This window comes from Moschus berezovskii, chromosome 20, assembly GCF_049115385.1.
Source record: "Moschus berezovskii isolate FMDL1 chromosome 20, NW_MosBer_1.0, whole genome shotgun sequence".
NCBI lineage: Eukaryota > Metazoa > Chordata > Mammalia > Artiodactyla > Moschidae > Moschus > Moschus berezovskii.
This window is the reverse complement of record NC_142479.1, coordinates 53,274,137-53,345,982: the sequence shown is the minus strand read 5'-3', so window position 1 is coordinate 53,345,982 and position 71,846 is coordinate 53,274,137. Positions and strand designations below refer to the sequence as shown.

Sequence of the window (71,846 nt, the reverse complement as noted above, 5' to 3'; positions counted from 1 at the left end):
GCCCAGTCTGCTGCGACCCCTGCGGCCTGCAGGAGGGCTGCTGCCGCCCCATCACCTGCTGCCCCTCGTCCTGCCAGGCCGTGGTCTGCCGGCCCTGCTGCTGGGCCAGCACGTGCTGCCAGCCCATCTCTGTGCAGTCCCCGTGCTGCCGCCCCACCTGCTGCCGGCCCGCCCCCTGCCGCACCACCTGCCGCACCTGCAGGACCTCCCTCTGCTGCTGAGACCCCACTTTCCTATAAAGCAACATCCTGGAGCCTAAGCATCCCCTCTGCATTTTAATCACGTTGAAAGAAAAATAGACATTTTTTCATAAGGTGACAATAGTCATTTTTATATTTTACCATCTGGATATATAAGCAGATGTCCAATCAAATTTGCAGGTGTCTCCATCAGCAGAAGTCACAATGAATGCTAAATCCATCTTTAAAAGTCCCCAGAGTGGGTGTTGCAAACCCATTCTGAATTCCAGAGGCTGCTCAAACTCTCCCCTCCATCTTTTGTAATATGTTGCCTGCTTATTTTTCAATAAACTAATTTTTTCCTGTAACTCCCCTGCTACCTGATTCATTCATTAGTGCATGTTTATTATTGCACACAGATGAGCAAACAATGAAAAGGAAGACAGATGGAGAGGATGAAGGAGACAGGAGAGGGAAAGAAGAGGTATGAGTCTTAACCAGTGGTACAGGACTGTGAGACCAGTCCTCACACTGCCCACGTGCGTAGAAAATCTGAGCACACTAGGTCCTGCGTGGCTTGTCCTTTGCCCACATCTCCAGGTTCATGTCTCAACACTCCCCAGCTATATTTCACTCTAAACAACTCTGAACTTCTCACAGTAACTGGCACAAGTCACGAAGTTCCATGTCTTTGCTTTTGTCATGTTCTTCATTTAATCTGGAATACCTTTTCATCTACCCCTTCCCTCCACCCTCTCCACCTACCTAACTCTGAGTCATTTCCAAGATTCAGCTCAGTCCTCTCCAATTGTTCTGTCCTAAGCCCTCCATCACACAAACACGCATGCATAACATGCATGAACACACATGCACACACCCACAAGCTAGGTTAGGTGCCCCTAAGTTGTGCCAATAACATCCTATACTTCCTTCCCTCTTCACAAGGCATAGTATTGAGATTATCTATTTCTCTACCTCCAATGAAGGCACCACAATTTGCCTGGTTCCCATTACTGAGGTCGATGTTTAGAACATTGCTGGTAGTCAATTTCTGTTTACTGAATCAAAATACATTAGAAGGGAATTGTCTTTATGAAAAGAATTCTAAAATATATGTATTTACTTACAGCAAAAAATCCATCAGTTTAACTTAAATTTTCTGACCTCCATTTTTCCCTATCTACAAAATGAGAAAATTAATATTTAACAATGTAGATTTCTGGGTAAGTTAAGCAACTTAATGTATATAAAGTGCCTGGCATATAGGAAGCACCCCTACTGTTACCAAACCAATTTGGATCTGCTCGCTCATGCATAGTAAAACAAATCTTTTGACTCTACATTGTGGTGAAGAAAAGTACAGAGTTGACTGCAAGGCAACCAACATGGAACCAAGTAAGGAGAATGGGCAGCTTGGGCTCAAAAGACCTGAATTCCCCAATGGCTCTCAGGGAAGTGTTTTTAAAGGCAAGGTGAGGAGGAGGGTCTTAGGGTCCAGGATCAGCTCACACTCAATTTTCTGATTGGTTGATGGTGAGGTTAACAGGGTGATGTTTCAGGAATTTGCCTTCAACCTTCTGATTCCAATTGGTCTGGGGTCTCTCTGCTTGTGATCAGCATGCAATTAATTTCTTCCACCTGATGGGGGGTTTAGTGTCTGTAAAACAACTGAAGGATACGGCTCAGAATAGTATCCTTGACAAGGAACTGAAAGTCCTTGACTTTGTTTTATGGCTGAACTATCATGATTTTGTCTTGCTTGACTGTCTTCCTTTGTTTCTGTGTTTTCTCATTTCTTCGATTAAATTTGCTCTTTGGAACTTGGGGGAGGCTTAGGAAGCTAAAGCTTTTCTGCAAACAAAAAGCAGGCAGGGGACATGGGGGAATTTGTTCCTGGGAAGGCCCCACAGCTTCCTGGCCTGTTTCAATACCATTCGTATTTGTTGAACATTTGATCATCGCTATAACAAACAGGCTTAAAAGATGTGCTACTTATTACATGTCATGTTATTTTAAGTTGGAAGGCATTCAGGGTAAGACTTTTTTCAGGACAATCCATAACCATTGCCAGAGACTAATTTCCTAATAAATATAATAAAGACAGCACAAAAAAAATTCGTCATTAGGTCAGGGCTGATTCAGGATGAAAGAGCTCTTTAAAGGCTGATTTACAGTATGTAGGAAAGAGTCCTTGATGGAAGGATTTATGAATATGAATAGGGGTTTATCATCAGGGGTAATAAGAACTGGGGATATATATGCATTTGATAGTTACACTTTCCCTTTCATCCTAACCCAAAGGAATTAAACACAAAGCTGTAGGAGACTTCAAAAGATTACTTGTTTAGTCTTCCTTAGATTTAAGGAGATAAATACTTAAACCACTTAGAAGAGTTTTTTTTTTTTTAATTCCAGAAATAAATTCCACTAGTTCCCTGATCACACAGACCTTTTGTCTTTTCCAACTGAAATATTTTTTCTTTTCAATTAATAATACCCATATCTTCTGTCTTCTACATTTTTATGGGTTTTATAATAAACTTGGATTATGAAGAACATCAGAGACTCACTACAGATGAGGAAACTGGGGCTGCTATTGTTAAAGTATTTTCTCTAAATTACAAAATTGACAGGTGGTGGGGGAAGAATTTATTTTTTAACTTTTCATTTTATATTGGAGTATAGCCAATTAATAATGTGGTGATAGTTTCAGGTGGATGGCAAAGGGACTCAGCCGTACATATATATGTATCCTTTCTCTCCCAAACTCTCCTCCCATCCAGACTGCCACATAACACTGAGCAGAGTGCCCTTTGGTATACAGTTGGTCCTTGTTGGTTATCCCTTTTAAATAAAGCAGTGTGTACATTTCAATCCCACATTCCCTATCTCTCCCTGCTATCCTTCCCTCCTGGTAACGATAAGTATTCCATTCTCTAAGTCTGTGAGTCTGTTTCAGTTTTGTAAATAAGTTTACTTGTATTATTTCCTTTTAGGTTCTGATATTTCTCTTTCTCTGCCTGACTTATTTGTCTTCCCCATCCTCCTCCTGCCCTTTTCACGACTGGAGGCTATTTGAAAGACCATTTTGGAGAACACAGAATGCATTTTCTAGTTTTAGAACTTGCAAAATGTCCTAACATCTGGGGCCCCCAAACTAGTTTCTAAAAAAACATAACTCATGACACTCATAACAAAACACAACTCATGAAACTATAGAGATGAGGTCATGGCTTTTTCTGGCCATCAGAAAAGTCATCATCACTACACGCTTTTCCAATCCAACTAAAAAATCCCATAATTTATCACCACCTTAGATAATGTTTACTTGCTTCCATTCTAATGATTATGCTCTTGCAGAACATCTGGAATTTGAACACTGTAACTAAAAAAGCCCATGAGATAAAGGCCAGGGACACATCCCTTGTCTAACGAACTTAGGTCCATTGGTGTGCTTTAGCAAGGGAGACCACATGGCATTAGGAACACAGGACATCCCACCAAGTGAAGGTAAAGGTTTTATAGGATTTTGAGGAATGGGAGAACTTAGGTAAAATTACATGAAATGGTAGGTTCAAAGTGAAATGGGGCTTTGTGTAAAAGAATTAACAGCAGCACTGGGCAGTGAAATGGACTTATGTCTCCTTTCTCTGGAAACTACATAGTTAAGATAACTGCAGAATGCGGTATCTGAAAATCTCCTATCTGATTGTCTACCCCCTGGATTGGATATTGAGATTGCTTTTGTGTTAAGGTGATTAACGTCCTATCCAAGCAATAGTGGAATGTCCCCTTATTACTTGGTATTCCCAGGTGGCTCTGCTGCTGCTGCTGCTGCTGCTAAGTCACTTCAGTCGTGTCCGACTCTGTGTGACCCCATAGACGGAAGCCCACCAGGCTCCCCTGTCCCTGGGATTCTCCAGACAAGAACACTGGAGTGGGTTGCCATTTCCTTCTCCAATGTGTGAAAGTGAAAAGTGAAAGTGAAGTCGCTCAGTCGTGTCCGACCCTTAGCGACTCCATGGACTGCAGCCTACCAGGCTCCTCCATCCATGGGATTTTCTAGGCAAGAGTACTGGAGTGGCTTGCCATTGCCTTCTCCACCCAGGTGGCTCAGTGGTAAACAATTCGCCTGCCAATGCAGAAGATGCAAGAGACACAGGTTCCAGCCGTGAGTCGGGAAGATCTCCTGGAGTAGAGAATGGCAACCCACTTCAGTATTCTTGCCTGTAAAACTCCATGGACAGAGGAGCCTGACAGGCTACAGTCCATGGGGCCATAAAGAGTCAGATACGACTAAGCATAGCACAGCCCTTATTACTACTGTTACTTCAAATAGCAAAGTTTCTGACAGTCTATGATCACAGAACACAAGATTTGTTAGGACTATGTCCATTTGTCACTTAAAATAAGCAGTGAGTTTACAGGCATATTCCTATTCCTAATGATTGAATCTCTGTATATATTCTAAGGGATTCCCTGGAATCCCTTAGGTAAAGAATCCGCCTGCCAATGCAGGAGGTGCGGGAGACTCAGGTTTGATTCTTGGGTGGGGAAGATTCCCCGGAGGAGGAAATGGCAACCCATTCCACTAGTCGTCCTTGGGAAATCCCATGGACACAAGAGCCTGCTGGGCTACAGTTCATAGCATCGCAAAAGAGTTGGACACAATTTAGTGACTAAACAAACAACAATATATTCTAAGCCAAATAACAATATGCTAAAATAAACCATAAATTAAGCAAGTTTTTATTTTATTTCCCTATATGGGATAGTATTTTTTATGAAACTCCAATGCTTTGGCCACCTCATGCGACGAGTTGACTCACTGGAAAAGACTCTGATGCTGGGAAGGATTGAGGGCGGGAGGAGAAGGGAACGACAGAGAAGGAGATGGCTGGATGGCATCACCGACTCGATGGACATGAGTTTGAGTGAACTCCGGGAATTGGTGATGGACAGGGAGGCCTGGTGTGCTGTGATTCATGGGGTCGCAAAGAGTCGGACACGACTGAGCTACTGAACTGAACTGAACTACCTGTTCACACTTTTAAAGTGACTCAGAGTTGGAAAAAGACCAGGAGTTTTAAGGACCAGAATTATGATGGACCAAAGTGTGTCAACTGCCTCAGCAAACTTTGTACAATGTTATCTTTTTTTCAGTTCAGTTCAGTCGCTCAGTCATGTCCGACTCTTTGCAATCCCATGAATCACAGCACGCCAGGCCTCCCTGTCCATCACCAACTCCCGGAGTTCACTCAAACTCATGTCCATCGAGTCGGTGATGCCATCCAGCCATCTCATTCTCTGTCATCCCCTTCTCCTCCCACCCTCAATCACTCCTAGCATCAGAGTCTTTTCCAATGAGTCAACTCGTTGCATGAGGTGGCCAAAGTATTGGAGTTTCCGCTTTAGCATCAGTCCTTCCAATGAACACCCAGGACTGATCTCCTTTAGAATGGACTGGTTGGATCTCCTTGCAGTCCAAGGGACTCTCAAGAGTCTTCTCTTTTAGCATTTATTTATTTATTGTCACATTTTTTGAAGTATAGTTGGTTTACAATGTTATGCCAATAGAAAAGAGTACAGTGTTATTTTTAGCCTTTTTTCCAATTTACATTTATTTTCTGTACCCCCATTTTTCTTAGCTGAGACTGAAAAAGACAAAACAATTTTATCAATCACTAGCTCACTTCCCTTTATCATTTTTAAAATTTTTATTAATTTTTTGGCTGTACCATGTGTCATCCGGGGTTTTCTTTCACCAACCAGGGATGGAACCCATGCCCCCTGCAGTGGAAGCACAGAGCCTTAACCACTGGACCGCCAGGGAGTCCCTCCCCTGGTCTTTCTTAGAAGCCCACCTTCACACTTGATATGGAAGCGAGCAAAATCCTCAGCCAACAAACTAAAGCATCTACAACAGAAAGATAATTAGTCCCTTTATAAATATTTTAATGTGTGTTGAAGAACTCAGTATAAGTGCTTATGTCACACCTAGGAAGCAAGAAATATTCCAATTTTGATGTTATTTCTAAGACTCAAGAAGGAATACTCAGAAAGGCATAATATAAACAAAATCTTTACTTTATTTGGCCTTATTGTTGCATGAAAAATTTGTCTCCTTTAATTGGTTTCCCTGCCTTTGTCTTGCCTTTCTAAAATTTGTAATTACTCTGTGATAAGAAACTACAGTACAGCACTATTTACTTAGTAAGGGTCCCATATGTTGCTATGAAGTGATAGGCCAATTTAGGCCACTAAACAGCATTACTTGAGTGAGTTAGCTGGTTGTTTCCTGATAAACAAGGTGAAATAACACATTGTTTTACAGAAGCACTGGGACATTTGTTCCACAGCAGAAGCAGTACACATCACCTTTTACAAGCCATTTTGGTTTTCCAGAAACTCATCCTTCATTTCAGTGTCAATCAGAAACCAGGCTTATGACCTCATGAACCTTATAGTCCCATGCTTAGTCATGGATGATGAACAGAGGAAAGTGTGATGGTGGCCACACGGGATTCCTCAAACTTTCAACTCGTCTGTCACATGACATGGTCTGGAAGGATTAGCTATTCAATGAGTAATTTTTCAGATGATGTAAATCATCAAGTATTCATTTCAAGGGGAAAAGTATACAGGAAGAAAGAAAATCACCTATCAACTATGGTGGTATTGCTGCCTTAGCAATTGAATCCACCAATCTGGGGTTCTCATTTCAATGAGCAACCACAACTCCAGGAAACAACAGCTTGTCATGGGGATCATCAGCTCCTGGCCAGGGTATATAAAGGGCCCCGAGCAGGGGAAAGACACTCACACCTGAGAACACTCAACTCCTCTCACCGCCTCAACCCCACTCAGCCCCACACACCACCATGACCGGCTCCTGCTGCGGCCCCACCTTCTCCTCCCTGAGCTGTGGCGGAGGCTGCCTCCAGCCCTGCTTCTACCGCGACCCCTGCTGCTGCCGCCCAGTGTCCTGCCAGACCACCGTGAGCCGCCCCGTGACCTGCGTGCCCCGCTGCACGCGCCCCATCTGTGAGCCCTGCCGCCGCCCAGTCTGCTGCGACCCCTGCGGCCTGCAGGAGGGCTGCTGCCGCCCCATCACCTGCTGCCCCACGTCCTGCCAGGCCGTGGTCTGCCGGCCCTGCTGCTGGGCCAGCACGTGCTGCCAGCCCATCTCTGTGCAGTCCCCGTGCTGCCGCCCCACCTGCTGCCGGCCCGCCCCCTGCCGCACCACCTGCCGCACCTGCAGGACCTCCCCCTGCTGCTGAGTAGCCCTGCAGGAAATCGCCCCAGGTATTCAGAAACATGTGCCAGCCCTTCCCACCCCTGATGGATCAGATGAAAGATACTACTTTTGAAACCTACCTGCCTGCAACAATTAACTGAGCAGTAACTGTTGATCCCTTTTCCCACATAAATAGGTACCTAAATCTGGCCTTCTTTGACCGTCTTTAGAAAAATTCCAGCTTTCAGGATGTGAATTCTTAGCTTTAAAAAAAAAATGAATAAACAAAGATCAAAGTTGCTCTTGAATAAGAGTCCTAGTCCACTGACTCATCATCACTTCTCTACTATTTCAAGATGAGATATTTTTCTAGGATAATATTACATTTTTCCTGGGGCTTTGCATGGTAAAATAATAAATTTTTATTTCTCAGAAGCAAATGTGTTTCTTTATTGTTTATTAATCTTCATAAGTTCATTTTTTAGTTTATGTTATAATATGTGGGGTCAGAAGAAGCAAGTGAAGAAAGATTTTCCAAGGGCCATTATTTTTTAATTTTAGGAACAATTCATGCACAAGGTCTCTAATTTTAATAGCAATCCAAATAATTTAGAACCTCTTACATGAACCACCTTCATATTTCAAGTCAAAGTTTTCATTCATGCTGAGGAAGTGGAGAGTTAATAGGAAGTCTCTCTGATCCCAAACTTGACTAATGAATCATTCTCACATCTGTGGTAAGGGGGAGGAAACTTAAGTCCTAAATATTCATTGGAAGGACTGATGCTGAACCTGGAGCTCCAGTGTTTTGACCACCTGATGCGAAGAGCTGATTCATTGGAAAAGATCCTGATGCTGAGAGAGAGACTGAAGGCAAAAGGAGAAAGGGGCAGCAGAGGATGAGCTGTTAGGTAGCATCACCACCTCAATGGACATGAATTTGAGCAAACTCTGGGAAACAGTTAAGGACAGAGTAGCCTGGCGTGCTGCAGTCAATGGGGTCACAAAGAGTCCGACACAACTTGGTGACTGAACAACAACAGCCGAAGTCAGAATCCCATTTTTTCCCTGACTTAGAAAACTGTGCAGTGATTAATATCAATTGGTACCTGAAATTCCTAACCACTGAAATGCCTGTCCTAGAAGAACCAGTATGCCATATTTTCCAGAATCCCTCCAGCCAAGGAAGGAGAAATGTAGCTTGGCTAGAACCACTTTTAATTTAGAACTCTAAACAATTTTACTATCAAAACCATGCCAATGTATTTGAAATAATAACATTAATCCACACTAGACATGTTTTTGTGGCTTTTAAATACTTGTAGGCTGGTCAGGAAACTAGCCACTATTGTTATCCTGAGAAATAATATACTGACTTCCTGACATCTGATCTTAAAGAGTTTTTGGAATGTGCTGCTTATATACCTGGTCTCATCTACCTGTCCAGCTATAGCAATCAGGCAAGGAAATCTTTGTGAAGACCCAGATCTTAACTGACTTTGTTCACTGCTGGATTCCCATTGACCAGCACAACACTTGACACATAGTATATGATCAGAAATTATTTACTACATAATTGAATGAGTAAATTCTAAGGGGTTGGAAGACAGAAAGATTTCATTACATCCCAGTTCTCTTCTCAGGCTACACACATGCATTCTTACAGTAAAACAATAAGCCACTGCTTGAAGAGAAATAGTTTTCTTGGAATAAAGTTTTCTCAACAAGTAGCTCATTATTTTTAAAACCTTTACATTGTCAGAATGTACAATGGAATTTCCTCTTAATTAAGTTTGACACTTTTGTTGTTGTTCAGTCACTAAGTCATATCTGACTCTTTGTGACCCCATAGTAGACTACCCCTGTAGTCTTTTGGACTACAGCACACTAGACTTCCCTGTCCTTCACTGTCTCCCAGAGTTTGCTCAAATTCATGTCCATTGATGTTACTTAAGTGGCTCATCCTCTGCCTCCCTCTTTTCCCTCTTCTCCTTTTGCTTCCAATCCTTCCCCAGCATCAGGGTCTTTTCCAATGAGTCAGCTGTTCGCAACAGGTGGCCAAAGTATTAGACAGTTTACTGGTTGACAGTTTAAAAGTCCAATTTCTATCTATATATTCTTGATCATTGTTTTTTATTAATAATTTTTTTCTTTAATTCTCTCACTACACTTTGTTTTCCTTTTGTCAGACTTTTCCTCCTTAACCTTCTAGAGACTTGCTCATCTTGTAGTGTTTTCTCAGATGTAGAATGTTCTGTTTGATCCCAAGCTCATCATTATTATTGGTTCATGTTTGTTGCACCATAACACCACACCCTGGTCAGCCACAGTGGCTGGTGCAGGTCTAGATAAGCCTACAAGGGATTGGGTGGGCAGAATGCTTGAAAAGAAGGCTTAAATTGCATTCTTCAGTCACAGATCTAGAACAGACTTGATTGTAAAGCACAGGTCAGAACCAAGCAAATCCAGAGGCAGAGGAAAAGAAAACTTCTGAATGACATAAGTTTCCTTCAGACCCTGACAGTTTGAAATAATTGAAAATCACAAGGGGTCTGTAAGCAGAAGGAAGCCTAGTACATACGGGGACAATGAAGCAGACAGTGGGGTAAAGGCAAGGCGGGCTTGAGACCACCGAGGGCTGTGGGACCTATACCTGGGCGGGTGTTCATCGTGCTGGCAGGCTGCAACCTCCATCTAGATGGTGGTTCTGTTTGTAGTGCCTCAGGACCACTCAACTATGTCCAAATTTAATACTTTTTCCTTAGAGTGTGTTTTGGAATTCTGAGAAGGCTCTTCGGGAGATAATCCCTCACATTCCTGAGGGTACTAATTAAGACATAGAGTTCTTCCAGATGACTCTCAAAGTTAGCCATTTCACACACAACAACAATTTTAAAAATAATTTGTCATTAAAATTCCTAAATAAAGTAGACATTCCTTATTGACAGGGAATGAGGTTTCCACAATTTCATTCTTCAACTCCTTAGGCTTACAATGTTGCCACAGATTGGAGTAACTAATAACTCTTGGAATAGCTACTGGCTCCAACACTAGCAGATGACTTTAGGCAAGTCACTTATCTGGCTTTATGCATAAAATAAGAGATATAACAATAACTACCTCATAGGATTTCTTTTTATTGAAGTATAGTTAATATACAATGTTCTATGACTTTCAAGTGTATAGCAAAGTGGTCCAACTTTACATATATATATATATTCTTTTTCAGATTATTTTCCTTTATAAGTTATTGCAAGATATTAAGCATAGTTCCCTGTGCTACACAGTAGGTCCTTGCTGTTTACCTATTTTATATAGAGTATTGTGTGTATGTCAATCTCAAACTCCTAATTTGTCCTCCTCTGCCTGCTATCCAGACTTCCCCAGATGGCGCTAGTGGTAAAGAACCCACCTGCCAATGCAGGTGACATAAGAGAGGCAGGTTCAATCCCTGGGTCAGGGAAGATCCCCAAGGAGGGTATGGTAACCTGCTCCAGTATTCTTGCCTGGGAAATCCCATGGACAGAGGAGCCTGGCGGGCTACAGTCCATAGGGTCACAAAAAGTCAGACACTATTGAAGCAATTTAGCACAGTACAGCACAGCACCCGCTATCCCCTTTGGTAACCATAAGTTTGTTCTCTAGTATCATAAGATTTTTTTTGAAGAATAATCTATTTATTTCTTTTAGCATAATGTTTAGAATTTGGTTGGAACTCAATGATTCTGGCTAACACAAAAATTACATAAAATTTACTATGATTTGGAAAGATACAACTAATGGAAACTAATAAACACGTACCTAAGATCAAAAAAAGCTAAACACATAGTAACAGTAGAATGGTGCTTTCCAGAAGCTGGGTTTATATTCCACATTTTACACATCAGATACCAGATAATTGACTTGACTAAGGTCTTTTAGCTAGGACCAATATTTGTGTTGGAAACAATATTTATGGGATGTTGGGGGATGGAGGGGAGATTTTTTTAAAGTTACATTAAAGATTTCCAGGGGCTGGGGAGAGAGGGTCATGGGGAGCCATTGTTAAATGGGTACAGGATTTCAGTTTTGCAAGATGAAAGAGTTCTGGTGATGAATAGTGCTGATGGTGGCACAGCAATGTGGGTATACTTAATGACACTGAACTGTACACAAAAAAATGATGAAAACAGTAAATTTTATGTTATGTGTATTTTAGCACTAAAAAAATTGGGGGGGGGAGAACTACTGATGATAGTTTTACTAAGATGCATTCTTGTAGCTCCAAAAAGTAGACAGAAAATTTCTTCTTTTATTGACAAAATATCTCTATAGTATTTTTCTGAACTTGCTTTGCCCAGGAAGCTTAACAGTGTTAAAGGATACTCATAAGTTGGTGAATTCACTTCCACTATTAGTAAGAGCTTGACAACCAGTCTTATGTTATCAAAACATCAACTGGCAAAAGCATCACTGAATTATGAAGATAATTAGACACTTTGAAGTCAGGGTCATTAAATTCATATTTGAACCATAAATAGAAAAATATAATGAGTCTTCATTTAATAAGGAGAACAGTCTTTTATGAGTACTTGAGCATCTGAAAAAAATGTCTAGGAAACTTACTAAACTTGCCAGGGCCATTTCAAAAGGGATAAACAAATAGAAGGAAATGACTATGTGTCGTGGGGGTCATCAGCTCCTGACCAGGGTATATAAAGGGCCCAGAGCAGGAGGAAGACACTCACACCTGAGAACACTCAACTTCTCTCACCACCTCCACCCCACTCAGCCCCACACACCGCCATGACCGGCTCCTGCTGCGGCCCCACCTTCTCCTCCCTGAGCTGTGGCGGAGGCTGCCTCCAGCCCTGCTTCTACCGCGACCCCTGCTGCTGCCGCCCAGTGTCCTGCCAGACCACCGTGAGCCGCCCCGTGACCTGCGTGCCCCGCTGCACGCGCCCCATCTGCGAGCCCTGCCGCCGCCCAGTCTGCTGCGACCCCTGCGGCCTGCAGGAGGGCTGCTGCCGCCCCATCACCTGCTGCCCCACGTCCTGCCAGGCCGTGGTCTGCCGGCCCTGCTGCTGGGCCAGCACGTGCTGCCAGCCCATCTCTGTGCAGTCCCCGTGCTGCCGCCCCACCTGCTGCCGGCCCGCCCCCTGCCGCACCACCTGCCGCACCTGCAGGACCTCCCCCTGCTGCTGAGCAGTGCTTCCTAGGCGCGCATCGTCCTTAAGCAGATGGCGGGGTCTATCCTGCTGTCCCACAGCTTCACAGCAGAAGCACCTTTTTCTTGAAAAGCCCATTCCTCCTCTCTTCAAACTAGCCTGCACCCTTTTCAAACAAATTACTGATGAAAAATATCCTGTCCTCCCATGACCCCTGCTCACTCCTATATTGTGTTGTTGGTTTTCTAATAAACGTAACACTTTCGGCATAGAAATCATGGTCTCTGTGATATTTCCTTTCATTAGATTCTGTCTCTATTTTCCAGAGATATCCAAAGCAAGATAGGAAATAATCCTCTTAAGTTGTTCTCTAAAATAACTGAAATCTGTTTAGTTTCCTCATTATCATTGTAAATGGCATTTATAGGTCACAGTAGCTGACTACAGAAGACAGGAACAGCTACGTCTCCAAGTCACGAATGCCCACAGTTTGGACAGGTACCAAACACCTGAGAAATGGTCTTCAGCAGTGACCAGTAAGGAGTCTACAGCGGGTTACCACTTACATTCCCAGTCTGAGTATTCATTCACGGAAATGACACCTGTTAGCACAGCATGGAAAGAGGAGGAAGAAACTTTGAGCAGCATCTGGCCAATTGTCTATTTTTGAAGTTAAAGAGCAGTGAGTAATGAAAGATCAAATACGTTTCTTTCTTTTTAAATATTTATTTATGTATTTGGCTGCATGGGTCTTAGTTGCCACATGCAGGATCTTTCTTTGTAGCCCATGTACTCTCTAGCTTAGCCGGTGGGCTCAGTAGTTGGGGCACACAGGCTTAGATGCTCTGCTGTTCGTGGATCTTAGTTCCCTGCCCAGAGACTGAACCCATGTTCCCTGCATTGCAAGGCAGATTCTTAACCACTGGACCACCAGGGAAGCTCCCTATGTTTCTTAATGTAATTATAACCACTGATGTTCAGAAAAGACCCAAGAGAATGCAAGGTCCCTGATATTAAGCCTTTAAGCCAAACATTTCACCTTAGTATGATCAGAGACATGTTCCTCTGCCCAGGGGAACTGTTTGTATTTTGTGACCAAGTATGACTGCTTCTTCATGTAATATACTCCCTTCTATATATTACAGATCTGATTGTTATTTAGACTGTTATTCACGATGTCAACTAGTGTGGATATTAAATCTACACTGGCTCTTGAGAGCTGCTTATCTTGGTGCTCAGGAATTGGCCATTTATGGCATCTCCTAGGCAAATAAATCATTGCCTATCTACTCCTATTTATTGAATATCTACTATGAATAGGGCACTGAGTTGACTTGCCCTGAGAGAAGATAAAGGAATAAAACAGAGTTCCTGCTTTAAAGAGGTAATAATCTACTTAGGGAGATGAGATATAAATAAGAAAAAAATCAAATAATATATAATATCAGCATTACAAAAAATAGTTGAAAGTAGTTGAAGACTGTAAGCCTATTAGGAAACCCCATACAATTGTCCTGTCACTTTTAAGTAAAAAATAAGTAAGCTGTAAAATATTAAACTATCTTATGAAGAAAAAGTGTGTTCTGTATGTCTGTGTCTGTGTGTTTTTATACCTAAAAATATACCTAGAACATTATGCAACAAAAATCTAACAGTCACAGGGAATAATATTTTCTTCTTCATATGTTTATTAATTATTTTTAAAAATGAACACACATTTTATTTTTAATAAAATGGACTATTAAAACCCATATCTATTCTGGGGGAAAGTATTTAAAACTTTCTTATGATTATGCTCTGCTTTTTAAAAACATATTTATCAAAGTCTAAATGAATTTAAAGCAGATAAGTTAGACTCCTAAAGAAGTCTTTCAGTATATATAAAAAAATATGCCATTATGTTGTAAATAGTGGACTTCTCTGAGGTCTTTAAAATGTGACCAAATTATTAAACATTGAAATCATATTTTAACCTTTTAGGATCTTCTCAATGGCATAAAGTAAGGTGCACTTTCAATATGTGCCAATAAAAATTGTTAAAATTTGCTAGCTGTTTCCAATTACATGTGTAATTGCTTTTCTCCTTTTGTATAGCAACTGAGAATTGAGAACACAAGACAGTATTTTTCATGTTAAAATTTGCTCATAATGTGGTTGTTGAATAATACTGTTAAATAAAGCCCTAGCATTCATTATGCAAAATATGTTGTCCATCATCACTAAGAACCTGTCTAAATTTTAAGCCTTTTCTTTCATGGTTGTTTTTTTAAGACTTCCCTCTGTTGCAAGGGCTGTGGGACTCTCAACAGGGTTAGTGTCACTATCCACAATTCTGACACATATTCTTCTCATCAGTTCTACAGTAGCCTAACTCCCCTTTACAGAGATTGGTGCTCAAATAGAGGGAATTCTAATATCTTCCTTCAAGATATTTTTATTTTACATGATTAATGAAATCCCCCACTGAATAATCTTATTTGATATGTATTTTCTGGTGATGGAGCAGAGAACTGGCTACTTGCCATATCAAACACCATTCATCTTTCTTCTAAATTCAAATTTTAGAGCTTATAAAGCACCACTGAAAAAATACCTATTAAAATATATTTATTAACTCAACAAATATAAGACACTAAGTGCCAGGCACTGTTCTTAGTGCTTGACAAAATTATTAGCTCATTTAACCTTCACAACAAGCTTGATTACACAGCTATTATTATCCCATATGGCCCAAAGACACATAGTCAGTGAGTTGCAAAGTTTCCAATGAGTGTTGTCTGGTTTTAGAATAAGTGGCATCAGAAAATAGCACATGACTTGCCACCGGTGTCAAATCACAGAGCTCAGTGGCATGAATTATTCACACATGACCTATATTTTGTCTGCCAGGAAATGAAACTTGGGTGTGGGGTAGGATGAGTATCCTCGACTGAAAAACTGGAATTACTTATTGAAGGACTCCTGGCCTCTCATTCTTTGTATATCTTTATAAAAAGAAGAAAAAAGTCATTTTAGAACAGTTTAGGATCAGAAGTGTTTAGTGTAGAGAAATGAGTCTTCTTACCTGAGATTGTCCCCTGAAGAGGTTCTCCTTGCCCAAAATGTGATCATTATGAAGACACCTCACCCCCAGCAACAGGAAAATTGATTATTAGACAATGTGCCTTGAGAAGAATAAAGCACAAGCAACAAAAGAAAAAATTAGCAGATGAGACTACATCAAACTAAAAAGTTTCTATGGAGCAAAAGAAACAATCTACAAATGAAAAGGCAACCCACCAAATGGGAGAAACTATTTGCAAACCGCGTTTCTGATAAGCAGTTAATATCCACGAAACACAAGGAACTCCTACAACTTAATAGCAACAAACCAAAACAAAAGAGCAGAAAATCAATTCACTTAAAAAATAAGCAGAGGGTTTGTAAACATTTTTTCAAAGAAGGCATATAGATGGTCAATAAGTACATGTTGAAAAGACCTTCAACATTGCTAATCACCAGGGAAATGCAAATCAAAACCACACTGTGATATCACCTCACACCTGTTAGAATGGATATTATCAAAAAGACAAGAGATAACAAATGCTAGTGTGATGATGTGGAAAAAAGGGAACCATGGTACACTGTTGGGAGGGTGACAAACCTGTATGCAGGTCAGGAAGCAACAGACAGAACTGTACATGGAACAACAGACTGGTTCCAAATAGGGAAAGGAGTACATCAAGGCTGTATATTGTCACCTTGCTTATTTAACTTATATGCAGAGTACATCATGAGGAACGCTGGGCTGGAAGAAGCACAAGCTGGAATCAAGATTACTGGGAGAAATATCAATAACCTCAGATATACAGATGACACTACCCTTATGGCAGAAAGTGAAGAGGAACTAAAAAGCCTCTTGATGATAGTTAAAGAGGAGAGTGAAAAGGTTGGCTTGAAGCTCAACATTCAGAAAACAAAGATCATGGCATCTGGTCCCATCACTTCATGGGAAATAGATGGGAAAACAGTGAAAACAGTGTCAGACTTTATTTTTTGGGGCTCCAAAATCACTGCAGATGCTGATTGCAGCTATGAAATTAAAAGACGCTTACTCCTTGGAAGGAAAGTTATGACCAATCTTGTTAGTATATTAAAAAGCAGAGACATTACTTTGCCAACAAAGGTCCGTCTAGTCAAGGCAATGGTTTTTCCCGTGGTCATGTATGGATGTGAGAGTTGGACTGTGAAGAAAGCTGATCGCCAAAGAATTTGAACCACGCTTTTGAACTGTGGTGTTGGAGAAAACTCTTGAGAGTCCCTTGAACTGCAAGGAGATCCAACCAGTCTATTCTAAAGATCAATCCTGTGTGTTCATTGGAAGGACTGATGCTAAAGCTGAAACTGCAATACTTTGGCCACCTCATGCGACGAGTTGACCCACTGGAAAAGACTCTGATGCTGGGAAAGGTTGGGGGCCGGAGGAGAAGGGGACGACCGAGAATGAGATGGCTGGATGGCATCACCGACTCTGTGGACATGAGTTTGAGTGAACTCCGGGAGTTGGTGATGGACAGGGAGGCCTGGCATGCTGTGATTCATGGGGTCATGGAGAGTCGGACACGACTGAGTGACTGAACTGAACTGAACTGAACCTCATGCGACGAGTTGATTCACTGGAAAAGACTCTGATGCTGGGAGGGATTGCGGGTGGGAGGAGACAGGGACGACAGAGAATGAGATGGCTGGATGGCATCACCGACTCGACGGACATGAGTTTGAGTGAACTCCAGGAGTTGGTGATGGACAGGGAGGCCTGGCGTGCTGTGATTCATGGGGTCGCGAAGAGTCGAACACGACTGAGGAACTGAACTGAAATTGCTACAGCTACTGTGGAAAACAGTATGGAGGTTCTTCAAAAAACTGAAAATAGAACTACTCTATGATCCAGCAATTCCACTTCTTGGTATACATCCAAAGAAGATGTAATCACTATCCCAAAGAGATTTCCACATTTTCACATTCACGACAGTAATTTACAATAGCTAAGACACTGAGACAACCTAAATATCCAACAGGTGAATGACTAAATAAAATTAGCCATTAATTAGGCTAAAATATATATATATATATATATATATATATATATATATATATATATATATAATAGCTACAAAAAGAAGGAAGTCCTGCCTTTTGTGATAACAGGGGTGAAACTTGAAGGCATAATGCTGAATGAAATAAGTTAGACACGAGAAAAGCATACACTGTAATGATTTCACTTATACATGGAATTAAAACCATCAAACTCAAAGAAACGCAGAGTAGAAAAGTAGTTACCAAGGGCTGAGGGGTAGGAGAAATGAGGAGATTTGGGTCAAAAGGCACAAACTTTCAGTTATGAGATGAATAAATGCCAAGGATCTAATGTACAGCATGGTGACTATAGTTAACAACACTACGACTGACCCTTGAACTACTCTGGGGTTAGGGGCACTGACACTCTGCACAGTCAAAATCCAGGTACAACTTATATGCTGCCCTCCATATCCAAAACTTCATATCTATGGTTCCTCTGTACTTGCAGGTCCTCCGTACCCATGATGAAACCAACCACAGGTCATGTGTCACTGTAGCGTTTATGACTGAAAAAGATTTCCATAAAAGTAGACCCATGCAGTCCAAACCTGTGTTGTTCAAGAGTCAATGTATACTGTATACTTGAAATGTACTTTGAGAGTAGAGCTTCAATATCCTCATCATAACAACAATAAGATGACAATTAGGTAAGGGAAAGAATGTGTTAACTAGCCTTACTGTGGTAAACATTTTGCGATATAGACATATATCAAATCATCACAACATGCATCTTAAAATTACACAGCTGCTGCTGCTGCTAAGTCACTTCAGTCGTGTCCGACTCTGTGCGACCCCATAGACGGAAGCCCACCAGGCTCCCCCGTCCCTGGGATTCTCCAGGCAAGAACACTGGAGTGGGTTGCCATTTCCTTCTCCAACGTGTGAAAGTGAAAAGTGAAAGTGAAGTCACTCAGTCGTGTCCGACCCTTAGCGACCCCCCGGACTGCAGCCTACCAGGCTCCTTCATCCATGGGATTTTCTAGGCAAGAATACTGGAGTAGCTTGCCATTGCCTTCTCCAAAATTACACAGCTATATGTCAGTTAAGTTCTGTCACTCAGTCATGTCCGACACACCAGACTTCCCTGTCTATCACCAACTCCCAGAGCTTACTCAAACTCATGTTCATCAAGTTGGTGATTCCATCCGACCATCTCACCCTCTGTTGTCCCCATCTCCTCCTGCCTTCAATCATTCCCAGAATCAGGGTCTTTTCCAAAGAGTTGGTTATTCACATCAGGTAGCCAAAGTATTAGAGCTTCAGCTTCAGCAACAGTCCTTCCAATGAATATTCAGGATTGATTTCTTTTAGGATTGACTGGTTTGATCTCCTTGCAGTCCAATGGACTCTCAAGAGTCTTCTCCAACACCACAGTTCAAAAGCATCAATTCTTCAGCGCTCAGCTTTGTTTATGGTCCAACTCCCACTTCCATACATGACTACGGGAAAAACCATGGCTTTGACTAGATGGACCTTTATCGGCAAAGTAATGTCTCTGCTGTCTAAGTTGATCATAGCTTTTCTTCCAAGGAGCAAGTGTCTTTTAATTTCATGGCTGCAGTCACCATCTGCAGTGATTTTGGAGCCCAAGAAAATGAAGTTTCTCACTGTTTCCATTGTTTCCCCATCTATTTGCCATGAATTGATGGGAACAGATGCCGTGATCTTTGTTTATTGAATGTCAAGTTTTAAGCCAGGTTTTTCACTCTTCTCTTTTACTTTCATCAAGAGGTTCTTTAATTCTCTTCGCTTTCTGCCATAAGGGTGGTGTCATCTGCATATCTGAGGTTATTGATATTTCTCCTGGCAATCTTGATTCCAGCTTGTGCTTCATCCAGTCCAACATTTCACATGATGTACTCTGCATATAAGTTAAATAGGCAGGGTGACAATATACTGTGTTGATGTACTTCTTTTCCAATTTTGAACCAGTCCATTGTTCCATTTCTTTCTTTCTTTCTTTTTTTTGATGGATAATTGCTTTACACAATTTTGCTTTTTCTGTCAAACCTCAACATGAATCAGCCATAGGGATACATATATTTACTCCCTTTTGAAACTCCCTCCCATCTCCCTACCCATCCCACCCCTCTAGGTTTTTGACCTGCATAAAGATTTCTCAGGAGTCGGGTAGGAGGTCTGGTATTCCCATCTCTTTAAGAATTTTCCAAAGTTTGTTGTGATCCACACAGTCAAAGTCAAACCTAGACAGTCAATGAAGCAGAAGTAGAAGTTTTTCTGGAATTCTCTTGGTTTTTCTATGATCCAGCAATTTGATCTCTGGTTCCTAAGGCTTTTCTAAATCCAGCTTGAACATCTGGAAGTTTTTGGTTCATCTATTGTTGAAGCATAGTTTGGAGGATTTTTAGCATTACTTTGCTAGTGTGTGAGATGAGTGCAAGTCTGCTGTAATTTGAACATTCTTTGGCATTGCCCTTCTTTGGGATTGGAAATAAAACTGACCTTTTCCAATCCTGTGACCACTGCTGAGTTTTCCAAATTTGCTGACATATCGAGTGCAGCACTTTTGGGACTTGAAATAGCTCAGCTGAAATTCCATCACCTCCACTAGCTTTGTTTGTAGTGATGCTTCCTAAGGCCCACTTGACTTCACATTCCAGGATGTCTGGCTCTAGGTGAGTATTTATACCATCATGGTTATCTGGGTCATGAAGATCTTTTTTGTATAGTTCTGTGTATTCATGTCACCTCTTCTTGATATCTTGTGCTTCTGTTTCTGTCCATTATTTTGCCCATCTTTGCATGAAATGTTCCCTTGGTATATCTAATTTTCCTGAAGTGATCTCTAGTCTTTCCGATTCTATTGTTTTCTTCTGTTTCTTTGCATTGATCACTTAGGAAGGCTTTCTAATCTCTCCTTGTTCTTCTCTGGAATTCTGTATTCAGTTGGATATATTTTTTCTTTTTCTCCTTTGCCTTTCACTTCTCATCCTTTCTCAGCTATTTGTAAGGCCTCCTCTGACAACCATTTTGCCTATGGCAAGTAGATCAGGAAACAACGGAAACAGTGACAGACTTTGTTTTCATGGGCACCCAAATCACTGCTGATGGTGACTGCAGCCATGAAATTAAAAGATGCTTGCTTCTTGGAAGAAAAGTTATGACAAACCTAGACAGCATATTAAAAAGCAGAGACTTTACTTTGCCAACAAAGGTCTGTCTAGTCAAGGCTATGGTTTTTCCAGTAGTCATGTCTGGATGTGCGAGTTGGACTGTAAAAGAAGCTGAGAACCAAAGGATTGATGCTTTTGAACTGTGGTGTTGGGGAAGACTCTTGAGAGTTCCTTGGACTGCAGGGAGATCAAATCACTCAATCCTAAAGGAAATCAATCCTGAATATTCATTGGAAGGACTGATGTTGAAGCTGAAGCTCCAATACTTTGGCTACCTGATGTGAAGAACTGACTCATTGGAAAAGATCCTGATGTTGGGGAAAATTGAAGGCAGGAGGAGATGGGGATGACAGAGGGTGAGATGTTTGGCTGGAATCACCAACTTGATGGACATGAGTCTGAGCAAGCTTAGAAGTTAATGATGGACAGGGAAGCCTGGTGTGCTGCTGTCCATGGGGTTGCAAAGAATTGGACATAACTAACTGAGTGAATTGGACTGCTGATTTCTTTTTCTTGGAGATGCTTTTGATCACAGCCTCCTGTACAATGTCATGAACCTCCATCCATAGTTCTTCAGGCACTCTATCAGATCTAATCCCTTGAATCTATTTGTCACTTCCACTGTATGTAAGGGATTTTATTTAGGCCATACCTGAATGGTCTAGTGGTTTTCCCTACTTTCTTCAATTTCAGTCTGAATTTTGCCATAAGGAGTTAATGATCTGAGCCACAGTCAGCTCCCAGTCTTGTTTTTGCTGACTGTGTAGAGCTTCTCCATCTTTGGCTGCAAAGAATATAATCAATCTGATTTCGGTGTTGACCATCTGGTGATGTCCATGGATAGTTATCTCTTGTGTTTTTGGAAGAGGGTGTTTGCTGCGACCAGTGCATTCTCTCAACAGAACTCTGTTAGTCTTTGCCCTGCTTCATTTTGTACTCCAAGGCCAAACTTGCCTGTTACTCCAGGTATCTCTTGACCTCCTACTTTTGCATCCCAGTCCCCTATGATGAAAAGGACATCCTTTTTAGGTATCTCAGTAAAGTTGGAGTGGGGGAGGGGAAAAAGAGCAGAATAACAAGTTTCCTTCTAGGCTCTGGTTATGGCTTTGAAGAAAACCTGAGTGTACATGGACAACCAAATATAAGCAAGAGAGTTGAGGATCTACTTCCAAGAGATTGTGCTTGATTTTCTCCCAATTGCGACTGCATGTTCAGTCAATTTACATTCCTTTTAAAGTTTTGAAATTATGTTTGAAATTCCATTTTGGGAGCTTAGTTCTTGAGGCCTGAGTCACTTTCTTTTGAATGATGGAAATGATACTAAAGTGATCCAATACCCTGTCTGGTGAATCATAGGAGGAGTAAAGCTGAAAAATAATGAGAATGTTTCCCCCGTGCAATTCCTCAACTGCCCATGGCAATGATTCCTGAAGAAGCATGCCCATTAATCACATTTCAGACTGTGCCATCACAGAATAGCTGCATAGTCTCCCAACCCACCACCTCTGAACAGTGTATCAATATGCATACAATGTTTATTGAAAAAAACTCTTCTTTTAAATTAAATTTTATTGGAGTATAGCTGCTTTACAATGTTGTTTTAGTTTCTGTTGTACAGCAAAGCAAATCAACCATATGAATACATACATCCCCTCTTTGTTGGATTTTCTTCCCATATGTTATCACAGAGCATTAAGCAGAGTTCCCTGGAGGCTTTTATTAGTTATCTATTTATCTAGTTATCTATTTTATACATTCCTTTCCGTTCCGTTCAGTCGCTCAGTCGTGTCCGACTCTTTGCGACCCCGTGGACTGTAGCCTACCAGACTTCTCCATCCATGGGATTCTCCAGGCAAGAATACTGGAGTGGGTTAACGTTTCCCTCTCCAGGGGATCTTCCCGACCCAGGGATCGAACCCAGGTCTCCCGCATTGGGGGCAGACGCTTTAACCTCTGAGCCTTTATACATAGTAGTGTATATATGTCAATCCCAATCTCCCGATTCATCCCACTACCCACTTCCCACCCTTGTATCCATAAGTCCACTATCTATATGTGTCTCTATTTCTGTTCTGCAAATAAGTTCACCTGCATCATTTTTCTAGATTCCACATATAAGCAATATTATACAACGTTTGTTTTTCTCTTTATGACTCTATATGACAGTCTCTCGTCGCCAGTGTCTCTGCAAACTTCACAATTTCATTCCTTTTTAGGACTGAGTAATATTCCATTGTACACATGTACCACATCTTCTTTACCCATCCTTCTGTTGGTGGACATACATGCTGCCTCAATGCCCTGCCTATTGTAAATAGTGCTGCAATAATCGTCAGAGTGCAAGAATTTTTTGAATTATCGTTTTCTTCAGGTATCCTCTCAGGAGTGGGGTTGCTGGATCATATAGTAGTTCTATTTTTAGTTTTTTAAGGAACCTTCATACTGTTCTCTATATTGGCTGTATCAATTTACATTCCCACCAACAGTGTAAGAGGACTCCCTTGTTTCCATACTCTCTCCAGCATTTATTATTTGTTGACTTTTTGATGATGGCACTCTGACTATGATTCCTCACAGTAGCTTTGATCTGCCTTTCTCTAATAATGTGTGACGGTGAGCATCTTTTCATGGGCTTGTTGACCATCTGTATATCTTCCCTGGATAAATGCCTTTTTAGATCTCCCACCCATTTTTTATTGGGTTGTTTGTTTCTTGATACTGATTTGATTTTGATAATAAGTGATATCAGTATTGTTTGTGTATTTTGGAGATTAATCTGTTGTCAGTTGCTTCATTGCAAATATTTTCTCCCATTCTGAGGGCTGTCTTTTCATCTTGTTTATGATTTTCTTCACTGCACAAAAGCTTTTAAGTTTCACTATGTCCCATTTGTTTAATTTGTTTTTATTTCCATCACTCAAGGAAATGAATCAAAAAAGGTCTTGTTGTGATTTATGTCCAGGAGTATTCTGCCTATGTTTTCCTCTAAGAGTTTGATAGTGTCTGGCCTTACCTTTAGGTCTTTAATCCATTTTAAGTTTATTTTTGTATATAGTGTTAGGGAGTGTTCTAATTTCATTATTTTACATGTAGCTTTCCAGTTTTCTCACCACCACTTATTGAAGACATTGCATTTCTCTATTAAATATTCTTGCCTCCTTTGTCAAAGATTAGGTGACCATAGGTGTGTGGGTTTATCTCTGGGCTTTCTATCTGGTTTCACTGATCTATATTTCTGTTTTTATGCCAGTGCCATACTGTCATGATGACTGTAGGTTCCTAGAATAGTCTGAAGTCAGGGAGCTTGGTTCTTCCCCCTCTGTTTTTCTTTCTCAAGATTGCTTTGCCTATTTGGGGTATTCTAATTCTGTGAAAAATGCCCTTGGTGATTTGATAGGGATTGTACTGAATTTGTAGAATGCTTTGGGTATCACAGTCATTTTCACAATGACTTCTTCCAAGCCAAGAACATGGTGTATCTCTCCATCTGTTTGTGTCATCTTTACTTGCATTAATCAGTGTCTTATTGTTTTCTGAGTACAGGTCTTTTGCCTCCTGGGGTAGGTTAGTTCCTAGAAGTTTATTCTTTTAATTACAATGGTAAATGAGATTGTTTCCTTAATTTCGCTTTTGGTCTTTCATTGTTAGTGTATGGGAAGGGAAGAGATTTCTGTGTATTAATTTTGTATCATGCCACTTTACCAAGCTGCTTGATTAGCTCTAGTAGTTTTCTGGTGGCATCTTTAGGATTTTTTATGTATAGTATCATGTCAACAACAAACAGCGACAGGTTTACTTCTTTTCCAGTTTGGATTTCTTTTATTTCTTTTTCTTCTCTGTTTGCTATGGCTAGGACTTCTAAAACTATTTTGAATAAAAGTGGTGCATACCGGTCAGAATGGCCATTATAAAAAAAATCTACAAACATAAATGCTGAAGAGGATTTGGAGAAAAGGGAACCCTCTCACACTGTTGGTGGGAATGTAAATTGATACAGCCACTACAGAAGACAGTATGAAGATTCCTTTAAAAGGTAGGAATAAAACTACTACTATATGACCCAACAATCTCACTACTGGGCAAATACCCTGAGGAAACCATAGCTGAAAAAGACACATGTACCACAGTGTTCACTGAGGCACTACTTACAATAGCTAGGACATGGCAGCAACCTAGATGCCCATTGACAGAGGAGTGGATAAAGAAGCTGTGGCACATTTACACAATGGAATATTGTTGTTCAGTCGCCAAGTCACGTCTGACTCTTTGTGACCCCATGGACTGTAGCAAGCCAGGCTTTCCTGTCCCTCACCATCTCCCAGAGTTTGCCTAGGTTCATGTCCATAGAATCGGTGATGCCATCCAACCATCCCATCTTCTGTCACCCTCTTCTCCTTCTGCCTTCAATCATTCCCAGCATCAGGGCCTTTTCCAGTGAGTCAGGTGTTCGCATTGGGTAGCTAAAATATTGGAGCTTCGGCTTCAGCATCAGTCCTTCCAAACAGTATTCAGGGTTGATATCCTTTAAGACTGACTGGTTTGATCTCTTTGCTTTCCAAAGGACTCTCAAGAGTCTTCTCCAGCACCAAAGTTTGAAAACATCAATTCTTTGGAGCTCTGCCTTCTTTATTGTCCAGCTCTCACATTTGTACATGACTACTGGAAAGATCATTACTTTGACTATATGGACCTTGGTCGACAAAGTGAAGTCTTTGCTTTTTAGAATATGTACTGCCAAAGCAAGCACTATCCATTCTTTTTTAGATTCTTTTTTCATATAGGTCATTACAGAGTATTGAGAGGAGTTCCCTATGCTATACAGTAGGTCCTTATTAGTTATCTATTTCATATATAGTGGTGTGTTTATGTCAATCCCAATCTTCTAGTTTATTCCTCCTCCACTTCCCCCTGGCAAACAAGTTTGTTTTCTACATCTATTATGTAGGAAAAAAACCTCCGCCTTAATACTTCATAGTTGTAGCAACCATGTCAAGGTATAGTAAGAAATAATTTATTACACAATGCCATATCACATACACAAGAAAGCCAAGTATAAAAAATATCATGCCTCAGGGAAAACCAATATTATGAAAAACCAGAAAAATCAGAGTGGCCACAACATGAGCTGGAAAAAAGAAAAAAATAGATATCAGTCTTGGGTACTTTATTCTAATACTCAGTGTATGAAAGTCAACTTTCACCTTTTCAATGCAAATATACGAGCTGCAGTACTATTCAAGGCATGTACATTTCACTATGCTGTTCAGTCGCTCAGTTGTGTCCAATTCTTTATGACCCCATGGACTGCAGCATGCCAGGTTTCCCTGTCCTTCACCATCTCCTGGAGCTTGCTCAAACTCTTGTCTATTGACTCGGTAATACCATCCAACACCACAGTTCAAAAGCATCAGTTCTTCTGCGCTCAGCAGTCCAACTCTATCTCAAGTGAAACACAAACATTTTCTCAAGGAATCCACACCAAAGACTATGGCTAGCGCCTGTCTGATTCACAGGCAGGCTTTTCAGGGAATCTCTTGGGGGTCAAGAGTAGGATCTAGTCAGTGTTCTAGAAACTCTTATGCCTTTAATGTCTTTAAAAATTGTAGCCCCTTCAGGACCATTTTGCCCAGGATTTGTCAGATGCCATCTACTCAAAATAAGCATCAAGAGCTGCTTCACCTCCAACCTTCCAGAGCATTTAGATTTTAATGATGAACAGCATGAATACATCCATATTTAGGGATGCAACACATGTTCTTTAATGAGATTATGAGTATGTCACCAACAATGCAACTATTAGTCAAAACAAATTTCTATTTAATTGAGCAAACAATAAACAAGAGGCGTCATCATCTCCTGGCCAGGGTATATAAAGGGCCCCCAGCAGGAGGAAGACACTCACACCTGAGAACACTCAACTCCTCTCACCACCTCCACCCCACTCAGCCCCACACACCACCATGACCGGCTCCTGCTGCGGCCCCACCTTCTCCTCCCTGAGCTGTGGCGGAGGCTGCCTCCAGCCCTGCTTCTACCGCGACCCCTGCTGCTGCCGCCCAGTGTCCTGCCAGACCACCGTGAGCCGCCCCGTGACCTGCGTGCCCCGCTGCACGCGCCCCATCTGCGAGCCCTGCCGCCGCCCAGTCTGCTGCGACCCCTGCGGCCTGCAGGAGGGCTGCTGCCGCCCCATCACCTGCTGCCCCACGTCCTGCCAGGCCGTGGTCTGCCGGCCCTGCTGCTGGGCCAGCACGTGCTGCCAGCCCATCTCTGTGCAGTCCCCGTGCTGCCGCCCCACCTGCTGCCGGCCCGCCCCCTGCCGCACCACCTGCCGCACCTGCAGGACCTCCCCCTGCTGCTGAGCAGTGCACTGCCTGCGCAGAGCAAGCAACCAACCGCCTGAAAAAGTTCTACCCCCATTTCTCTACCTAACAAACCTCCTGCCCTGAGCCCTTAAGACCTCACATCAACTAGGAACTGGAGATCCAGGCTCATCTATTAAGGCTTGGGCTATTCTCAAGTAATAGTAAAAACTTCCTTCTTCCCTTCTTAGATCTTAAGTCTTGCAGCATGTTTGTTTTCTAATAAACTTCTCTTTTTTGGCCTAGCAAACACAACTTTGTTTTTACTTATTCATTCTATTTTTTGTTTTAAATATAAGCATAACAAAAATAGACTGATTGCCTACCCTCTGCAAACTATAGACTGTATTAAAGTTGGGTTAATGTCACCCTATTCAAGAAATTTCCAGGAGATGAAACAAACTCACAGTAATTAACCAACTATTAGACTATGAAAATGTACAACACACTGTCAACAGAGAAATTACTATCAACTGGGGAGAACAAGAAATATTGAAAAAGAAGCTAACATTTCATATGAGTTAATATTTAGGTGTCCAGATCTCAGGGAAGATGGCATTTTCAATAATGGCAACAGTATGACAAAGGTATAGAGAAGTTGTTCAGAGTTGATTGGAGTGGGATATAGGTAGAGTAATAATGGAAGATCATTTTGGAAAGTTGGTGTGCTTTTAGAACGAGCCAAAGTAATATGCTGTCTATTCAACAAACGCAAAGAGCTGTTGAAAGACTTAGGGCAGGGGAATGGCATGGCAGGAGTTGTGCATAAGGATGATTTCTGTGGTAGGTGTTTATAAACGCAAAGGACCAAAGGCTAGACATAATAATGACTATACAGAAGCAATCAAGAGACCACTGCCGTGGTCTAAGTGATACACATTAAGAGTTAACTGAGATATTACCATGGAATAAAAAAGACACAAAGAATATGGCAGACATAGAAACCCAGGTGGAGAATTAACCAATCTGAATGTAGGAATCTCTAATTTTCTTGAAGAGATCTCTTGTCTTTCCCATTCTGTTGTTTTCCTCTATTTCTTTGCATTGATCACTCAGGAAGGCTTTCTTATCTCTCCTTGCTATTCTTTGGAACTCTGCATTCAGATGCTTATATCTTTCCTTTTCTCCTTTGCTTTTCGCTTCTCTTCTTTTCACAGCTATTTGTAAGGCCTCCTCAGACAGCCATTTTGCTTTTTTGCATTTCTTTTCCATGGGGGTGGTCTTGGTCCCTGTCTCCTGTACAATGTCACGAACCTCCGTCCAGAGTTCATCAGGCACTCTATCTATTAGATCTAGACCCTTAAATCTATTTCTTACTTCCACTGTATAATCATAAGGGATTTGATTCAGGTCATATCTGAATGGTCTAGTGGTTTTCCCTACTTTCTTCAATTTAAGTCTGAATTTGGCAATAAGGAGTTCATGATCTGAGCCACAGTCAGCTCCTGGTCTTGTTTTTGCTAACTGTGTAGAGCTTCTCCATCTTTGGCTGCAAAGAATATAATCAATCTGATTTCGGTGTTGACCATCTGGTGATGTACATGTGTAGAGTCTTCTCTTGTGTTGTTGGAAGAAGGTGTTTGCTATGACCAGTGCGTTCTCTTGACAAAACTCTATTAGCCTTTGCCCTGCTTCATTCTGTGCTCCAAGGCCAAATTTGCCTGTTACTCCAGGTGTTTCTTGACTTCCTACTTTTGCATTCCAGTCCCCTATAATGAAAAGGACATCTTTTTTGGGTGTTAGTTCTAAAAGGTCTTGTAGATCTTCATAGAACAATTCAACTTCGGCTTCTTCAGCGTTACTGGTTGGGGCATAGGCCTGGATTACTGTAATATTGAATGGTTTGCCTTGGAAACGAACAGAAATCATTCTGTCATTTTTAAGATTGCATCCAAGTACTGCATTTCAGACTCTTTTGTTGACCATGATGGCTACTCCATTTCTTCTAGGGGATTCCTGCCCACAGTAGTAGATATAATGGTCATCTGAGTTAAATTCACCCATTCCAGTCCATTTTAATTCACTGATTCCTAGAATGTCTATGTTCATTCTTGCCATCTCCTGTTTGACCACTTCCAATTTGCCTTGATTCATGGACCTAACATTCCAGGTTCCTATGCAATATTGCTTTTTATAGCACCGGACCTTGCTTCTATCACCGGTCACATCATTGGAAGGACTGATGCTAAAGCTGAAACTGCAATACTTTGGCCACCTCATGCGACGAGTTGACTCACTGGAAAAGACTCTGATGCTAGGAAAGGTTGGGGGCGGGAGGAAAAGGGGACGACAGAGAATGAGATGGCTGGATGGCATCACCGACTCTGTGGACATGAGTTAGAGTGAACTCCGGGAGTTGGTGATGGACAGGGAGGCCTGGCATGCTGTGATTTATGGGGTCGCGGAGAGTCGGACACGACTGAGCAACTGAACTGTACTGAACTGAACTGAACTGAATGTAGGAAACAAGAAACAACTAGGAATAAAATAATTAGAAATTGCAGATCTATGGGAAACTCTTCTGGTCAGAAGATACTTAAAACAATTTTTAAATATTTATATTTGCTTGCTGTGTGTTTAAAACCACACAGAAATGTTAGAAGAAAACAGAGAAGACAGTGAGTTTTACTAACTATAATTGATCCTGGAAAAAAACACAGTGTAAAATAAAATGAACATATCTAGGAATGAGGAATAGAAGTTTTATACCCATCTCTTCTGGCTGTGTACTGGCTGTGTGAATGGAGCAAGTTACTAGCCTCTCCAGAGTGCTATTGCTGCTGCTGCTGCTAAGTCGCTTCAGTCATGTCTGACTCTGTGCGACCCAATAGACGGCATCCCACCAGGCTCCCCCATCCCTGGGATTCTCCAGGCAAGAACACTGGAGTGGGGTGCCATTTCCTTCTCTAATGCATGAAAGTAAAAGTGAAAGTGAAGTCGCTCAGTCATGTCTGACTCTTTGTGACCCCATGGACTACAGCCTACCAGGCTCCTCCATCCATGGGATTTTCCAGACAAGAGGACTGGAGTGGGGTGCCATTGCCTTCTCCGCTCCAAAGTGCAGTCAATCCTAAACCCCATAGTATTCTAATATCAACTGATGCTGAGAGGAAATTAGAAATGGTTCACACCACAACGTCAATATTTCAATTTAGAACTTTGAGGCTGAATATTTCCTTCTTTTTTTCTGTTTCACAGCATCAACCTTTTTTCAAACTTATTTATTTTTAATTGGAGGATAATTTCTTCACAATATTGTGTTGGTATCTGCCATACATCAACATGAATCAGCCATAGGCACATGTATGTCCTCTCCCTCTTTAACCTCCTTCTCACTTCCCACCCCATCCCTCCTCTCGGGCAGTCCCAGAGCACCCAGTTTGAGCTCCCTGTGACATATAGCATGTTCCCACTGGCTATCTATTTTACATATGGTAATATATATGTTTCAATGCTGCTCTCTCTGTTTGTCCAAACCTCTCCTTTGCCCACTGGGTCCACAGGTCTGCTCTCTGGTCTGCATCTCCATAGGAACATCCTGTTCCTATGTTCAACTCTGGCTTATTGGTACTACGCCAATTAGTGCACTAGAGTAAGATATGAGGCAGCAGATTGGGTCTTCCCTTCTACATAATCCTTCAGTGCCCCCAGCATAATAGTGTTCAATCAGTTCAGTTCAGTCGCTCAGTCGTGTCCGACTCTCCGTGACCCCATGAATTACAGCACGCCAGGCCTCCCTGTCCATCACCAACTCCCGGAGAACATTCAAACTCATGTCCACAGAGTCAGTGATGCCATCCAGCCATCTCATTCTCTGTCGTCCCCTTCTCCTCCCGCCCCCAACCTTTCCCAGCATCAGAGTCTTTTCCAGTGAGTCAACTCGTCGCATGAGGTGGCCAAAGTATTGCAGTTTCAGCTTTAGCATCAGTCCCTCCAATGAACATCCAGGATTGATCTCCTTCAGAATGGACTGGTTGGATCTCCTTGCAGTATAAGGGACTCTCAAGAGTCTTCTCCAACACCACAGTTCAAAAGCATCGATTCTTCGGCGATCAGCTTCCTTCACAGTCCAACTCTCACATCCATACATGACCACGGGAAAAACCATTGCCTTGACTAGACGGACCTTGGTTGGCAAAGTAATGTCTCTGCTTTTTAATATACTATCAAGGTTGGTCATAACTTTCCTTCCAAGGAGCAAGCGTCTTTTAATTTCATGGCTGCAATCAGCATCTGCAGTGATTTTGGAGCCCAAAAAAATAAAGTCTGACACTGTTTCCACTGTTTTTCCATCTATTTCCCATGAAGTGATGGGACCAGATGCCATGATCTTTGTTTTCTGAATGTTGAGCTTCAAGCCAACCTTTTCACTCTCCTCTTTCACTTTCATCAAGAGGCTTTTGAGTTCCTCTTCACTTTCTGCCATAAGGGTGGTGTCATCTGCATATCTGAGGTTATTGATATTTCTCCCAGCAATCTTGATTCCAGCTTGTGCTTCTTCCAGCCCAGCGTTCCTCATGATGTACTCTGCATATAAGTTAAATAAGCAGGGTGACAATATACAACCTTGACGTACACCTTTTCCTATTTGGAACCAGTCTGTTGTTCCATGTACAGTTCTAACTGTTGCTTCCTGATCTGCATACAGGTTTCTCAAGAGGCAGGTCAGGTGGTCTGGGATTCCCATCTCTTTCAGAATGTTCCACAGTTTATTGTGATCCACACAGTCAAAGGCTTTGGCATAGTCAATGAAGCAGAAATAGATGTTTTTCTGAAACTCTCTTGCTTTCTCCATGATCCAGCGGATGTTGGCAATTTGATCTCTGGTGCCTCTGCCTTTTCTAAAACCTGCTTGAACATCTGGGAGTTCACGGTTCACATATTGCTGAAGCCTGGCTTGGAGAATTTTGAGCATGACTTTGCTAGCGTGTGAGATGAGGGCTATTGTGCGGTAGTTTGAGCATTCTTTGGCATTGCCTTTCTTTGGGATTGGAATGAAGACCGACCTCTTCCAGTCCTGTGGCCACTGCTGAGTTTTCCATATCTGCTGGCATATTGAGTGCAGCACTTTCACAGCATCATCTTTCAAGATTTGAAATAGCTCAACTGGAATTCCATCACCTCCACTAGCTTTGTTCGTAGTGATGCTTTCTAAGGCCCACTTGACTTCACATTCCAAGATGTCTGGCTCTAGGTCAGTGATCACGTTATCGTGACTATCTTGGTCGTGAAGATCTTTTTTGTACAGTTCTTCTGTGTATTCCTGCCACCTCTTCTTAATATCTTCTGCTTCTGTTAGGTCCATACATTTCTGTCCTTTATCAAGCCCATTTTTGCATGAAATGTTCCCTTGGAATCTCTAATTTTCTTGAAGAGGTCTCTTGTTTTTCCTATTCTGTTGTTTTCCTCTATTTCTTTGCATTGATCACTGAGGAAGACTTTCTTATCTCTCCTTGCTATTCTTTGGAACTCTGCATTCAGATGCTTATATCTTTCCTTTTCTCCTTTGCTTTTCGCTTCTCTTCTTTTCACAGCTATTTGTAAGGCCTCCTCAGACAGCCATTTCGCTCTTCTGCATTTCTTTTCCAGGGATGGTCTTGGTCCCTGTCTCCTGTACAATGTCACGAACCTCCGTCCAGAGTTCATCAGGCACTCTATCAATCAGATCTAGTCCCTTAAATCTATTTCTCACTTCCACTGTATAATCATAAGGGATTTGATTCAGGTCATATCTGAATGGTCTAGTGGTTTTCCCTACTTTCTTCAATTTAAGTCTGAATTTGGCAATAAGGAGTTCATGATCTGAGCCACAGTCAGCTCCTGGTCTTGTTTTCGCTAACTGTATACAGCTTCTCCATCTTTGGTTGCAAAGAATATAATCAATCTGATTTCGGTGTTGACCATCTGGTGATGTACATGTGTAGAGTCTTCTCTTGTGTTGTTGGAAGAGGGTGTTTGCTATGACCAGTGCGTTCTCTTGACAAAACTCTATTAGCCTTTGCCCTGCTTCATTCCGTGCTCCAAGGCCAAATTTGCCTGTTACTCCAGGTGTTTCTTGACTTCCTACTTTTGCATTCCAGTCCCCTATAATGAAAAGGACATCTTTTTTGGGTGTTAGTTCTAAAAGGTCTTGTAGGTCTTCATAGAACCGATTAACTTCAGCTTCTTCAGCATTACTGGTTGGGGCATAGGCCTGGATTACTGTAATATTGAATGGTTTGCCTTGGAAATGAACAGAAATCATTCTGTCATTTTTAAGATTGCATCCAAGTACTGCATTTCGGACTCTTTTGTTGACCATGATGGCTACTCCATTTCTTCTAAGCATGTGCTATTTATAAAAAGAATGATGTCAGTTTCCAAACCTATAAAATTAAATGGTTGGACAAAATGATATATTAAGTTTTTGATCTCTAACATTCAGTGATTCCCCTAACCGTCCTTTAGCTTCATACCTGCAGTCATGGTTACCATGACGTGGACATGTTTACTGACACTGCCATGAATCACTCTTTACTATAATTCTATCGCTGTACAAACCAAACCTCCACCTCATAAAAGCTAACTCTGTGCTTCTACTCAGGGTTGGAAGGCAAGAACAAACCTACCACAAGCAGCAATGATGTATGCTTTTGGCCTCCACTCTTTTCATTTCCCTCCTGTATAACTCCAAACTTCTAGTGGAAAATTGCATACTTTTGGAAACCACCAAGAATTGTTTTGACCTTTGTTTTGCTGACATTTATCTTAATCTCTTTGCACTTGTATCTACTGAATGACATTTGATCATCCATTCCCTTCGTTGTTGTCCAGTCGTTAAGTAGTGTCCAACTCTAATCTGCCTTATAAGACTGTGATCCAGAAAAAGTGTTTCCTAGCTTCTGCTTCTTCTTTTATTGGTTCTCTTTCATAAATTCAATTGTCATCCTCTTTGGTCTAATATCATCCTTTCATAGGAAACACGTAGTTACATAAAAAATGGCATAAATTGAAAATGAATCCCACCTTTGAGAAATAAATACTGTTCAGATAATCCATAGGGAAGTGATTCTTATCCTTCAGAGAGAAATGTCAGTTACACATAAAATTTTTGTGACTTTTTTTCCTAATTACTGGGTATGAATTGTAGTCCTTCTTTTAAATTTGTGCTATTAATATTAATAACAAAATACAATAAATTGAGATGGAGATTTCATACTCTCCTCAGTGATAAGTGTTTCATCAAGTCTGAATGTGTGAAATTCAAGAGAGATCATAGAAATTGGAGAGATCCAATTTCTGGAAAGATGTATGAATTCCTATGAATGTGGAGTTTATCAGTTTCTATCTGGCTGCTTGTAGAAACTATAATTTCAATTACATAAAAAAAGTAGGAAGGCTTAGATGCAGGACAATCAATGGTTAATAATTTTATTCTGGAGACTGAAGGTTTGGAGAATATGATCCCATAGTCACATTATCTTACGAGTGACAATGATGTGATCATAAGCGCAAAACAAAGGTTGAGACTTGAAGAGAAATTACAGCATTATTTGAAAATAAAACATCAGTATTTCTACCAAAGACAAACACATTTGATGAGTATTAGCTGAGCAATAAGGAAAATCCAATTTGGGGATATATTTAAAGTAACTCATTATTTCATCAATCAGAGGGCCCTGGAAAACATTGTTTAAAAGAGTAATAACATAAAAATGCTGTCCATCACAAAAACAGGAAGTGGCCAAAGTCTATAAAAGGCCCGAGTGGAACAAGCAGACCTAACTCAGAAACTTCTCCAGGCATCCCAGCTCTCAACCTAACCCCTGACACCATGGCCTGCTGTTCTACTAGCTTCTGTGGATTTCCCATCTGTTCCACTGCTGGGACCTGTGGCTCCAGCTGCTGTCCATCAACCTGCAGTCAGACCAGCTGCTGCCAGCCAACTTCCATCCAAACCAGCTGCTGCCAACCAATCTCCATCCAGACCAGCTGCTGCCAGCCAACCTGCCTCCAGACCAGTGGCTGTGAGACTGGCTGTGGCATTGGTGGCAGCATTGGCTATGGCCAGGTGGGTGGCAGTGGAGCTGTGAGCAGCCGCACCAGGTGGTGCCGCCCTGACTGCCGCGTGGAGGGCACCAGCCTGCCTCCCTGCTGTGTGGTGAGCTGCACACCCCCATCCTGCTGCCAGCTGTACTATGCCCAGGCCTCCTGCTGCCGCCCATCCTACTGTGGACAGTCCTGCTGCCGCCCAGCCTGCTGCTGCCAGCCCACCTGCATTGAGCCCATCTGTGAGCCTACCTGCTGTCAACCTACCTGTTAAAAACCTTCTGATGGAAATCCTAAGACAATGGCACTTCAAAATTAGCCAATGTAGAGTCCCAACAAACTTCTAAGCACTAGTACCCATAACCCAGCCTACCACCTCATGTCACAAGGCTACATAATTTCCCTAACATGGAAATTGATTTATAATAAAAAACCAAAAATATTTCATAGATCTGGATATCAACAGAAGTCCTACATTGTGAAAAGAAATGTGTAATACTTTACTATAAATATCTTCTGAAATGTTTCAACAACTCATCGACTTTTGGATTTAATAAAATTTTTCATTCTTCAGTGATGAAGTCATTGTTGGAGCTTTCTTTTCTTTGGTATCTGTTATTGATATTGGGGTACTGGGATTTTTCAAAATGTCAATAAATGTAGCGTAGTGCTGTGGTTTTTCTTTATTATTGTGCTTTTAGCAGTGGCCTTTAAAAGGTGGTTTTCCTTGTCTATCTACAGTCAAAAAATATGATTAAAAGAATACATCAGTATTTAGACACTATTCTCTGAAGTCCTCAAGTATGCAAATTAATGGGTTAGGTGTCCCAGAATACCAATTTTATGTCATTTGGCTTCCTGAGGTGTCGCCAAATATATTCAGTTCATTCATATATGATTCTGTAGACAATTCTCTAAATCATCAAGGATATAAAAGTAATACATAATTGGAAAGACAGTTATTAGCATAAGGTGTGGGCTTCCCTGGTAGCTCAGCTGGTAAAGAATCCACTTGCAATGCAGAAGACCCCTGGGTCTTATTCATGGGTCAGGAAGATCCCCTGGAGAAGGGAGAGGTTATCCACTCCAATATTATTAAGCTTTCCTGGTGGCTCAGATGATAAAAAATCTGCCTGCATTGTGGAAGACCTGGGTTTGATCCCTGGGTTGGGAAGATCCCCTCAAGGAGGGCATGGCAACCACTTCAGTACTCTTGCCTAGAGAATTCCCATGGACAGAGGAGCCTGCCGGGCTACAGTCCATGGGGTTGCAAAGAGTTGGACATGACAGAGCAACTAAGCACAGCACAGCACAGCAGATCATAAGGTGTAAGGCATCCTGAACTCTAGTCCCCACTTTGTAAGCCACAATCCATGAGCTCTTGAACAAGTCCCTTTGCTTGCCTGGGGCCCTGTTTCTAACCTGGAGAATGATATAATTGAATTTTATTTCTTGCAATGTCCCTTACAGGCATAGGATATTAGATCATTTCCTAAATAGGTGACACACTGATAATTAGTCCCTTCAGATGCCCAAAGGGAAAAAAATATTCAATGGCCAAATAGTGTTGCATGTGTTATCAACACATGGAAGGTATATACAGCACCTTAGAAAATTAAAAGGACTGAGATGTCCTATAATAAAGGAATCTCTATAACCATCACTCAGTGGTTCCCAGAGAATCCTTGAGTCATTTATTACCAACTATTGAAGCTGAAACTCCAATACTTTGGCCACCTGATGTGAAGAACTGACTCACTGGAAAAGACCCTGATGCAGGGAAAGATTGAAGGCAGGAGAAGAAGGGGATAACAGAGGATGAGATGGTTGGATGGAATCACCGACTTCATAGACATGAATTTAGGCAAGCTCCAGGTGTTGATGATAGACAGGAAAACCTGGTGTGCTGCCATCCGTGGAGTCAAAAAGAGTCGGACACAACTGAGCAACTGAACTGACTGACTCTGAACACCCCATTAGCAATTAATTCTAGTACTCCTCAAAATATTCTTTGGAAAGTGAGGAAAGGGGATTACAACTGATGTATTCTATAATATCTACACAATTCCCTCCTGTATTGTGAAGCAGAAAATAAATGTCCACTGCAGGGCTGGGTTTATAAGATGAAATAAAAGACATTTAATGGAGCTTCTGTGCTAAAGGATGAAATCTTTGGTCATAAAATCAAAGTGGTGAGTCACTTGCTGGAGGTAGAGGAGAATGGGAATGATTTGTTGCTGTTCAGTCACTAAGTTGTGTCTGACTCTTTGTGACCCATAAACTGAAGCAGGCCAGGCTTCTCTGTCCTTCACTATCTTCCTGAGTTTGTTCAAACTCACGTCCATTGAGTCAGTGATGCCATCCAACATTTCATCTGCTGTTGCCCCCTTCTCCTCTTGCCCTCAATCTTTCCAAGCATCAGGGTCTTTTCTAATGAGTCAGTTCTTTGCATCAGGTGGCCAAAGTATTGGAGTTTCAACTTCAGCATCTGTCCTTCCAATGAATATTCAGGGTTGATTTCCTTTAGGATTGACTGGTTTGATATCCTTGTAGTCCAAGGGACTCTCAAGAGTCTTCCCCAGCACCAAACTTTAGGGATGTTTGCTTAAGGATTATTAGATGTTCTTCTGGGGGATGAAGAAGTTTTGAAACTGGAGAGAGGTGTGGTGGTTACACAACATTAGGAATGCACTAAATACTATTCAATTGAACACTTTAAAACAGTTCATTGTATACTATGTGAATTTCACCTCAATTAATCAAAAGGATGGGGTCTCCATTAGCACAAATTTCAAGAATCAGGAAAAGACACCACCTTCAGGTAGATAAAATGAGGAATACACATCTTGCTGAGACATAGCTCTTTGTGTAAAGAAAGAGTCTAATTCCTCTGAGTGGGCAAAGTTCCTCATTGGGACACAACCTACATACTCAAACACAGTGGCTCCGAAATGTGGTCATCACTCTACCCACTCAAATACCACCCTCTCGTCTCCCATCAGGTTGGTAAGATTTAGGTTGGATTCACCTTTCATTTAGAAGGACCTCAGCCTCAAAGCACAAAGAGCTCGTTGGCACAGAGGAAAGAAGAGAAGGGTCTTGTTTGTATGTGTTAGACACTTGGCCTGGTCCTACCCTTTGCAACATCATGGACTATAGCCCATCATGCTCCTCTGTCCATGGAATTCTCCAGGAAAGAATACTGGCTTGGGTAGCCATTCCCTTCTCCAGGGGATCTTCCTAACACAGGGGTCGAACCCAGGTATACCACATTGCAGGCAGATTCTTTACTGTCTGAGCCACAAGTTGGGGGTGAAATGAGGTCCTTGAAGTTTGTGTGTTGTCTAGTCTTGGTCACTGGAATGGGAGCCTAGAAATGCAGAATCCCAGGCAGGACTGACTGTTCATTTGGATGGTACTTCAACCATGTCTTATGTCTGAGGAATCCAAGAAAGGTAGATGCAACTGAATTTAAAAGCTGGTAAAATAGAGTTTAAGAAATTGGAAAGAACCCCTTAAACTTTAACTAGAAAACTGGAACCCTAACATCTTAAAGAATAATAACTCAAAACTTTAATATCTGTGAACAAAGGCAAACATTGAAGCATAACAGACAAACACATTTTATGCATAACAGACAAACACACCTTTATGATTCTGGTACTGTCTGGGCCCCACAGCTTCAGTGAAGTAATCAGAACCAAAGAGAATAAGCACAGCAATAAAAAAAAGTGTTAATGATAAAGAACCTGGTATTTTTTTTTCCCCAAAGAAGACTACAGATAGGGGTACCCAGGACAGAAAATTTACACAGGGAAGCATCACAAATGATTACAACTTCTTACTCTATTTCTATGGAAAATAATCAGGAAGAAATGGGTTTAAGTGGTAGGAAGAAAGATTCTGATTAAACTTTATTTTCTTGATTTATTGAGAGGGGGTGAAGAAATGGTCAGGTTAGCTTTCATACTGTAGCAGAACAGTAGAATTCTCAAATTTAAGTGTCATATCTTGCAATGGTTAATCTTATGTAGCAACTTTGACAGCTAAGGAATCCTTAAATAGCTGGTAAAACATTTCTGGGTATGTCTATGTGAGGTATTTCTGAAGAGATTGGCACTTGAATTGATGGACTGAGTAAAGACTGTCTATCATCAATATCAGTAGGCACTGTCCCATTCATTGAAGGCCTGAAGAGAACAAGAAGGGTGCTCTCTTGCTTGCACACATCCATCTCCTGCAGCCCTCAGGCATGGGGCCCTGGCTCTGCAGGCTTTGGACTTGAACTGGAACTTACACCATTGGCTCCCCTGGAAATTATAATACTGACTTTCCTGGGTCTTCAGCTTATAGACAGCAGATCATAAGACTTCTCAGCTTCCAAAATCGGCTGATAAATCCCTTTCTACATATTCATATCTATCCTACCACTTCTGTTTCTCTAGAAAACACTGACTAACACATCTTACTCTTAATTCTATAAGGGTAACTAAAGACAGAAACATGAAAATTGAGCTAAATTTTTCACTGAGAGAGATGTTGCAAATAGTGCCACAGTAGAAAAGTACAGAAATGGAAGGCTGATATGCAATACTACTATCTCCAGTGCCCTGCATTTCAGCTCTTCAAACATCTAGACTTTTTGCAAGGGGAGAAAAATACTTTCAGTATCAAAGATTCTGCTGAGTTTCACTATGAATTAAATATCTGGTGAGATCATAATAATGGCAGTTATTACAAGTAGCATATTACAAACATCCAAATAGCTAATCAAAGACTCTATGTTATATAAATTTGCTTAAGGAGAAAAAGCAAAATAGTCACAAAGAAATATATCAAATTCAATGTGGGATTTGAAAATACTTAATTCAGACTAAGGAAGCATTATGGCATAAACTCAAAGCTGTCATTCCTGGAGAGGCACAACAAACATTTATTGTTCTGGTTTAAGCCTCATAAATCCAGATTACCTTTCACTGTCCCTAAACAAAACTTTTGTCTTCATCTTATCTGTTGCCTCATGCAAATTATACAGTTATACAAACTTTATAACTAACTGGATTACTCTCTAACATCTGAAATAACTACACACTGAAGCTCTAATGAATTATAGTATGCTACATACTCCAGGATTAATATATTGAGTGTAGTTTTTCTTATGGTTACCAAAGGAGAAAGGTGGGGGAGATGTATAAATTAGGAGTTTGGGATTAACATATACACACACACATATATACACACTACAAAATAATCAACAAGGACCTGCTGTATAGCAGAGAACTGCTCAATGTTTTGTAGAAGCCTGGATGGGAAGGAGTTTGTGGGAGAATGGATACATGTATATATATGGTTGAGTCCCTTTGCTGTCCATCTGAAACTATCACAACATTGTTAATCGGCTATACTCCAATACAAAATAAAAAGTTTATTTAAAAAAACAAAGGACCTACTGTATAGCACAGGGAACTCTGAGCTGTACTCAATAATAACCTAAATGGGAAAAGAATCTTTATATGTATATATATAGGGAGAGAGAATCACTTTACTGTGCACCTAAAACCCATACAACATTGTAAGTCAACTATACTCTGATACAAAATATAAATTTTTTAAAAAAATTTTAAAGATTGTGATTTTATGCAGTTAAGAACATTGGAATCTATAGGAAATCCTAAAATAAAAGATTAAAGTCACAAATCAAGCAAGTTAACTTTTTAGCACTTTCTATTTCCTTGAAGTGTGCTTTTGTATGGTTAAAAAAAATAAAATCTCCAGAAAAGTCTCTACTGAAGAGCGTTACTACTTACCCTAAGGTTTACTTTTCTTCCCTTCACCCTAAAAAATGCCTAAGAAAGTGGTCAAATTGTCACATCTTGTCACTCACTCTTTGATTTTCCCTAGGACAACGGGAAAATTGTCCTAGGGAAAATTGTCCTTTCCTAGCTTTCTTAGCTAGGAAAGAACAAATTGACTATAGTGGTAAAAAGAGTTTAGTGTGGGGACTTCCCTGGCAGTCCGCTGGTTAAGACTGTGCTTCCATTACAGGAAGAATGGGTTTGATCCCTGGTTGGGGAACTAAGATCCCACTTGCTGCATGGTATGGCCAAAATATTTTTTTAAATTAGTTTAGTCTGGAAGCCCATGGTGTGGATTCAAATTTCAGATTAAGCACTTTTTAGTGTGAACTTGGACAAATTACTTAATCTGTGACTTGGTTTTTTGTTGTTGTTGAACTTTTTTTATTTTTATTTTATTTAATTTATTTATTTTAATTGGAGGCTAATTACTTTACATTATTGTATTGGTTTTGCCATACATTGACATGAATCTGCCCTGGGTGTACATATGTTCCACATCTTGAATCCCCCTCCCACCTCCCTCCCCATCCCATCCCTCTGGTTCATCCCAGTACACCAGCCCCGAGCATCCTGTCTAATGCATCGAACCTGGACTGGCGATTCGTTTCACATATGATAATATACATGTCTCAATGCCATTCTCCCAAATCATCCCACCCTCGCCCTCTCCCACAGAGTTTTATCACATGGATGATGGGAGTAGCAATGGTACCTCCCCTATAGAATTGCTGTGAAGAATAAATGAACTGATACATGCACAGTTTCAGAACCAATTGGGCATATAACAAATGCTCCAAAAATATTATCAGTGGTAAATCACCCACATTTCCTAGTCTTAACGACAGAATCTTTTTCTTTCTGACCAGCTTCACTGTCAAGGTGAAGATGAGAAAAGCAGAGAACAGGCAGCAGTCAACATTGAAGGCCACGTGGCTGGGAATTAAACTGTCATATGAGACCCAAGACCTCAATTATAGGATCAACACTGAGTAATATTGACACTCCCTTTAAAGGTGAAGCATCACTCAATTATTCTTTGGGCAATGAGCATATTTTAACAAATATGTGGAATTAGGGGTTACGTATGCAGTGAATGCTAATGACTACTTGACCATGGTGAAAAATTCTAATTGAAGACCAAATAAAACTAACTTTCAAAGCTTTCAGAGAAAAATAACTCAGGGACAGGCCAATTACCATTCAGAAACAAGTTGTTTTAAAACAAACAAGGAAGGGACATTAAAAATTATGCAAATAGCAGTTGGTCAAGGCTTATAAAAGGCCCACTGTAGAAGTGTCCATCAAAACTCAAAAACGTCTTGTAACAACCCTCCTCTCAACCTAACCCCTGACACCATGGCTTGCTGTTCCACCAGTTTCTGTGGATTTCCTATCTGTTCCACTGCTGGGACCTGTGGCTCCAGCTGCTGCCAGCCAACCTGCCGCCAGACCAGCTGCTGCCAGCCAACTTCCATCCAAACCAGCTGCTGCCAACCAATCTCCATCCAGACCAGCTGCTGCCAGCCAACCTGCCTCCAGACCAGTGGCTGTGAGACCGGCTGTGGCATTGGTGGCAGCATTGGCTATGGCCAGGTGGGTGGCAGTGGAGCTGTGAGCAGCCGCACCAGGTGGTGCCGCCCTGACTGCCGCGTGGAGGGCACCAGCCTGCCTCCCTGCTGTGTGGTGAGTTGCACACCCCCATCCTGCTGCCAGCTGTACTATGCCCAGGCCTCCTGCTGCCGCCCATCCTACTGTGGACAGTCCTGCTGCCGCCCAGCCTGCTGCTGCCAGCCCACCTGCATTGAGCCCATCTGTGAGCCCACCTGCTGTGAGCCTACCTGCTAAAAGCCAGGCTGCTGATTTTCAACTTGAAAGTTCAACTTCCAACTCATTCCATGAAGTAATTATCTCTTCCACCATCCTTGAACCATTAACAAGTTCTTGAACTTTAATCAAAATTTTATGATGGGTTACCAAACATTTGGGCTTCATAGACTTATCTGATTCCATTCAATACTAGAAAGATGTTGATTTCTTCTCTAAGTTGACGAAAATACAAATATGACCCAATAAATGGGAAAGCTGGTTTGAGTTGGGATTGACAGGCTCCTCTTCACAGCTCATTGCTGCCAAGGCTGAGGAAGAACCATCTCTCCTTCTCAGATTCATTCAACTTCTAAACTCTACCATTTTGCAAATTGCACTTCTTATGGAAAGGGAATAATATACCAAGATCTAATAAAATATATACATTTGATAAAGCAAACATCTCTTTTTCTTCAATGAGTGTTGCACAAAAGATTTTAATCTGACTGTGATATTCCATGCTATTCTTCTTATACCATGTTAGGAAATATGATCAAATCCAGGAGAGGTTAATCCCTATAAAAAGCACAAACTTAAAAAAAAATTGAGGGTTTATCAATAGGGGGATGATTGAATAAAGTGTTGTATGATCATACTCTGGAATATTACATGCTACTTAAATGAATAATATGCACAATCAAAATGAAATGGATAAATTTCTAGAAACACACAACCCACTGAAACTGAATCATGAATAAAAAGAAAATCTGAACAGATGTATAATTAATAAGGAGATGGAATCAATAATAAAACTTCTCAACAAAGAAAATTATGGTACCAAAAGTCTTCACTAGTGAATTCTATAAAACATTTAAGGAAAAATTAAGCACTAGTCCTCCTAAGATTCTTCAAAAAAATTGAAGATAAAGGAACTCTTCTAAATTCATTCTGCAAGACCAGCATTACTCAAATACTAAAGCCAGACAAAGAAAATACAAGAAAGGAAATTTACAGACCAATATCCCTGATGAATACTGACACAAAAAATCTCAATGAAATACTATCAAACAGAATTCAACAGCACATTTAAAAAGACTATACACCATGACCAAATGAGATTTTGTCCTAGGATACAAATATGGTTTAATATATGAAAATCAATCAATGTAATATATCACATAACAGAATTAAGTGAGGGAACATTTGGTTATCTCAATAGATGCAGAAAAAGTATTTGAGGTAATTCAATACCCTTTTGTAATTAAAAAAAAACACTCAACAAACTAGAACTAGAAGGAAACTCCCTTAGCATAACAAAAGCCATACATGAGAATCCCACACAAATATCATATTCAACAGTGAAAAACTGAAACCTTTCTTTTAGATCAGTGATGGAGAAGGCAATGGCACCCCACTCCAGTACTCTTGCCTGGAAAATCCCATGGACGGAGGAGCCTGGTGGGCTGCAGTCCATGGGGTCGCTAAGAGTCAGACACGACTGAGCAACTTCACTTTCACGCATTGGAGAAGGAAATGGCAACCCACTCCTGTGTTCTTGCCTGGAAAATCCCAGGGACAGGGGAGCCTGTTGGGCTAACGTCTATGGGGTCGCACAGAGTCAGACACGACTGAAGCAACTTAGCAGCAGCAGCAGCAGCAGATCAGTGACAAGAGAAGGATATCTACTTTCACCTACTCTATTTAATCATAATACTAGAAGGCATCAGTTCAGTTCAGGTCAGTCGCTCAGTCGTGTCTGACTCTCCGCGACCCCATGAATCACAGCACGCCAGGCCTCCCTGTCCATCACCAACTCCCGGAGTTCACTCAAACTCATGTCTACAGAGTCGGTGATGCCATCCAGCCATCTCATTCTCTGTCATCCCCCCCTCCTCCCACCCCCAATTCTTCCTAGCATCAGACTCTTTTCCAGTGAGTCAACTCGTTGCATGAGGTGGCCAAAGTATTGGAGTTTCAGCTTTAGCATCAGTCCTTCCAATGAACACCCAGGATTGATCTCCTTTAGAATGGACTGGTTGGATCTCCTTGCAGTCCAAGGGACTCTCAAGAGTCTTCTCCAGCACCACAGTTCAAAAGCATCAATTCTTTGGCGATCAGCTTTCTTCACATAGCCAGAGCAATTAGGCAAGAAAAAGAAATAAAAGTCATAAGATTTATAATTGTCTCTATTTGCAGCAGAGTCGGACATGACTGAAGCGACTTAGCAGCAGTGGCAGCAGCAGCAAATGATGTGATATTATAAACAGAAAATCTTAGATTCTACCAAAAAAAATCTGTTACAAATTTAGTTAAGTTTTTGGATATGAATTCAATACATAAAGTTTCTTGCACTTCTACACACTAACAACGTTCTGTCAGAAAGAAAAATTCAAGAGACGATCCCATTTACAATAGCATCAAAGAGAATAAAATACTTATGAATAAAGTTATCCAGAAGGTGAAAGGTCTGTACACTGAAAAGCATAAGACATGAATGAAAGGAACTAAAGAAGACACAAATAAATTAAAGGTAGTCCATGCTCATGGCTGGAAGGATTAATATTGCTTAAATGTCCATACTACCCAAAGCAATCTATATAGATCAATGCAATCCTTATTAGAACATCAATGGCATTTTCCTCAGAGATAGAACAAACTATCCCAAAATTTGTGTGGAACCACAAAAGGACCTGAATATCCAAAGCAATCTTGAGAAAGAACAAAGCTGGAGGCATCTTACTCCCTGATTTCAAACTACACTGCAAAGCTAGAGTAGTCAAAACAGCATGGTACTGACACAAAAGCAGGCATAGAGACAAACATGAAACAGAACAGAGAGCCCAGAAATAACCCTCATCTATATTGTCAAAAGATTTGCAAGAGAGATGCCAAGAACTTTCATTCAGTAGGAAAGGACAATCTTTTCCACAAATGGTATTGGGAAAACTGGATGTCAACATGCAGAAGAAGGAAGCTGGACCCTTATCTTAAAACTTCTACAAAAATTAACTCCAAATGGATCAAAGACTTAAATAAGAGTTAAAACTATAAAATTATCTAAAGAAAACATAGAGGGAAAGCGACACGATACTGGATTTGATGATTTCTTGCATATGACACCAAAAGAATAAGCAACAAAAGTTAAAAATACACAGAACTACATCAAAATTAAAAACTTCTCTGCATTAAAGGAGACACAAAGAGTCAGACACAACTTAAGTGACTGAACAACAATAGCAATTAACAAAATGAAAGGACAATCTACAGAATGGGAGAAGATATTTGCAAATCATAGATTCCAGAATATAGAAAGAATCCCTACAACTCAACAAAGGGAACACCAACTCTAAAACAACAGGAACAAAATTTAGGCAAAGGACATGAATCCACGTATCTCCAAAGAAGATACACAAATGGAGAAAAAAAACCCACACATGAAAAGATGCTCAGTATCATTGATAATTAGGAAAATGCAAACCAAAACCACAATGACATACCACCTCACATCCATTTGAATGGCTATTCTCAAAACACTCAAAAAGTATTGGCAAGGACTTGGAAAAATTGGAAGACTTGCACACTGCTGGTGGGAATGTAAATGATATACCCACTATGGGAAGCAATATGGCAGTTACTCAAAGAATCAAAAATAGAATTACCATATGATCGAGCAATTGTACTCCTAAGTATACACCCAAAAATACTGAGAGCATGGTCTTGAAGAGATATTTGCACACTCACGTTCCTGCATGATTAATTATAATAATTAGAAGATGGAAGTAGCCCAAGTGTCATTGATAGATGAATGGATAAACAAATTGTGGAATATGCATATAATGGAATCTTATTCAGCCTTAAAAAAGAAGGAAATTCTGTCATACCCTTCAAGGTGGATGAATCTTGAGGACATTATGCTTAGTGAAATAAACCAGCCACAAAAGGACAAATACTGTGTGATTCAATGTAAATGAGGTACAAAGAGTGGTTAGATTCATCAAGACACAGAGAAGGATAACGATTGCCAGGAGTTTGGGGAGGGGAGAATGGGGAAGTGGTATTTAATGGATACAGAGTTTCAGTTTTGTAAGACAAAAAGAGTTCTGGAGATTGATTGCACAACAATGTGAACCTGCCTAACACTAGTAGAGTGAACTCTTAAAATTTGTTAAGATGGTAAATTTTATGTTATGTATATTTTATTAAAGTTTTTTAATAATAAATAGGTATAGTGTGTTAGTTGCTCAGTCGTGTCAACTCTTTGCAACCCCATGTACTGTAGCCTGCCAGGCTCCTCTGTCCTTGGAGTTCTCCAGGCAAGATTACTGGAGTGGGTATCTTCCCAGCCCAGGGATCAAAAGCAGGTCTCTTGCATTGCATAAATAGGTATAGGAGATTCCAACTCTACAAAGTTAAGTGATATATATGTGCATACTCTGGTTTATGTTTGCAGAAGCAAGGAGAAATGTGACAGAATGTGCCCCAAAACTGTTAATATTGTTTATCTCTGAAGTACTAGTTTGTGGAGGGATGTGTATGTTTTGGGAAAAGGGAGAATAACATTAACTTTTCTTTATATGTCTGCATACTATTTGACTTATTAAAATGTGGAGTATTACTCAGCAATTAAAAAGAATACATTTGAATCAGTTCTAATGAGGTGGATGAAACTGGAGCCTATTATACAGAGTGAAGTAAGCCAGAAAGAAAAACACCAATACAGTATGCTAATGCATATATATGGAATTTAGAAAGATGATAATGATAACCCTGTATACGAGACAGCAAAAGAGACACAGGTGTATAGAACAGTCTTTTGGACTCTGTGGGAGAGGGCGAGGATGGGATGATTTGGGAGAATGGCATTGAAACATGTATATTATCATATGTGAAACGAATCACCAGTCCAGGTTTGATGCATGATACAGGACACTCGGGGCTAGTGTATTGGGATGAACCAGAGGGAAGGGATAGGGAGGGAGGTGGGAGGGGGGTTCAAGATGGGGAACACATGAACACATGTACAGGGCAGATTCATGTCAGTGTATATCAAAACCAATACAATGATGTAAAGTAATTAGCCTCCAATTAAAATAAATAAATTAAAAAATAAAATAATAAAAATGATTTAAAAATAAATAAATAAAGTGTGAAAAAATAAAATAAAATGTGTATTCATTATTATCTTATTATTTTTAAATTAGCAGAGCCAGAAAACAATCTACAGGAAAAGTCACTAAAGGTTTCAGTTGAGAATATATCCATTAATAACAAAAATACTGGTTAGAGTGCTTTGGATCCTGTAGCTTACACAAATGGAGCATAGAAAGGCATACTTCTTCTGATGTTGATGACTCAGGTGATAGTTCATGTTTTGATGACACTAATGGAGCCATTCCAAGTCTAGACAAATTGTTTACAAAATCATGATCTTTAATTGAATGACCACTTAGGAAGGGAATGTTCAGTTCAGGCAAACTCTGCCTAAAGGTTATCGAAGGACATTTATGACAAAGCAAGCCAGGGCAATGGTTAGCCAAAGTCTAATCTATCATGCAACTTCCATAATGAGTCTTGGCTTGACCCAAAGGGCAAAGAAGAAACATGATGAGATTTAATTGAACAATGACAAAAGCAGGCTACTCAAAATGCTATTTTTAACCTTCTTAACAACTCAAATATTAGCCAATAAGAGACTGACTCTGTAATGGTATCCAGGAAAAATGCTAAATGTTAGGGAAATAACATGGCTCTACAGGATATATAAAAGGACAGATGTAGAAGGTGCAGTCAAAACTCAAAAACTTCTCCTAACAACCCTCCTCTCAACCCAACTCCTGACACCATGGCCTGCTGTTCCACTAGCTTCTGTGGATTTCCCATCTGTTCCACTGGTGGAACCTGTGGCTCCAGCCCCTGCCAGCCAACCTGCTGCCAGACCAGCTGCTGCCAGCCAACCTGCTGCCAGACCAGCTGCTGCCAGCCAACCTGCCTCCAGACCAGTGGCTGTGAGACCGGCTGTGGCATTGGTGGCAGCATTGGCTATGGCCAGGTGGGTGGCAGTGGAGCTGTGAGCAGCCGCACCAGGTGGTGCCGCCCTGACTGCCGCGTGGAGGGCACCAGCCTGCCTCCCTGCTGTGTGGTGAGTTGCACACCCCCATCCTGCTGCCAGCTGTACTATGCCCAGGCCTCCTGCTGCCGCCCGTCCTACTGTGGACAGTCCTGCTGCCGCCCAGCCTGCTGCTGCCAGCCCACCTGCATTGAGCCCATCTGTGAGCCTACCTGCTGTGAGCCCACCTGCTAAAAGCAAGGATGCTGATTACTTAAGAATGAAAGGGGAAGCAGAACAAACCTGTGCTGATCTCTGAAGAACCATTCAATTTTTCTTGGATGCTAAGTATCGTGAAGTTTCTAAGCTGTTCAGTGATGAAAGTCTTAGGACACTTTAGAATGTTCTGAAATAGCACATTGAAAACAAGCCTCAACTACGGTGTCTGAATTTCCTGCTTTGCTTGAGCAGAGTACCAGACTCGAGTGGCTCTTCATTTCAGTGACATCTCTGACCTCTTTCCTCTCTCTTGATTCCCACATATTTTCAGACCTGCTTTCTCCTTCAATATCCCCTGTTTATTTCAAATAAAATATTGAAACTTGCAAAGCAAACTGAGTTATTTTCTTTCTTCTGCCTTCAAGTTTATCCACCTTTAGCTGGCGTTCAAGAAGAGTGAATTTGACAGTAATGCTAAAGCATGAACATAAAGCCTAAGTCAGAGAGATTAAATACAAATTACATTATACTTAAATCTATTGCTTAGCAAAATGCTCCATGCATTAAATAATCTTTGTAGTTGTTCAAATACTTACCTGATCTAATCTGTTGTGAAAAAGAAAGTGAAGTCGCTCAGTCATGTCCAACTCTTTGCAACCCTATGGACTGTAGCCCACTAGAGTCCTCTATCCATGGGGATTCTCCAGGCAAGAATACTGGAGTGGGTTGCCATTTCCTTCTCCAGGGGATCTTGCCAATCCAGGAATCAAACCCAGGTCTCCCACACTGCAGGCAGATTCTTTACCCTCTGAGCCACCAGGCCCTTTTTAACCTAACATTTTCAGATGGATCAAAGCTATAGATGTAATCCTACCATATTTTAATCTCCTTGTACTTAATATACTAGATGTACTCCTTCATGTAGGCACCATATCTAAAGAAACTGTATTACCTATTAACTAGATTTCAAAATATCAACCAGATACTATCAGATACTATCTATTTTCCAAGATCATTTATGTTCAGTTCCTATAACTTAGCTTTTCATATTTTTCCCACTGATTCCCAAATTGCTGTCTAAGTTTCAAATCCAACACTAATCGCCGTTGACTGTATTTTTATGGTGTATCTATGGTTTCAGTGAGAATAGAACAAACAGCTGCAGAGATAACCAGTGAGTTCTAACGTCCCTTTTCTAATGGATATGTCAGACACATCCATTAGAAATCTGAAACAACTCTGTATTTTATACTTTGCAACCCAGTCTGAAAAATGTTCTCAATAAATGCACACATATCTGGAACAAAAAAAATACCTCTTACCATTTAATTTTTTCAGTTCTTAAGTATGTGAGCACAACATACAAAATACAATAGGACGAAACACAAAACACTTGAGAACAATATTTTTGAGACAATTTCAAGCTCCCAGCACTCACCTCTGTCATTTGCGGGCAGTGATAGGTCACACACGAGATTACTTATTTCAGAGAAGAATAAAGAAGATACAGCGCACCCTTCAAAATGTCTGAGCTTATCGATGCTTTTTCTTAAGATTTAGTTCAACTATGAAATATAAAAAGATGTCAGCTTTTCCTGTTCGCTTTTGACAATAATAAGGACTGCTTCATGAGAGGCACTACAGCTTAAAAGTTCCATTTAATCATTTATAAGTGGTAGAGACACCCATGAATCATGCCTTTTACTCCACCCATTCAAAATCGGACTCAATAAACATTTCTTAAGGTTCTACCAGAAGCGAAGCACGTGTTGGTTATCTTTCTATATACTATATCATTTGGTTCACAAGGAAATATTTCTGGCCTGGAATACAAGTAATATTTACACATTTCAAATTGGTTGAAATCAAAGGAACAATGATGGTGATTTATTTGATGTTGGAATAAATGAGTTGGAAGCTTTTAATTATGTGTGACCAAAGGTGCCTTTCAATTCAGTGGAAGTCTTGATGCTCTAAATTCAAGAGAATTCAGTCTATATATTCAGGAGGGAAAAAAAAATAGCTAAAAGCAGCACAATTACTCTTAGCCTTAGAGACCTGGACAGAGAATCACATGGAATAACTACCTCTACAAAATGAGGGTGTTGGTGTGGACAAAAATGGGAGGGCTCTTTGAACATGGAAAACCACAAACTTATTCCAAAGAGCAAAGGACCAATACAAGGAGTCCAAATGAAACTATAAAACGAAGCAATTTCTAAACTGCTGCTCATAACGCATCATAGGTATTTCAATGTAAACCAATCAGAGGACCACTGAAAAACAAATTTATACAAAAACAAGGAAGATATGCTAAGAATTTTATAAATAGCAGCTGGCCCAGATATATAAAAGGCCTGACACAGAAGTCACCACCCAAAATCCTCCAAGCATTGCAATTCTCAGCCCAACTCCTGACACCATGGCCTGTTGCTCCACCAGCTTCTGTGGATTTCCCACTTGCTCCACTGGTGGGACCTGTGATTCCAACTTTTGCCAGCCAACCTGCTGCCAGACCAGTTGCTGCCAGCCAACCTCCATCCAGACCAGCTGCTGCCAGCCAACCTGCCTCCAGACCAGTGGCTGTGATACCGGCTGTGGCATTGGTGGCAGCATTGGCTATGGCCAGGTGGGTAGCAGTGGAGCTGTGAGCAGCCGCACCAGGTGGTGCCGCCCTGACTGCCGCGTGGAAGGTACCAGCCTGCCTCCCTGCTGTGTGGTGAGCTGCACACCCCCATCCTGCTGCCAGCTGTACTATGCCCAGGCCTCCTGCTGCCGCCCATCCTACTGTGGACAGTCCTGCTGCCGCCCAGCCTGCTGCTGCCAGCCCACCTGCATTGAGCCCATCTGTGAGCCTACCTGCTGTGAGCCCATCTGCTAAAGCCACGTTGCTCATTTAAAATTGCCCAGGACACAGTATCTCTGTACAAGTTATCACCTCAACCACCCATGGACAACTAACAAGTTCTTAGTCTCCCATTTGGGTTTTTGTTATGGGCACTACCAAGCATATGAGTTCTATCTGATTCCATTCCTCAATGAATATCTTGACTTTCCACAGCAGACGCTGCATACCACCCGCTCATCATCAAATTGCTTTGGTTACACTAGTTCTGATTTTCATGCAAGGTTGAATATTGCTGACATATTGTGAAATTTATCCTTTTGAACTGTCCACAAGCCTATTTCCCCTGCTTTATGATCTAGTTTTAGCTTCTGTTTGCCCCCAAACTTTTGCAACATCAAAGGCACCAGAGTATAGCTAAGTGATATCTTCAGGTGTCACTGATGAGAATAGAAGCTCTTCACCCAATGTTCAGCTTCTAAGAAGGAGATTAGACTTTTCCATATTTCAGCATCTGATTCCTTCTTCCCCTTTGCCTGTTGACTATTTCAATTATATAGTGATTCAGTGTCTTCTGTCATTTCTTAATAAATGTTACATACTGGGCAAAGAAATCATGGTCTTCGTGTCCACTTACACATAAAATGGGTTAATTTCTTCTGATTCAAGGATGCCTATTCTAAAGAAATACATTTGTTTCTTTCTGAAAGGGACTGAAGTCATATACAGTGTAATCATTTACTCATTTCTTCAGTAAAAATTTATTTACCACCACTTCTAAAGCAGGAACTATGAAGATCAGAAAGATGGAAAATTGGTTCTTATCCTTGAGGACTTTATTATCCAACAAGAAAAAGTATATGTGCAAAAGTAGTTACATACAATATGACAAGATAAATTATATTCTCTTAGCAGTTGATAGAAGAAACTCCCTCTGTCTCAGGGGCAGATGCTTTTGTGGCCAGTATGCCTTGACAGTGAACTTTCTTTTTTTTTTCAAACCTGGCTGTATCTTTTTTTTTGGAGGCTAATTACTTTACAATATTGTAGTGGCTTTTTCCATACATTGACATGAATCAGCCATGGGTTTACATGTGTTCCCAATCCTGAACCCCCCTCCCACCTCCCTCCCCATCCCATCCCTCTGGGCCATCCCAGTGCACCAGCCCCTAGCACCCTGTATCATGCATTGAACCTGGACAGTGAACCTTCAACAGGTACATTCACACGGGAAGAAGTGTGTTGGCAACCCCAAAAGCCCAGGGAAGGATGTAAAATAAATTACACATGAAACAAAGAGAGGAACGTTTTTTACTCCATAAAGGGAATGAGGAAAAAAAGAGAGAGGAGAGATCTAGTCAGGAAGTTATGAACATTACTCTATTTTTTGTCCTTTCCTTTTAAATTACCAAACTCACAAAATTCTCCTGTATGGATAATCTTTCATATGAAAACCAGTGAAGGAAATCAGTTTTCTGTCTGGCTTGATTCAAGGGAAAATGGAGTTCAGCCCAGGAGCCAGACAGAAAAGTGGGACCACAAGAAAGTAATGCTTCAGGAACTCTCAGAAATTGTAGAGGGGATTTTGATAGGCATTACTGTGGAAAGTAACATCTTGGTTATGTAGACTTCAGAGAAAACAGAAGGACCAGCTACAGGATTTCAAAAAGGAAGTGATCACTTTGGAACGAGAAGGGAGTATCCTGGAGGAAGCATCAGAGAAGGCTTCACAAGGAGGTGATCTTTGAAGTGGGCAAATATTTTTTTCCATTTGGTAGGTTGTCTTTTCATTTTGTCAATGTTTTCCTTTGTTGTGCAAAATCTTTTAAATTTAAGTTATTTATTGGTTTATATTTTATTTTATTTCTTTTGCCTTAGGACACAGATCCAAAAGAAATATTACTATGGCTTATGTCAAAGAGTGTTCTGCCAATATTCTCTTCTAGAAATTTTAAAGTTTCTGATCTAACATTTAGGTGATTTTGAGTTTATTTTTGTATATAGTATGAGCAAATGTTCTCATATCATTCTTTTATGTGATATGTAAAAAGTACATGATATTTTACATGATATGATATAATATGTCCACGCAACCTGTCCACTTATTGTGTTTTACCAGCACCACTTATTGAAGAGACAGTATTTCTCCACTACATATTTTTGCCTCCTTTGTGATAGCTTAATTGATCATAGGTTCATAGGCTTATTTCTGGGCTCTCTATTTTGTTTCTTTGATCTATGTATCTGTTTTTTTGTGTGTGCCATAGCCATGCTATTTTGATTCCTATAGCTTTGTGGTATTGTCTGAAGTCAGGAAGAGTGACACTTTCAGCTTTGTTCTTTTTTCTCAAGATTGCCTGGGCAATTCTGGGTCTTTTGTGCTTCCATATAAATTTTAGGATTATTTGTTCTAGTTCTATGAAAAGTGTCATGGGTATTTCGAAAAGGATCACATTAAATCTGTCTATAGGATTCTTCAAGCAAGAAAACTCAGAGTGGCTTGCCATTTCCTGCTCCAGGGGATCTTGCTGACCCATGGATCAAACTCAAGTCTCCTACATTTCCTGCATTGTCAGGCAGATTCTTTACCACTGAGCCACCTGGGAAGCCCAAAATACAAGCTTGTGGATTTTAAAAAATTAAATTACAGAAATAAAAAGATGCAGGAATGATCTATGAAATCCAAACATAAGCCAGATGTGAGCTTCTGAGAAAGCGTCTCTTTGTTGATAAAAGAGACACATATTGCTGGTGCTCCCACTTCCTCTTCACCCTGACTCTTTGTACTTTAAATGATTCCTAGACTTTGGCCACCTCATGCGACGAGTTGACTCATTGGAAAAGACTCTGATGCTGGGAAGGATTGGGGGCGGGAGGACAAGGGGACGACAGAGAATGAGATGGCTGGATGGCATCACCGACTCGATGGACATGAGTTTGAGTGAACTCTGGGAGTTGGTGATGGACAGGGAGGCCTGGTGTTCTGTGATTCATGGGGTCACAAAGAGTCAGACACAACTGAGTGACTGAACTGAACTGAACTGAGAACTACAAAATCCCAAGAGAATGGAAGAAGCACTAATCCTGACATAGATGAACCTCTGAACCAATGCCTCCCTGTGAGAATAGGTCCTTTGATTAAGCCAGTATTTGTTGGCATTTCTAAAACTGGAAATCTAGTATGCTGCAGTCCATGGGGTCAGAAAGTCGGACACAACAGAGCTAATGAACTGAACTAAACTGAAGGGAGCATTTCAGACCAACTAACCAGGACCTCTGGAAGTTGGGCCAGTCCCACACAGAGGATGCCAGTGAGAACCAAGTTGAGAAGCTCAGCTTTTCAGTCATTCTCAGAAAGGCATGGAATATAGTTTTGCTTAGAAAGTACTAGATGATGACTAGTCAGGAGACATTGTTTCCTCATCTGTGTTTTCATGACTTCCAAAGTTCTGACAGTGTGGCCTACTACCAGAGAACTGAGAGGTTTGGGATCTCTAATGTCCTGTCTGGGTAAGTACTTTGCTGTAAACATCTCTGTTTTGTTGCTGTTGTAAACATCTTTGCCACAAACATCCAGGCCTCCCTGTCCATCACCAGCTCCCGGAGGTTACTCAAACTCATGCCCGTTGAGTCAGTGATGCCATCCAATCATCTCAGCCTCTGTCGTCCCCTTCTCCACCCGCCTTCAATCTTTCCCAGCATCAGGGTCTTTTCCAATGAGTCACTTCTTCGCATCAGGTGGCCAAAGTATTAGAGTTTCAGCTTCAACATCAGTCCTTCCAATGAATATTCAGGACTAATTTCCTTTAGGATGGACTGGTTGGATCTCCTTGCAGTCCAAGGGACTCTCAAGAGTCTTCTCCAACACCACATTTCAAAAGCATCAATTCTTCGGTGCTCAGCCTTCTTTATAGTCCAACTCTCACATACATACATGACTACTGGAAAAACCATAGCTTTAATTAGACGGACCTTTGTTGGCAAATGTCAGTGTTTTTTTAAACAATGATCTCTCTAGATAATTGTAATCTGCATCGCCTTGCTAAGCTTTGTCTGCCCCCTTCCCAGTGGCTCTCTTCCATCCGAAGGAACTCCTCTGTAAGGCAGTGCAGAACAACTTCATTTTTAATCTGGCAAATCCATGATTCTGAGTCAGGACATGTTCATGGGCTGACTTAACTGACAATCTAAGAGGTGCAGTCTGGGCCAGAGAGGACACCAGGAGAGGAAGGAGAGAAGAGCAGCTGCTCACTGCTCGAAGGTCATAGGCTGCAGATGAGGAAGTGATCAGCCTAAAATCAGCTGGACAGGTTTGAGTGGTGGTTGAACCTAAGCGGATCTGACTCCAAAATCTTCCTGAATCCAACAGTTAAGCAAACAGCCTTAAAAACTGTGAGGCTATGATGAACCATTTGTCGGAATGGGTTCTCCCATTTTATCTTCTCCACAACCTTATGAAATTGATACTTTGCCTCCATTTTCTACACAAGAAAAATGGATACATTGAGATGTTCATAATGTGCCTGACAAAATCAGGGGCAAGCCCAGAAACTGTGCCTCTGGAGCCATGGCATCCAAGGTGGCAGCCACCACCCACCTGAGGCATTGAGATGTGCTGTAAGTGAAAATTCTCACCAAAATTTTAAAATAAGTAAAATGTATTAATAATATAGGATTGTTTAAAGATTTGGCCTCAAGGGGTGAGAATCGTGAGGGCTTTATAACAATACTTGAAAACTGATGACTCAAATACATTTTCTTTATTTTCCGGTGGAGGAGCTTAGTGAAAATGGTGCTACAATCGCTGTGCAAGGAAATTCCAGAGAGAAGAAGAGTATAAAAGCTTGGTGGTGGGTGGGATGGGATGCTAGCCCCCTTACTCTCCCACCTCATCCGGTGACTAATCGAGGTGGGAGATGGGAACTCCAGTTGTTTGGGGCAGGGAGGTGGAGAATTTTGAAGGTGGGTCGACTTGGATGTAGACTTTTAAATGCCTTGACCTTGCTACCTGTGATTCAAGGTCATGGTGTACTGTAGGTGGAAGGCTGTGGGGCAAGAAAAAGATGAGGAAGAATGACGGTGAAGACACATATGCAGTAGAAAGATGAGAACCAGCGTGACCTTATTTAGCACCACGTGTGGTGCCACATGCTAACTATGCTTCACGTGAACTTTATTTCATTTAATACTTAATACAGTCCTGTGAAGTAGATATTGTTATTCTGTCTTGTAGCTAAGAAAAGTACATATAAAAAAAAGCTAAGTAGCTTGCTTAAGTCACATATTCTTATAAGTAAAAACAAAACAGAAAAGGAGAAAACTGAAATTGGAAATCAATTCTGCCTGACTCCAAAATTCACAGAGACTAAAGCTATTTCAAATCCTGAAAGATGAAAGTGCTGTGAAAGTGCTGAGCTCAATATGCCAGCAGATTTGGAAAACTCAGCAGTGGCCACAGGACTGGAAAAGGTCAGTCTTCATTCCAATCCCAAAGAAAGGCAATGCCAAAGAATGCTCAAACTACCACACAATTGCACTCATCTCACATGCTAGTAAAGTCATGTTCAAAATTCTCCAAGCCAGGTTTCAGCAATACGTGAACCACGAACTTCCAGATGTTCAAGCTGGTTTCAAAAAGGCAGAGGAATCAGAGATCAAATTGCCAACATCCGCTGGATCATGGAAAAAACAAGAGAGTTCCAGAAAAATATCTATTTCTGCTTTATTGACTATGCCAAAGCCTTTGACTGTGTGGATCACAATAAACTGTGGAAAACTGTGAAAGAGATGGGAATACCTGACCTGCCTCTTGAGAAGCCTGTATGCAGGTCAGGAAGCAACAGATAGAACTGGACATGGAACAACAGATTGGTTCCAAATAGGAAAAGGAGTACGTCAAGGCTGTATATTGTCACCCTGCTTATTTAACTTCTATGCAGAGTACATCATGAGAAACGCTGGGCTGGAAGAAGCACAAGCTGGAATCAAGGTTGCTGGGAGAAATATCAATAATCTCAGATATGCAGATGACACCACCCTTATGGCAGAAAGTGAAGAGGAACTCAAAAGCCTCTTGATGAAAGTGAAAGAGGAGAGTGAAAAAGTTGGCTTGAAGCTCAACATTCAGAAAACAAAGATCATGGCATCTGATCCCATCACTTCATGGGAAATAGATGCGGAAACAGTGTCAGACTTTATTTTTGGGGGCTCCAAAATCACTGCAGATGCTGATTGCAGCCATGAAATTAAAAGATGCTTACTCCTTGGAAGGAAAGTTATGACCAACCTAGATAGCGTATTAAAAGCAGAGACATTACTTTGCCAACAAAGGTCCATCTAGTCAAGGCTATGGTTTTTCCAGTGGTCATGTATGGATGTGAGAGTTGGACTGTGAAGAAAGCTGATCGCCGAAGAATTGATGCTTTTGAACTGTGGTGTTGGAGGAGACTCTTGAGAGTCCCTTGGACTGCAAGGAGATCCAACCAGTTCACTCTAAAGGAGATCAATCCTGGGTGTTCATTGGAAGGACTGATGCTAAAGCTGAAACTCCAATACTTTGGCCACCTCATGCGAAGAGTTGACTCACTGGAAAAGACTGATGCTGGGAGGGATTGAGGGCGGGAGGAGACGGGGATGACAGAGAATGAGGTGGCTGGATGGCATCACCGACTCGATGGAGGTGAGTTTGAGTGAACTCCGGGAGTTGGTGATTGGCAGGGAGGCCTGGCCTGCTGTGATTCATGGGGTCGCAAAGAGTCGGACACGACTGAGTGACTGAACTGAACTGAACTGAAAATTACTAATTAGATGTAAATAGAAGTGTGGTGAGGCTCAGTAGATTTTTAAGATAGCTATTTTGGAAGCTCTGGGCTTCAGAATATGTTCCTTCTTTGAGCCAGTTGTTAAGTTATTGTCTCTCAGCCCATATGGATAATCCAGAACGCTGTCCACATTAGTATACTAATGCATATATATGGAATTTAGTAAGATGATAATGATGACTCCGTATGCAAGACAGCAAAAGAGACACAGATGTATAGAACAGTCTTTTGGACTCTATGGAAAAGGGCGAAGTGGGATGATTTGGGAGAGTGGCATTGAAACATGTATATTATCATATGTGAAATGAATTGCCAGTCCAGGTTCAATGAATGATACAGGATGCTCGGGGCTGGTGTACTGGGATGAACCAGAGGGATGGGATGGGGAGGGAGGTGGGAGGGGGGTTCAGGATGGGGAACACATGTACACCCAGGGCGGATTCATGTTGATGTATGGCAAAACCAATACAATAATGTAAAGTAATTAGCCTCCAATTAAAATAAATAAATTTTTAAAATAAAAAATAAATTTAAAAAATTAAAAAATTTTAAAAAACGATAAGTCAACTGATTAGTCGCCTTAACTACATCTGCAAAGTCCCTTTTGTACTCTGAAGTAACATGTTCACAGGCCTAAAACAATGGCTCAGGGGTCATGGGATCAAAATCTGCCTACCACAGTTCAGTTCAGTTCAGTTCAGTCATTCAGTCGTGTCCGACTCTTTGCGACCACATGAATCACAGCACGCCAGGCCTCCCTGTCCATCACCAATTCCCGGAGTTCACTCAAACTCATGTCCATCGAGTCGGTGATGCCATCCAGCCATCTCATTCTCTGTCGTCCCCGTCTCCTCCCACCCAGCATCAGACTCTTTTCCTGTGAGTCAACTCGTCACATGAGGTGGCCAAAGTATTGGAGTTTCAGCTTTAGCATCAGTCCTTCCAATGAACACCCAGGATTGATCTCCTTTAGAATGGACTGGTTGGATCTCCTCGCAGTCCAAGGGACTCTCAAGAGTCTTCTCCAGCACCACAGTTCAAAAGCATCAATTCTTCGGCGATCAGCTTTCTTCACAGTCCAACTCTCACATCCATACATGACCACTGGAAAAACCATAGCCTTGACTAGATGGACCTTTGTTGGCAAAGTAATGTCTCTGCTTTTTAATAGGCTATCTAGGTTGGTCATAACTTTCCTTCCAAGGAGTAAGCATCTTTTAATTTCATGGCTGCAATCAGCATCGGCAGTGATTTTGGAGCCCAAAAAAAATAAAGTCTGACACTGTTTCCACTGTTTTTCCATCTATTTTCCATGAAGTGATGGGATCAGATGCCATGATCTTCGTTTTCTGAATGTTGAGCTTCAAGCCAAACTTTTCACTCTCCTCTTTCACTTTCATCAAGAGGCTTTTGAGTTCCTCTTCACTTTCTGCCTTAAGGGTGGTGTCATCTGCATATCTGAGGTTATTGATATTTCTCCCAGCAATCTTGATTCCAGCTTGTGCTTCTTCCAGCCCAGCGTTTCTCATGATGTACTCTGCATAGAAGTTAAATAAGCAGGGTGACAATATACAACCTTGACGTACTCCTTTTCCTATTTGGAACCAATCTGTTGTTCCATGTCCAGTTCTATCTGTTGCTTCCTGACCTGCATACAGGTTTCTCAAGAGGCAGGTCAGGTGGTCTGGTATTCCCATCTCTTTCACAGTTTTCCACAGTTTATTGTGATCCACACAGTCAAAGGCTTTGGCATAGTCAATGAAGCAGAAATAGATGTTTTTCTGGAACTCTCTTAGTTTCTCCATGATCCAGCGGATATTGGCAATTTGATCTCTGGTTCCTCTGCCTTTTCTAAAACCTGCTTGAACATCTGGAAATTCACAGTTCATATATTGCTGAAGCCTGGCTTGGAGAATTTTGAGCATGACTTTAGTACAGGGATTACTAGATACTGAGATGACACTAAATTCTAGAGACCCAAAATGTCATTCTGATCCACCAGAGAAACCAAATTTTCCTCTCCCAAATGGGCATACCAAAATTACAACTATTTATAGAATAACTTTCAGGTGAGAAAGACCTGAAGACTAGAAAAGATTTGCTACAACTAAATATACTAAGAAGGAACCACAATGAGATGGGTAGGAGGGGCAGAGATGTAGTATATTCAAGATCCAAACCCCCAGGTGAGTGACCCACAAATGGGAGGACAATCACAATTCAAAAATTCTCCCCAAGGAGCAAAGGGTCTGAGCCCCAAATTGGGCTGCCCAGCCAGGTGGTCCTCTACTAGGAAGATGAACCTCTAGAATGTCTGACTTTGAAGGCCAACAAAGCTCAAGAACAGGAGAGCCAGAAGACAGTCAGAAACAGAGACTGCTCTGAAAGGGTGAACACAAAACTTCACATGATCCAAGTCCCAGCACAGAGGCAGTTAAGTTGAAAGGAGCATGGTTCAGATCTACCTGCTGATCTCAGAGAGCCTCCTAGGGAGGCAGGAGGCAACTGGGACTCTCCCTGGAAACATGGACTCTGACAGCAGCATTTTGGAGAACTGCTCCAAATGCTACCAAACACAATTTTGAAATCCTCCCTCTAGCCTACTAGCTACAGGAGCTTACCTAACTACCAAGGGGCTGACACCAGTCCTGAGAGCTCTTTGGTGATACAGCCAGCCATGAGGGGACCTGGACCAACCCTTAGCTAAGTCTTCTGATGTCCATTTGATAGTTGGAGTCTTAAGCTGTTTTATCTTATTATATTTACAACTTTTGTATGAAGAGGGGCGAAGGAAATAACTTTCATTTCTGATTTTATTAGAGTCCTCTTTTTTCTGAGTCTAGCTAAATATTTATCCATTTTGCTTATCTTTACAAAGAACCAGCTCTTAGTTTTATTGATCTTCTCTATTCTTCTTTTACTATTTCATTTCTTTCCACTCTAGTTATTTTTCCTTTCCTTCTGCTAACTTTGGGTTTTGTTTGTTCTTCTTTTTCTAGTTATTTTAAGTATACGGAGAGGTTGTTTATTTGAATTTTTTCCTGTTTCCTGAGGTAAGTTTATATCACTATAAACTTCACTATTAGTACTGCTTTTGCTGTGTGACTTAGATTTTGAATCACTGTGTTGCCATTTTCATTTTTCTCCAGGTGAACTTTACGTCCTCTTTGATGTCTTCAGAGACCTACTGGTTTTCCAGTAAGATGTGGTTTAGTATCTCAGAGATTTGTACTTCCACTTCCATTGCAGCATTATTCATAGTATCCACGAGATGGACATAACCTAAATGTCCATCAACAGATGGAGAAAGAAGATGTGGTATTTATATACAATGGAATATTATCCAGTCTTTAAAAAGAAGGAAATCACGTGAATTATAACAACATGAATGAACCTGTAGGACATTATGATAAATAAGCCAGACATAGAAAAGCAAATACCAGATGACTGCACATATATGATGAATCTAAAACTCATAGAGGTAGAGAGTAGAATGCTTGTTACCAGAGGTTGGTGGTGGGTAAATTGGGCAGATGATGGTCAAGTGGCAAAAGTTTCACTTATGCAAAATGAATGAACTTCTTTATTTGAAATTTCACTTCTTCTCAGAGACCCACTGCACACTACAGGGTTTATAGCTAACAATACTGTCCTCTATACTAATAGATTCAGTGAAAGGAAAGATATTAAATTTGTTATCACAAAAAAAGAGAAGGAAACTTTTGGAATGGATGTATTTATAGCTTTGTTATGTATATTAGATATATATAGCTTTTATATGTCAATTGTATCTCAATAAAGTGTTTTTCATCAAATAAATAAATGAGGTTTAAATAGCTTGCTTATAGTCACACAGTTCATACATAAAATCTGAAATATGAACCAAACTCTGACTCTAGAGCTCATGAAGAGACAATGAAATTAAGAAGCTGGTGTAGGGCGCTTCAACTGATTTAAAGATGGCTGTCTGGGAGCTGCGGGTTTCTCTGTGCCAGCTGGGAAGTTGTTATCTCTCAGCTTCACACGTTCCCTTCAATACTCAGCTTTGTCTTGCTGTGATAGTGCTCTGCCAGTTTCATTACGGCTTCACCAGCTGCTCTGTGTCAGGCTTTGCCACTAGAGGGTGACAGAGGAAAACTGCGAAGCTGGAGGAAGAAGGGATGATTCCTTTCTTTTTGTTTTCTCCTACTTAATTGGGGCTTCCTCTATGCTAGTGGTTCTGAGGATTATGACACCATTAACTTTTCTTCACTCCAGTATCAAAAGATGTTTTCCATTGCAGCACCTAAATTTGGTTTGCAGTTTAGAATCATCAGCACCAGTCAGTCAGGTCCCTAAAATGTCTTGTTTCAGCTCCACAGGATGACCTCCTCTCTAAATTTCTAAGTTTTAATTCCTTCCCTTTTCCTTTCAAAGAAAATATTCCTACAGATTTCTGAATTTCCTACATTTATAGTATCTCAATGGCAAGAATACACAGAAGAACTGTACAAAAAAGATCTTCACGACCAAGATAGTCACGATAATGTGACCACTGACCTAGAGCCAGACATCTTGGAATGTGAAGTCAAGTGGGCCTTAGAAAGCATTACTACGAACAAAGCTAGTGGAGGTGATGGAATTCCAGTTGAGCTATTTCAAATCTTGAAAGATGATGCTGTGAAAGTGCTGCACTCAATATGCCAGCAAATTTGGAAAACTCAGCAGTGGCCACAGGACTGGAAAAGGTCAGTCTTCATTCCAATCCCAAAGAAAGGCAATGCCAAAGAATGCTCAAACTACCGCACAATTGCACTCATCTCACACGCTAGTAAAGTCATGCTCAAAATTCTCCAAGCCAGGCTTCAGCAATATGTGAACCGTGAACTCCCAGATGTTCAAGCAGGGTTTAGAAAAGGCAGAGGAACCAGAGATCAAATTGCCAACATCCGCTGGATCATGGAGAAAGCAAGAGAGTTCCAGAAAAACATCTATTTCTGCTTCATTGACTATGCCAAAGCTTTTGACTGTGCGGATCACAATAAACTGTGGAACATTCTGAAAGAGATGGGAATACCAGACCACCTGACCTGCCTCTTGAGAAACCTGTATGCAGGTCAAAAAGCAACAGTCAGAACTGGACATGGAACAACAGACTGGTTCCAAATAGGAAAAGGAGTGCGTCAAGGCTGTATATTGTCACCTTGCTTATTTAACTTATACGCAGAGTACATCATGAGGAACGCTGGGTTGGAAGAAGCACAAGCTGGAATCAAGATTGCTGGGAGAAATATCAATAACCTCAGATATGCAGATGACACTACCCTTATGGCAGAAAGTGAAGAGGAACTCAAAAGGATCTTGATGAAAGTGAAAGAGGAAAGTGAAAAGGTTGGCTTGAAGCGCAACACTCAGAAAACGAAGATCATGGCATCTGGTCCCATCACTTCATGGGAAATAGATGGAAAAACAGTGGAAACAGTGTCAGATTTTATTTTTTGGGGCTCCAAAATCACTGCAGATGCTGATTGCAGCCATGAAATTAAAAGACGCTTACTCTTTGGAAGGAAAGTTATGACCAACCTTGATAGTATATTAAAAAGCAGAGACATTACTTTGCCAACCAAGGTCCGTCTAGTCAAGGCTATGGTTTTTCCCATGGTCATGTATGGATGTGAGAGTTGGACTGTGAAGAAAGCTGATCACTGAAGAATTGATGCTTTTGAACTGTGGTGTTGGAGAAGACTCTTGAGAGTCCCTTGTACCGCAAGGAGATCCAACCAGTCCATTCTAAGGGAGATGGATCCTGGGTGTTCATTGGAGGGACTGATGCTAAAGCTGAAACTCCAATACTTTGGCCACCTCATGCGACGAGTTGACTCACTGGAAAAGACTCTGATGCTGGGAAAGGTTGGGGGCGGGAGAAGAAGGGGACGACCGAGAATGAGATGGCTGGATGGCATCACCTACTCTGTGGACATGAGTTTGAGTGAGCTCCGGGAGTTGGTGATGGACAGGGAGGCCTGGCGTTCTGTGATTCATGGGGTCGCGGAGAGTCAGACACGACTGAGCTACTGAACTGAACTGAACTGATAGTATCTCAATATCTCTGTTTTATTCTTTTGGTTACCTAACAACTTAGTTTAAGAAAACTTAGGGAGAAGGGATAAATTGGAAGATTAGCACTAACATATACATACTACTATATATAAAATAGATAACTAATAAGGACCTATATGGGAAAAGAATCTTAAAAAGAATGGAGATATATATATATATATCAGTTATATATATATATATATATATCAGTTATATATATATATATAACTGATTCACTTTGCTGTACACCTTAAACTAGCACATCATAAATCAACTAAACTCCAATAAAAATTTTAAAAACATTTGTTGAGACTTTTCACTTACTCCTTTTTTAATCATAGTAGACACTTACGGAAAAAATTAGTCTCTGATCTTTGGAGGTGACGGCCAGAGAATTACGACATTTCAAGCCTGAGAGAATCTGGTGGAGGAACTAGAAAGATTACTTAGTGCCAGTTAGTTCTGTAGATAAGTAAGTTTCACCTAAATCCTCCATGTAAAATAAACTTTGCCCTTTTTTAATTACAGACTTATCTCCAAAACCGTAACTCTGACCTATGAAATCTGCTTTCCATCACGATTATTCTATTAAGTGACAATAAGAAAAATTGGTTTTAAAATCCCATGGACACAAAGGGATTTTGAGAAGCTGCAAGGGAGAAACTGTTGAATCATCACATCAACTGAAGCATATGAGATTTGGATAAGATTGGGGATTTGAGTGTTAAGTAAAATTGTTTTTGTGAGGTTGAGAGAGACTCATTCAAAGCCCCAAGTATTAGTCCATATTGAATCTTTTCATTTCTAGCACATTCCTTTTTTTCCTTTTTTGTTCCTGCACTATAAATATAAGACTGAGACACAGGATTGATATACTACCTGATCCTAAAAATCAAAATTTCTGGCTTTTAAATGGTTAATATTTAATACATAACATTTCAAGACCTTTGGTCCCTTGGTTTTTTAATATTGTATTTATTTTAGGTAAAGGAGACAAATCAGATCTTTTACCAGGAAGATCAGAGGATTCTTGGTCTGGATATGGCCAGAGCAAAGTAATGCAATTACATCATCTGTAAGATAGTACTCGGACTTACCAGGTAGCTAAGTGGTTAAGAACCTGCCTGCCAATGCAGGAGACGTAGGAGACACAGGTTTGAGCCCTGGGTTGGGAAGATTCCTTGGAGGAGGAAATGGCAACCCACTCCAATGTTATTGACTGGGAAAACCCATGGACAGAGGATACTGGTGGGCTACAATTTTGGGGTTGCAAAGAGTCAGACACAACTGAGCGACTGACCATGCATGCAAGATAGTATTCATTTGTTCAAAAGATGAGACCTGTAAATCTAGAAGGAAAAAAAAAAAGGATCCTATGCTTATGACACTTTGGGAAGAAAAGGTGAAAGAACTCAGGATTTACAGAGAAACTGAGGTCAGGAAACATGAAGAAATGTGAGAAGAGTCAAAGATGACAGAAGTTTAGTCACAGAAGAGCTAAAAGTAGGAGGAATTCATGGTTCTCCTCCAGTGTGGTGAGTGGGGAGAGAAGAGAGACGATGTCAGACACCTAATTAGGAAACTCTGAGGTTGGTATTTTGAAACTTCACCCCATCACTTACTGTTTTATTGAACAGAAAAGACAAAAAGGAGAAAGAGAATCACAAAAGTTGGGAACAGACGTTGGTGTGACTCAGCTGCTGAGACTAGGAGTAGTATTAACCAATATGTTGTTTTATGTGTTAACATGAACTAAGCCAAGCAAAAAACTTGTTCCATTCAAGTTTGATTACTCTAAAGATACTTTTAACTGTAGGAAAGGACAGAGAGCAAGGTGAGAAAAGGAATCAGAAGACTTGAGTTGAAAATCCGACCGACTGTGACCTTAGATAAATCTTGTAGCTTCTCAGAGGTACTGTTTTATCTTGTCTTCAAGATGAGGGTTCTAATATCTCATAGTGTCCCTATGAGTGTCAAATAAGTTTCTCAATAGTAATATGCCTGGTACATGGCAGGTACTCAAGAAATGAGGTTTTGGTTTTTTTTTTTTCCTCTTCCTCATCTTGATTTCAGTGTACATCCTTAGAAACAAAAAATCCTATTGACTATTGGAAGCATCAGTTCAGTGCAGTTCAGTCACATCAGACTCTTTGCAACCCCATGGACTGTAGCACCAATATCCAAATACTCATGTGTGGGGAAAAGGCTGAGAAAACTCAAAGACGGCTTTTCAGGATGATGTTTTACTCCAGTTGGTTGGTTGGTCCTTCTTTATCCAACTCATCTGCATTGTAATAAGAATTAAATGACATAATATATAAAAAAACACCTAGAACTGTATCTGTTCCAAAGCAAAAAGTGTACTTTTCTTTCTTCAAACACTTCTTCCCAACTGATCAAAAGGCCAAATTTCTACTGAACAACACTGACTTACTATGATTACAGCTATCCCAACACATCTTATTCCCTAGCTAAAGTGACTAACCAGGTTTAAATATGAATATCATCCCTTCACAAAAATCACAGATATTAATGAGAAATAGAGAATGGGACAAATTCAATACTCAAGCTAACAGAGATTTTGCACTGGTTGCTCTAAGTAGTAAATCTTACCAGGGATTTGGGATGACTGAATCCACAGAAGGGCAACATGGCAGAAGGTACTTGAGAAGCAGACACAGCCTCCCAAGAGTCTCTCACGGTCCCATAAAAGCAAGCCACTAGTCCTTCCTTTGCGGTGGTAGAGTTGCTACTTGTTACAAAATCATAGTGAAGACTATGAACAGGCAGAAGACTTTTCAGACAATAAGAAACTAGAAAGCTATATTTCCAGATTTACCTCCAGATCACTTCACTAGAGGATGGAGAGAATACCTAATATGATAAGAAAAGAGCTCCAGCTTCCCTCAGCTTACTTAATAATAAGTACCACACCTATAAGAACCATTGGGGCACTTACTGTGTTCCAGACACTGGTAAATATTTTAATGTATTATTTAATTTATTCTTAAAAAAGTCATCAATGTGATGGCCATATTTTACATATGAGGGGATTAATAAAATTACTTCCCTGCTTTAGAAAAACAAACAGCAGTGTCTTTCAATAATCTACCTAATTAAGTTCAACCTCCTCATCCCAGGAGTCAAGACTCTCTGTGTTTAGCTTTTATCTCACATAGTTCTTCTCTAGAAACACTGCACTACTCACTGATTCTTCTTGTCAGTTTTTTCTCTTCCATTTCTGTACATTTACCGCTATTGTTCACTACAGATGGAATAACTGCTCTGCCTTGTGTTCAAGTCCGATGTGTCCAATGAACCCCTATATAATCTAAATTACCTGAGAATACAGGTAATTATCTCCTGCTCAACCTTGAATGCCCCAAATCGCCTAGCACAGCGCAAGGCAAATAGCAGATGCTTAACAACGATTGGTTGAAATAAATGAAATTATTAAATTCATCTTGAAAACATAACAATCAATAATGGAAAGACTGTATATTCATGTATGGCAATTAAGACTACAGACTTCGGAGCCTTGGTTCAGATCCCAACTCCACTAATTACTACTCACTAACTTTAGGCTCTTGAGAGTCCCTTATACTGCAAGGAGATTCAACCAGTCCATTCTAAAGGAGATCAATCCTGGATGTTCATTGGAGGGACTGATGCTAAAGCTGAAACTGCAATACTTTGGCCACCTCATGCGGCGAGTTGACTCACTGGAAAAGACTCTGATGCTGGGAAAGGTTGGGGGCGGGAGGAGAAGGGGACGACAGAGAATGAGATGGTTGGATGGCATCACCTACTCTGTGGACATGAGTTTGAGTGAGCTCCAGGAGTTGGTGATGGACAGGGAGGTCTGGCGTGCTGTGATTCATGGGGTCGCGGAGAGTCAGACACGACTGAGCGACTGAACTGAACTGAACTGAACTTTAGGCAATGTAACTTCTCTTTGTCTCAGTTTTACTTATCTATAAAACAGAGGGTAGCTTTAATACCAACCTCACAGGGTTGTCGTAAGAATTAAGTGACATAATGTATGTAAAGCACTTAGAACTGTATCTGTTATATAGTAAATGACACCTGTGTTTGCTGATGTTATAAAAACCAGTTGTATATTTAGCAAACTAAGCTAATGATTCAAAATATATTTTAAAGTCGTAATGTCTACTAATATTTAAATACATAATTAGTTCTCTTAATTAAATTTTTTTCAAGTACTGTAGGAGCTCTTTGGAAACCCAGTGGTTCTTTCATTCAATTCCGTGTTAAAATTTGTCTAACCAATGAACAAAAACATCTGATTCAAAATAAAATCATAAGATACAACTGTTATTAGCAAATAATTCCAGGGGCAAACAAAGTCTAAGGTTTACTATAGAATGATTATAAGTTTAAATATTTCAATAGTTGACATAGTAATTTTTGTTATAGTAGTTTTATTATGTTTGTTATAGTAAGTTTTGTTCATAGTAACATGAAATTTTTATTTTCCCAGTACCTGGCATATATTAGGCATTCAGTTTTCATTAAACATTCTTTATCTGAGTCAGGTTAAAGTTCAGTTCAGTTCAATCGCTCAGTCGTGTCTGACTCTTTGTAACCCCATGTGAGGTTAATATTAGTCAGCAAATATATTTAGGCTTTACTTAACTACATATAATTCTCTGTTACTACCTGCATATTCCATATCTTACAGTAATATATGACAATTAAACTGAAACCCTAAGATCCCCAAGAAAAATAGGCAACTCTTCCAACAGAAGCTGGCCCATGCTAGGTGAGTGCTGTGAGAGCCACTCTGGCATGTTGCAAAGGGAACACATGTGTCCACATGAGCCAGGGCAGAAGAGCCACCTCCTTTAGGTCATATGCACGTGAGGTAAGTCACTTCAGTCATGTCCAAATCTGTGCAACCCTACAGACTAACCGGCCAGGCTGCTCTGTCCATGGGATTCTCCAGACAAGAATACTGGAACGGGTTGCCATGCTCTCCTCCAGGTTAGGTCATATATACCTACACAAATATAGCCAATATCATCTGTCCTCAAGTGGCAAAACCACATTGTTTCCATTTCAATGAAATCCAATTTGAGAATAATTTTCAGTGCAGGTTAAAAATCCAGAAAGAATTATACCAGTCTTTTTTTTTTCTTTTTCCAAAGCTATCCATAGAAGATGCATTTTATAATATGTCCCAGATCCCCCAGAAAGTACATATGAAAATCTTTGACAATCCTTTTCATAGTAAAGCTATTTGACAAAATTACTTGTCTTCAATTTTATACAAAATCAGTGTATCATTACATAATACAAAATAATTTATGGGATTGATGGTTGCATAATGTGTAACTTGTTTATATCCTTTCTTCCTTTTGTATAACAAAATTACTTATCAGATTGCCTCTTCCACAGGGAGAGTTAGAGATTAGTATAATGCATGCCCTTTGAAAGAAAAATGATGTTTTTCCTTTGTATTTCTGAATATATCTAATGTTGAGGAAACAGAACAGCAGAATATGAGAAGATATCATTTCCAACTATCTGCTGGCTATATGTCAGATGTAATGAGATAATTCTCAGTACAGTTATCAAGTCTTGACTATAAGAATAGGGAAGTCACTCAGTCGTGCCCAATTCTTTGCGACCCCATGAACTGTAGCCTATCAGGCTCCTCCATCCATGGGATTTTCCAGGCAAGAGTACTGGAGTGGGTTGCCATTTCCTTCTCCAGGGGATCTTCCCAACCCAGGGATCTAACCCAGATCTCCCACATTGCAGGCAGACTCTTAACTGTCTGAGCCACCCCAGATTGACTATCAGTTCAGTTCAGTTCAGTCGCTCAGTCGTGTCGGACTCTCCACAACCCCATGAATCACAGCACTATAGTCACACACTAAAAAATATCTCTTTATTCAACTGAAAAAGGACCCTTATAGCCCACCATATAATCCAAACCCAGAATTCTTTGCCTACATGCTCATCAAAAGCAAAGTGGACTGTCTTGCTGATCCTGCTCATAGCGTCAACTGTCTTGCTCTTTATACTGTCCACACTATTCGCTGAACTAAGGGTAGGCAAGGCACCAGCTAAGAGGCTGGAAGGAGACTTGAGGAGCCATAGGAACTGCAGACATGTTTATTCTCTCCTAGCTGACATGGCAGCCATAACACAGCCTCTCTCCTGGCTGATGCAGCAGCAGTAGCAGCAGCCACAACATAACCATAACAGAGCCATAGCATAATCTCATCATAACACAATCATGGTGTTGCCCCAGTGTAGCAGCAGCCAGAGTTCATGGTGAAGCTCATACAGGCGTACCGCACAAAGTAACCCATGTCCAAGCGAGTATCTTGTGATGCACATGTGCAGCCTTATAAGTGGTCTCAGCTGTTACATAAACCTTGTGATGCACATGTGCAGCACTAAAAGTGATCTCAGCTGCCACACCATCATTGTTTACAAAGCTGGGGCAAGAGTGAGAGGCCAGGGGGCCAGAGAGCCTGACCATGCCATCTTGGTTAATTTGCTCTTTTCCCTACACTCCACCTCTTCAGGGTCTCTAGAAGAGCCACCCAGTGCGTGTGGAGTGTCTTTATCTTCCATGGCCAAGTCCAGTCCACCGTTTGTCCTTGTGAAACCGCAAGAAAGCCTCCACAGGGGCAACTCTATCCCTGCGGGTTTCCACCAAGGACCTCCAAAACACCCCCATAGGTGCTGGGCCCACCCCTCCAAAGAGGGGGTTCCTGTGGCATTCACAGCCCACCCACAAGACTCCGAATGCCTTCACACTGCTCCAAATCTGCAAGAGAACCAGAAGTCAGCAGCACACCACAGGTCACAGCCCTCACAGTACCCTGCTCCACCAAAAACCCACATCACAGGACACAGCCCTCACAGCACACTGCTCCAAACCTATATCATAGGACACAGCCTTTATCTTAACCATTTGGCCATCACAGCCATCA

General features: G+C 40.9%; 7 protein-coding genes and 1 pseudogene across 7 annotated transcripts in view; all 8 read left to right on the top strand.

Annotated features, from left to right (window-relative positions):
• The window catches only part of LOC129537606 (keratin, high-sulfur matrix protein, IIIA3A), a 399-nt gene extending 178 nt beyond the window's left edge, over nucleotides 1–221 (top strand). Inside the window, exon 1 of the mRNA XM_055397161.2 lies at nucleotides 1–221. This exon is cut by the window's left edge and continues 178 nt beyond it. Within this exon, the coding sequence (XP_055253136.2) occupies nucleotides 1–221 (221 nt within the window).
• A 6,816-nt stretch (nucleotides 222–7,037) lies between these two features.
• Nucleotides 7,038–7,459, top strand: LOC129537603 (keratin, high-sulfur matrix protein, IIIA3A). The gene has a single exon (XM_055397147.2). It carries the CDS (start codon nucleotides 7,061–7,063, stop codon nucleotides 7,457–7,459), a length of 399 nt encoding a protein of 132 aa, XP_055253122.1. The 5' UTR covers nucleotides 7,038–7,060.
• A 4,742-nt stretch (nucleotides 7,460–12,201) lies between these two features.
• Nucleotides 12,202–12,600, top strand: LOC129537596 (keratin, high-sulfur matrix protein, IIIA3A). The gene has a single exon (XM_055397133.2). It carries the CDS (start codon nucleotides 12,202–12,204, stop codon nucleotides 12,598–12,600), a length of 399 nt encoding a protein of 132 aa, XP_055253108.1.
• Nucleotides 12,601–26,744: 14,144 nt separating this feature from the next.
• Nucleotides 26,745–27,174, top strand: LOC129537594 (keratin, high-sulfur matrix protein, IIIA3A). Its single transcript, XM_055397119.2, has one exon. The coding sequence runs from the start codon at nucleotides 26,776–26,778 to the stop codon at nucleotides 27,172–27,174; it is 399 nt and encodes a 132-aa protein (XP_055253094.1). The 5' UTR covers nucleotides 26,745–26,775.
• A 7,813-nt stretch (nucleotides 27,175–34,987) lies between these two features.
• Nucleotides 34,988–35,476, top strand: LOC129537588 (keratin, high-sulfur matrix protein, B2A). The gene has a single exon (XM_055397105.2). It carries the CDS (start codon nucleotides 34,988–34,990, stop codon nucleotides 35,474–35,476), a length of 489 nt encoding a protein of 162 aa, XP_055253080.1.
• Nucleotides 35,477–42,416: 6,940 nt separating this feature from the next.
• On the top strand, nucleotides 42,417–42,905 carry LOC129537584 (keratin, high-sulfur matrix protein, B2A). Its single transcript, XM_055397091.1, has one exon. The coding sequence runs from the start codon at nucleotides 42,417–42,419 to the stop codon at nucleotides 42,903–42,905; it is 489 nt and encodes a 162-aa protein (XP_055253066.1).
• A 5,774-nt stretch (nucleotides 42,906–48,679) lies between these two features.
• Nucleotides 48,680–49,229, top strand: LOC129537578 (keratin, high-sulfur matrix protein, B2A). Its single transcript, XM_055397078.2, has one exon. The coding sequence runs from the start codon at nucleotides 48,709–48,711 to the stop codon at nucleotides 49,165–49,167; it is 459 nt and encodes a 152-aa protein (XP_055253053.2). The 5' UTR covers nucleotides 48,680–48,708; the 3' UTR covers nucleotides 49,168–49,229.
• A 2,324-nt stretch (nucleotides 49,230–51,553) lies between these two features.
• Nucleotides 51,554–52,116, top strand: LOC129537572 (keratin, high-sulfur matrix protein, B2C pseudogene; annotated as a pseudogene).
• Nucleotides 52,117–71,846: the final 19,730 nt, after the last annotated feature.

What these genes read in the sequence shown, in the direction of transcription:
- LOC129537603 (XM_055397147.2), top strand. Translation starts at nt 7,061, where the DNA reads ATGACCGGCTCCTGCTGCGGCCCCACCTTCTCCTCCCTGAGCTGTGGC.
- LOC129537596 (XM_055397133.2), top strand. Translation starts at nt 12,202, where the DNA reads ATGACCGGCTCCTGCTGCGGCCCCACCTTCTCCTCCCTGAGCTGTGGC.
- LOC129537594 (XM_055397119.2), top strand. Translation starts at nt 26,776, where the DNA reads ATGACCGGCTCCTGCTGCGGCCCCACCTTCTCCTCCCTGAGCTGTGGC.
- LOC129537588 (XM_055397105.2), top strand. Translation starts at nt 34,988, where the DNA reads ATGGCCTGCTGTTCTACTAGCTTCTGTGGATTTCCCATCTGTTCCACT.
- LOC129537584 (XM_055397091.1), top strand. Translation starts at nt 42,417, where the DNA reads ATGGCTTGCTGTTCCACCAGTTTCTGTGGATTTCCTATCTGTTCCACT.
- LOC129537578 (XM_055397078.2), top strand. Translation starts at nt 48,709, where the DNA reads ATGGCCTGCTGTTCCACTAGCTTCTGTGGATTTCCCATCTGTTCCACT.